The 72,089-nt window shown below is 39.8% G+C and overlaps 5 protein-coding genes and 1 pseudogene across 5 annotated transcripts in view; all 6 read left to right on the top strand.

Annotated features, from left to right (window-relative positions):
- LOC100490671 overlaps positions 1-10,506 on the top strand; it is a 13,877-nt gene extending 3,371 nt beyond the window's left edge. The window contains exons 1-3 of the mRNA XM_002939854.5: positions 1-1,169; positions 4,804-4,878; positions 5,648-10,506. The exon at positions 1-1,169 is cut by the window's left edge and continues 3,371 nt beyond it. Coding sequence (XP_002939900.5) covers positions 1-1,169; positions 4,804-4,878; positions 5,648-10,245 — 5,842 coding nt within the window. The 3' untranslated portion in view covers positions 10,246-10,506. The remainder of the gene's footprint in view (positions 1,170-4,803; positions 4,879-5,647) is intronic.
- A 17,243-nt stretch (positions 10,507-27,749) lies between these two features.
- LOC100490836 (kinesin-like protein KIF13B) lies at positions 27,750-32,274 on the top strand. Its single transcript, XM_002939855.3, has 2 exons — positions 27,750-29,549; positions 32,004-32,274. Exons 1-2 carry the CDS (start codon positions 27,757-27,759, stop codon positions 32,272-32,274), a joined length of 2,064 nt encoding a protein of 687 aa, XP_002939901.2. The 5' UTR covers positions 27,750-27,756.
- Positions 32,275-34,518: 2,244 nt separating this feature from the next.
- LOC116407740 (up-regulator of cell proliferation-like) lies at positions 34,519-39,957 on the top strand. Its single transcript, XM_031893662.1, has one exon. The coding sequence runs from the start codon at positions 34,547-34,549 to the stop codon at positions 39,116-39,118; it is 4,572 nt and encodes a 1,523-aa protein (XP_031749522.1). The 5' UTR covers positions 34,519-34,546; the 3' UTR covers positions 39,119-39,957.
- Positions 39,958-47,294: 7,337 nt separating this feature from the next.
- LOC100491175 lies at positions 47,295-49,242 on the top strand (annotated as a pseudogene).
- A 5,047-nt stretch (positions 49,243-54,289) lies between these two features.
- LOC105948387 (up-regulator of cell proliferation) lies at positions 54,290-59,368 on the top strand. The gene has a single exon (XM_031893761.1). The coding sequence runs from the start codon at positions 54,318-54,320 to the stop codon at positions 58,923-58,925; it is 4,608 nt and encodes a 1,535-aa protein (XP_031749621.1). The 5' UTR covers positions 54,290-54,317; the 3' UTR covers positions 58,926-59,368.
- An 8,798-nt stretch (positions 59,369-68,166) lies between these two features.
- The window catches only part of LOC100491511 (interferon-induced very large GTPase 1), a 19,298-nt gene continuing 15,375 nt past the window's right edge, over positions 68,167-72,089 (top strand). Inside the window, exon 1 of the mRNA XM_031893589.1 lies at positions 68,167-68,328. The gene's annotated coding sequence lies outside the window, so the exon portion shown is untranslated. The remainder of the gene's footprint in view (positions 68,329-72,089) is intronic.

Here is a 72,089-nt window from a genome sequence, read left to right as displayed (position 1 = left end):
GGACATAGAGCTGGATCTGAAACTCTTTATTTTGGGTAATGCAGTTTGTGATTTCCAACAGATGCATAAGGATTTTGTCAAGAACAATGATCCTCTGATTTGTCTTGGAGAGTTGAAGACTAAATATTGTAACAGTTTTCAATACCTATTTCTGGAGAAAGATGAAAGCTGGGAGCGAGCCAAACATTTGTGTAATTTCTGGTTAAAACCAGCTCTGATTGAGCAGGTAAACAGAAAACTTGGATTGGAAATAGTAGATCAGATTCTAGACAACAATGAATCCAATCAGTACAGCACCAGAGGATACTTCCAATTCACTGTGATGAAACAGCTACTAGAAAAGAGTAATTTCTCTGACTACTTAGAATACATTGATGATTATGAAACATTTGTCAAAAAGTGGATACATAACTGTATTTTAGAAAAATGTGACTTCCACCATCTGCAATCCGGCATTCTTTCTACCATCAGAAAAAAGATAACGGGATTCCTAAATGAGCCAAGGACCCTTCAGTTTCAGAAAATGTCTGATTTCCTTGTACGGCTTAGGGAAGTGCTGAGAAATGATTTGGCATTATCAGATGATATAAATGTATTTTGTCTGAAAGATGAGGCAAATATTCAAGAATTTGTTGAAAATATTGAGAAATCTCTTAGTGACACCGAAGCAGAAATCATAGCCGAGTTGAAATCAGTGGACAAGGAAACAATTCTTTCAAAGGTTGTGGTAAAACCAGTTGATGAATTGTTTAAGAGAGTTTTTGGATGTGGGAAGCAATGCCCATTCTGTAGAGTTCCCTGTGAGGCCGGTGGAACTGATCATAAAATTCACTTTGCGTCTATTCACCGACCTACAGGACTGGGAAGATACAGATCCTTATTCACACAAGCTCTTTGCCATGATATCTGCACCATTAATGTATCTGGCAATAAATCATTTATAGCTGAAAGTCAGTCTTCACATCCCTATAAAGAATACAGAGCAGTTTTTCCAGATTGGGACATTCTTCCTGACCAAAGTTTTGAGGCTTCTGAATATTGGAAATATGTTCTTAAACTATTCAATGAGAAGTTTGCAGAAGAATATGATTCTAGACCTGCTGAATATCCTGAGGAATGGAATACAATAACTAAAGCACAGGCAGAAAGATGCCTCAACACTGCCTTTGGTATGAGATAGCATATTTCCTGAAGTCCTGAAGAAATGTAAATGTAGTGATAAACTTCACTCAACCACTAATTTTAATGTACCGCCAGTTGTCCAATATTGACCCAAGCTACTGCTGTCTCGAGCATTTAAGATTATGATATCTGTAGAACAGCAGATAAGCAGACCAGGAAAACACTTTGTATAAACTGTATATTGCACTCTTTTTAAAAATCTTTTGAAAAGAAACATTATATAAAGAATAGATACTTAGAAGTTGTACATCACACTGTACTCTTTATAATCAATATCATTTTTCAAACTAAGGGTCTGATTTGGATATGTCCTGTAATATACTAGCCCCAAACCAACTGCAAATGAACAGTTTTAGAAATTGACATTGTAGTTGATTTTTTGGTGGGGGGACCTAAAATATAAGAATCATGAAAATTATTTATAAGGGTCATTAAGTTTCAAATGCAACTTCATGCAGTGTGAATTTCATTTACATATATATAAAAAAAAAAGAAAAAAAGTGCAGAAAAAAAAGTCGCAAATTTATGCGTCAAAATGGCAAAACATTTGAATCCAAAAATCATGTAGAAGTCAATGCCAGTTGTCCCTTCCCTTTCCTGGAAGATCTTTAGATTTTTTATGCTGTTTTTTTGTGTGATAATTTTGGTGCAACAATTTGAAAAAGTCTCAGTTTCATGATTTTTCTGTAACTTTTTGAGTTTTCTTAAAAACATTTCACCACTCTTCTTCAGTGGTAGGGAGATCCCAGGCATTTAAACCCTAGAGGGTAGTACAGTCAAAGACATCCAGTCAGAATGGTTCCATTGTACTTATTCAGTTAGGTGTTGGCTGAAACTCAGAGACGTAAAGGTGTGATCCGGTCACAGTGGTACCATGATTCTCATTGAGGGAGGTATTAAGTTTTCAATGTACATGACTGAAAGTGGTAATTGTTATAAAACCACCAGGAAGTGGCATTGTATGTTGCTAACAAGCCGTCAGCCGCCTTCACACCTCTTTTAAACCATCTGCCTTTTTGACGCGCTTAACTGTTTTTTGTTGTGTCAAATTTTTGTACCCATTTGACGAAACAATCCACCAATGGCAAAACGCAGAAATCCGCTGCAAATCCATGCCTGGCGAAAGATTTCGCTCATAACTAGCATTGATGTGTCAGAAGCACTGATGAGCAAAAATTTTCACCAGGTTTGGGTTCACTGCGAAATTCCACATTTTGCCAGTGGTGAATTTTTTTGCGAAATGGGGCAAAAATTCACTGAGCGAAGAAAAAAAGTTGTGGTTGCATCAAAAAAGGTCATGTCAAATGAAAAAGGTTGCGTCAAATAAATTATGGCTCTGCCAAAAAAGTTGCGCCTGTGTAAAAATATATCATGCACGTCAAAAAAGTAGAATTTTTCGTTATTTCGCAAATTTTTCTGTGGTTTTGTGAATTTTTTGGCTAAGCAAAACGGTGACAGATTCACTCATCACTAGCCAGAAGTGACGCCATGCCCACTCTCAGGGTAGGACTGAGGGTTGCAGGGCCCACCGGGGCGATTCCACCGCGTCCCCTAACTCCCCCCCGAGCGCACATAAATTTAACATGTCAGGGGAGGAACAGTCGAGCAGGTGGAGCGCCGGCAAGGGTTGGGTCTGGGCAGTCCAACCCTGCCCACTCTGCAGGGAAAACTTGCACCACTGCAACTTGCAAGGCAATTAGCATGGGTTTTGGTGCATTGTTTGCAACTCCAGTGGACACAATGGAAGCTGTAGCCTAATGACATCAGGGTTGTATTCTTAAAGCAATATTGCTCAATAAAACTTCTCCCCAGCATCAGGGGCTGCATTAATATGCAAAATAATCCTCCAATGAGATCTGTATAAATCTGGCTCCACATCCTTTATTACTGCAGTTGGAGCTGGGAGAATTAATTTTAGAACCTAGTTAGATATTGTATGATCTTGCCTCTAAGGGCTTATTCACAAAGGTATTTTCCTTATTCATATGCATTACAACCTATGTCTAGTGCCAATCTTTCAGTGGCACGTAAAATGTGCTCCCACATGGAGCACTGGGGACAGAACATGCAGAAAACATCAGCGCTTCCTGTCCCCAGTGCTCCGTATGTGAGCAGAAAGGATGGGGGGAAGAAAACGGAGGCGGCCTCTGACCTCAAACAGAAAACTATCCATGACCTGGTCATTAAGGAATTAGCTACAGAAAAGAAAACTGAATATAGAAATATGTAGTGGTAAGGAAAAGGCCAGCAATACCCATAGTTGTGAGTTTGAAGGTCATTTATAAAATTTGCACAGCACAGAATTATTTGCACAGGGAACATATTTGCCACGCCCATGTTTATATTTGTAAAGCTGAACAAGACTGGTGCATTTAATGTACACAAATAAGCTTTTTGTAGATTCTTCTGCCCCCAGTAACTGCAGCTGCACTATTCACTGTTCCACACCATTTCATATTGGCTTCTCAGTTTATAAATAGTGATGAGCAAAATTTTTTTGCCAGGTTTCACTGTGAAAAAAACACCCCATGGATTCCAATGTATTGTGTAGTGTTTAAAAGTTGCTGCAGATTAGAAAATGTTGCTGTGAAAAAACGCAAATTGTATTCAATGCGTTTCGTGAATTTTCACTTTCTCAAATTTTTTGGACACATTCGCCCACTAGTGATGAGCAAATCCATCCCGTTTCGCTGAAAAATTCCCCAAACTGCTAAACAATGTGGCTGCTAAGTGCAGCTACCATACGACTATTTTGATGTGAGTGACTTTTTTTTTTTTTAAACAACTGTGACTATTTTTACGTGCCCACAAATTATTTAATACAACTGTTATTGTTTTTTGAAGTGGAAATACTCCAGATTTTCAAGAAATTTTTGATAAATTTTAAAATGCATTAAACAAGATTCCTTCCTCCTTTTCCTAAGGGCTCTGGCACACGAGGAGATGCGTCAAAACATACGAGGCTACTTCAAGTCGCCTGCTGTTTCAAATCGCACACAGACCCTTTTCTGAGCGACTTGAGTAAACATGTGGGAGGGGTAACTGTTGAGTGGTACCATGGGTAGCAGATCGCCTGGAGCTCAACTTGCATGAAATCTCTTCGTGTGTATTGTCGTGGCGACTTGTCGCCAAAGCGCCGGGGGGAAAAAACGCAGGCGACAAATCTCCTCGTGTGCCAGAGCCCTAAAAGCAATGTGTTTGTTTTATATCTGCAGTACCTTATCCAATAGATAACCACCTGTTGACTATTGAATGAGTCAATCAGTCAAGGAAGTCTACAAATAGGTATTCAACCGCACAGCCCTTAGATCAGGCTTGATGCATCAATCCTCGCAAAGGCACACCGCTGAGCCATTCAATACAATCCAAATATAGAGGAGAGCACCATAAAGCAGATTTCTGCTAAAATGCTATTTATTTCAGACCAAAAAACACAACATGTTTCGGCAGTGTGACGCCCTTTATCAATTGTAAGTATTACTTAAACATGGTGAACCATTTAAACCATAACTCCACCCTCTGTGTCCATTGATTGGTATTCAGAAGGAATAGGAAGTCTAATTGGATCTACTTAAGTTGTTAAACATACGCAAATGTAATTATTGTTCCTTTGTTTTCCAGCAGATCATTCAGACAATCACACAATCAAGGAAAACAAAGATGAATGCGAAGGAGAAAATAAAGGAACTTCTAGAGGTGTGTAACAGTCGGCTCAGCTCGGAATAAGGCTACAGACCCACGGAGCGGCTCAGCCAGTGGAAAGCCATTTGAGAGCGGTTAGTTGAGTTCTATCACGGCGGCTAACCGCTCTGAAATGGCTTTCTACTGGCAACCGTAGGAGCCACCGGTGGAAAAGCCATCGCTTCGTTATTACAAAGTCACACAAAGTTTCCTCCTGCAGGATATTGGTGCTAATTAGTTAAAATTCATCAAAGTGCATCAGTGCCATTGCAGATTCAACCTACAATTTTAATTGATAGAGGCAAATGCACTGGTACAACTTAAAACCCATGCAAATAAGTCAACCAGTGTTTAGCCAAACTTATTGGTGAGAATGTGAACTTCCCTCCCTTTCCCTTTTAACTTAATGTATGTACTTTAATGGATACCTAAACCATTCCCTTTACAGCAGAGCTTCAGGCCTGAAACCCAAAATACCTATCCCAAAAACCTGCATATTTAGTTGTTTAAGAAGACAAATGTAAAACCTTTACGTGTTAAGGATATTGACCTTGTATCAAGATAATTTGGTTATTTCTATTAACCCTGTAAGGGCATCAAACAAGAGTCAAACAAAATGACCAGCCCCTTCCTTCTGTTTATCTTAACTTCCTTCCTTCCTTCAATCCTTCTTCCTTCCTTCCTTCTTTCCTTCCTTCTTTCCTACCTTCCCCCCTTCCTTCCTTCCTTCCTTGTCTACATCTTACTTGAAACTTTATTTACATAGACATATTTGCTTTTCCAGACAAAAAAACCTTATATAAAGACTTATTGAAGAAAATGAATATGGATCCATATGAAACCAAAAGTCTACCATTGCAAGACTTTCTTCAGATTGATAAAGAATGTTTACAGAGGATTGATTATTATCAGAGAAAGTCTGCAGCCTGGAATTTTATACATAAAATAATTGCATTAAATGGAACAGCCAGAGACATAATTACATCAAGTGAGAACGAGAGTGAAGATTCTCAGGATGATGTAACTTGTGACTCATTTAGTTACATTCATCCCCTAGATGTTCTGTGCCTTGTCCTGCATTGCTGTGACCATTTTTTGCAGCAGGAGATTATACTGAAAATGTCTATGTGCCAATTTGCTGTCCCTTTGCTGCTCCCTGCTGCTGATGGGCCAGGCTGTACCTTCATGCTTTGGGGAATGAGAGATATTGTAAAAAGGTGGAGGCCTCAGTCACTGGCAGAAGCAAAAGGATACATGCAAGAGAATCTTGTTCAGATATCTATGCCAACATTCAGTTTTGTTAGATTGGGGGAAAGTAAATTATCCAAATCTACCATCCTGAATCAAGTTCTCAGCCCAACTCAGCAAACCCAAGACTTCTTTGTTAATAGTTATATGGAAGGAGCTGATGTCACAAGGGAGATATCTGAGGGGCTGGTAGAAATATCCTGGTATTTTCCAGCTGGAAAAGGTAATTCAGATATTTTCCCAGAGCCAGTCGCATTTGCAAACCTTCATGGAAACCTGGAAGACAGCTTGAAAGAGTTTGCATTTCTAACTCAGATCTCATCTGCTGTGTTTATTTTTGTTCTGAACATTGATAGGAATCTGTTTGACTTTTTATCTCAATATAAAAACTCTAAGACAAACTTTGTCATTATTGTCAAGGAAAGCAGGAAAATCGATGAAGGCACAGATCTCACAAATGTCACTGTACTCGTATTCAGAAGTAAAGTTAGAGGAGAAATAATTGGAAAGAGAATTCGAACTACAGCTTTAGATTTTATTAAGAAAGGATGCCGTGCCCTGAGCCTGGAAGATATGGCAGAAATTGCTCCCAAACTAGGAATCTCTGTTGATGAGAATGTGATAGAATGTCAGAATGCAAAGGCAGATGCCAAAGCAATAGCAGATGAGATAAAAGATGTCGCTGAGTACAAAAAGGCTACAATGAGGCTTCAGGGACATTTGTGGAAAAAGGCTGAACTCGAAAAAGAAATGTGTCAAATGAAAAAACAAGGTGATAAACGTACTGACAGTTACAAATCAGAACTACAAAAACAATGTGCAGAAATACGTGAGAAACAGTTGAATTATGAGATTCCAAATAGCATTAGTAAATTTATTCATTCAGTTGTGAAAAAGAACTACACAGAAATTAGTTATTTTTTAAAATGGCTTCGATTTTATCTTGATTTATCTGCCAGGAAGAACCTCTCTGTTTTACAAGCTGAGTATAAAGAGAAATCAGTTCCAGCATCAATGAGCAGCAAGGAACTATCTGGCCTTGATCAGAAAATATCAGACAGTTCCCTTGGGATTGAACATTTCCTGAGAGAATTAGGACAGTTTTATGAGGCAGAACATTTTATGCTCAAGGGGGAAAATGCAGGTGACAGAAAATTCACTCAACTACCTGCATTTGCTGCTGATCTCTTACTGGGTGGATTCCCACTGGAGCTGATAGATGGAGATGCTTCTAATATCCCAATGCAGTGGCTGCAGGATGTACTGACTGAGCTGGACAATAAAACAGGAAAATGCAGCAGAATGGGGGTAATCACTGTACTGGGGGTGCAGAGCACAGGGAAATCCACCCTTCTAAACACAATGTTTGGCCTGCAGTTCCCAGTCTCTAGTGGACGATGCACACGAGGAGCTTTTATGACACTAATGAAAGTGAGAAAAGATTTCCAGGAGGAGTTGGGCTGTGAGTTTATTCTGGTGATTGATACTGAAGGCTTGAAAGCTCCTGAACTGGCTTCTTTGAAGGACAGCTATGAACATGACAATGAACTTGCAACACTCGTTGTTGGTTTGAGTGACATCACAATTGTAAACATGGCCATGGAGAATACAACTGAGATGAAGGATATTTTGCAGATAGTGGTCCATGCCTTCCTTAGGATGAAAGAGATTGGAAGGAAACCCAACTGCCAGTTTGTACATCAGAATGTAAGTGATGTTTCTGCTCATGAGAACAACAGGCGGGGCAGGTTGAAACTTCTGGAGCATCTGAATAAAATGACCAAAACTGCAGCAAATATGGAGAAGAAAACTGAATTTACAGCTTTTTCTGATATCATGATGTATGATCCAGAGAAAGACAATTGCTACATTCCTGGTCTCTGGAATGGAGTCCCACCAATGGCATCTATAAATATTGCTTACAGTGAGACCATCTATGAGCTTAAGCAACATTTAATTAAACGTATGAAGAACAAGGGACACAGAATTGGTGACTTTATAGAATGGATAGAAAGTCTATGGAATGCTGTGAAATATGAAAACTTCATCTTCAGTTTTAGAAACAGCCTAGTAGCAAATGCCTACAACCAACTGGCTAAGAAATACTCAGAACTGGAGTGGAAGTTCACTAAGGCAATGCTTAAATGGCTAGCAGAGACTGAAACAGTCATCAAGAATCAAAATGCACAGACAATTGATAGTGAAGGAGCAAAATGTAAATATGCAGCGTATTCTATTCTCAGTATGGAGGAGGAGAGCATGAAGAAGGAATTAGAGAAATATTTTTCAATTGAAAACAAAGAGACAAGTCTAGTAGAGAGGTACAAAGCTGAATTTCTAACTAGCGCAAGTTGCCTTAGGAAGAAGCTGGAAGCATCATCTCTTAGCAAATGTGATGAGGCAATTCGTATCCAAAAGGAGAACTTGAAGGTAAAAAAGGTTATCAGTGCATACAAAGAAATTATTGATAAAAAGGTCACCAGTCTTGTGATGAAGTGCAGGGAACAAAAATATAAACCTGATGAAAAAACACTTCAAACTGAATTTGAGTTAATGTGGGCAGACACTATATCAGAGTTAAATTTCACTGCCCTTCCAGAACCAAACATTGAACTTGATTTTCTTACATTACTCAAAAAAGATATGGCATCAAAAGGTTCAGCTGTCAGTCAAAGACTGAACAACATAAACCAACTTCCAAAGCAGGAAAAGCTCCATGTACATGAAAGTATGGGAAAAAATCTATTAAAAATAGTAAAGAATAATTTACCTTTTTTGAGTAGACCTTCTGGCCCTGACAACCGAGAAGTATTTTTTAAGTCCCTTTCAGACATATGTTCTTATTATATAAAAGAAAAGCTAAGTTCAGAATCTGACTATGATGAAACATATGGGTTGGAAATACTAAATTTGATTAATTCAGTGTGTGATGGAAACAACGATCTTCAGCTCACAGCGGACATAGAGCTGGATCTGAAACTCTTTATTTTGGGTAATGCAGTTTGTGATTTCCAACAGATGCATAAGGATTTTGTCAAGAACAATGATCCTCTGATTTGTCTTGGAGAGATGAAGACTAAATATTGTAACAGTTTTCAATACCTATTTCTGGAGAAAGATGGAATCTGGGAGCGAGCCAAACATTTGTGTGAGTTGTGGTTAAAGCCAGCTCTAATTGAGCAGGTAAACAGAAAACTTGGATTGGAAATAGTAGATCAGATTCTAGACAACAGTGAATCCAATCAGTACAGCACCAGAGGATACTTCCAATTCAATGTGATGAAACATCTTCTAGAAAAGAGTAATTTCTCTGACTACTTAGAATACATCGATGATTATGAAACATTTGTCAAAAAGTGGATACATAACTGTATTTTAGAAAAATGTGACTTCCACCATCTGCAATCTGTTATTCTTTCTACCATCACAAAAAAGATAACGGGATTCCTAAATGAGCCAAGGACCCTTCAGTTTCAGAAAATGTCTGATTTCCTTGTATACCTTAGGGAGGTGCTGAGAAATGATCTGGCATTATCAGATGATATCAATGTATTTTGTTTGAAAGATGAGGCAAATATTCAAGAATTTGTTGAAAATCTTGAGAAATCCCTTAGTGACACCGAAGCAGAAATCATATCCGAGTTGAAATCAGTGGACAAGGAAACAATTCTTTCAAATGTTGTGGTAAAACCAGTGGATGAATTGTTTAAGAGAGTTTTTGGATGTGGGAAGCAATGCCCATTCTGTAGAGTTCCCTGTGAGGCCGGTGGAACTGATCATAAAAATCACTTTGCGTCTATTCATCGACCTACAGGACTGGGAAGATACAGATCCTTTTTCTCACAGACTCTTTGCCATGATATCTGCACCACTAATGTATCTGGCAATAAATCATTTACAGCTGAAAGTCAATCTTCACATCTCTATAAAGAATACAGAGCAGTTTACCCAGACTGGAACATTCTCCCCGACCCAAGTATCGAGGCCTCTGATTATTGGAAATATGTTCTTAAAGAATTTAATGATCAGTTTGCAGAAGAATATGAGGGCAGACCTGCTGACTATCCTGAGGAATGGAATACAATAACCAAAGCACAGGCAGAAAGATGCCTCAACACTGCTTTTGGCATTTAATGAAATACTTCCTGAAGTGTAATATGTAAAACATTCAGGTCACACAGTCAGGTCTTTGAATAAATCACCAGTTTCTCCAGTATAGAGCAGGCTGCTGCTGGGTTTCATGCCCCTTTCTTAAACTCTGCCATCTTGCAAAGTGAAACTCCTGTAATTATGGATATTATTGTAAAGCATCAAATTACAGGGGACATATTGTGTGAAAAACAATACTGGGCCAATGAATTGTACTCATCTAAATATAGAAGGAATGTGCTTTAAAAAGTAGTGTTTGGGGCTGATTTATTGAAAATTTCTCCAAAAATTCCACTAGCCCCGCCCATCTGTTCCACTTCCTGCAGCTTCCTTTCCGAGGCTGTGCAGGGGGGCCAGCGGCACTCAGCACACAGCTCTGTAGGATAAAAACCAATCAGCAGCTAGGCTCACCTGATAGGGAACTGAGGCCTGTCTTTGCTTGTGTGACTGCAGGGCTGTGATTGGCTCTCCCCCTCCTACTGTGCTTCTGGCAGGGGCCGTTAGGACACGCCTACCCCTCATTTGAAACCCAGACAGGGACCTGAGAGGATCTATAGGGAGCTCCAATAAAGGGGCCATTGTTACAGATAGGGTTAATGTTTAGCCCAAAGGGAAACCACCAGCACCGTATATTATTCAGAATTGCCTACAGGATTAGAGTTTTTTTCATTTATCATTTATGTCTCCTTTAACATTTACTACAGCAATGCAAGTAGCCAATTTCTAACCATAGCATTATGCCTAATTCCATTATTACAATAGCAAAAAAAATGAAATTTTTTTCAATATTTACTATGAGTCTGAACAGCTAAAATCAGAATCAGACAATTCGCCAGGTAAAACTTGCCGAGTTCATATAGAAGTCAATGGCAGATATCCCTTCACTGTCCTGGAAGATCCTTCTTTTGTCTTGAAAGTTGGATTTTCGACTTTTTCGAACTCGACCAATTAGAGTTTCCTGCAACTTTTTCTCACACTGACTTTTCCTTTTGGATTTTAGCAAATGTTAGATATTCCCGGAAATGAGTTTGGTCGATTTTGAAAATTTAAAAAAAAAAATGAGAAATGCATTTTAGTAAATGCGCCCCCTAGTGGCTATTCGCTAGGAATGTGAGGGAGGAGATGACAGGGCATTGCCAGTCAGAAGACTGTGTTTATGGAGTAAAAGAAAAAGATAGGAGAAGCTCAGTGGGGATGGAGCCTGTAAAGCTCAGTGATTTGAGAGACTACTTGTTAATGTAAAACCTGGTTCCTTTCGATGGGGCCTTGTATATTATGTATAAATTAGATAAGCAGGAGTTTATTTTATTTATTATGTATATGACAACTGTAAGATTATTGTAAAATATACATATATTGTGGGTTTCTACATTTTATTAATTACATTTAAACCTGACTAAGAGAGGAAACAGCCTTAATTGTCACCTGGTTGTCTGGTCCAAATAATAGGAGTCATCCTTAATTAACATTATCAAAGGGTCAAGTACACTGGAGCCAGCACTGAATGGATTATTATTATACTGTAATTATTATTAACATTTATTTATAAATCGCCAACATATTCTGCAGCGCTGTACAACAAGTCCCTGTTGATATGCATAATAAGTTAGTCAGGAAGGACAGTCTTGGTGGAGACGCAGACATGACGACTGGAATACCCATAATGGCGGACGGGTAACTTCCTGTAACTGACTGGTATGTGCTAGCATCATTCAAATGGACCAATCAGAAGAGACTTCTAGAAAGTTCTAGAAGCCACCCATCTCTCCTGTATATAAGCTTCAGTAGGGCACAGGTAGACACAGGGCCAGGAGAGGAGTGACCACCGCACCAAATCAGAGGGAATCCTGACATCACGGACCGGGCACCTTATCAAACCTAAGGAGAGGTATAGTTAGGCTGCGTGATCCTCTAGAGTTAAGGTTTCATAGAATGTGTTTATAAGGTGTGGTGTGGGATATTATTATTAAGGTGGTTGGGCCTCTGGGTTTCATTTTACTGTGTTTAGTTAATTTGTATACTTGTAGTGTATTCTAGAATATTTGTTTTGTATGACCTTTGTGTTTATTGTAGTCTCTTGTCTGATGCATTTTATCTACGTTATGATTTATGTTTATGTAAATATTTGTTTCCAATCAATATAAAATCATTTTTTACATGTATTGTTCAGTGATCTCTTTGCCACACTATATTGTAGAACTTTGGTTATTTTAATAATCTTACACAATGTTGTAGCTTGCCTAAAGTGTCTGACAAGAACCAGGACAGAATGGGTACTGTTGGACTGTGAAATGAAGTACAAGTCATATTTTAGTGCATTTTGGTGTCCTTATGCATTCTCTACACAAAAACCCCTCTTTGCCTATACCTTCTATTTCTAATTCTTCTTACAAATAGTGGTACACTCTTCCATAATAGTAGTATAGCCATGATTTCTTCTTTGGAGTACTTCAACCATTACTAGGATATATATTGAAAGTATCCCCTATTGTAAAATATAGAGATATTATAAGTCCCAGAGGAGTTCCTTATAATATATAGTGAATAAAGTACCCCCTATTGTAACATATAGGGATATTATAAGTCACCGAGAAGTGCCTTATAATATATAGTTAATAAAGTACCCCCTATTGTAACATATAGGGATATTATAAGTCCCCGAGGAGTTCCTTATAATATATAGTGAATAAAGTGCCCCCTATTGTAACATATAGGGATATTATAAGTCCCAGAGGAGTTCCTTATAATATATAGTGAATAAAGTACCCCCTATTGTAACATATAGGGATATTATAAGTCACAGAGGAGTTCCTTATAATATATAGTGAATAAAGTGCCCCTATTGTAACATATAGGGATATTATAAGCCCCCGAGGAGTTCCTTATAATATATAGTGAATAAAGTGCCCCCTATTGTAACATGTAGGGATATTTTAAGTCACAGAGGAGTTCCTTATAATATATAGTGAATAAAGTGCCCCCTATTGTAACATATAGGGATATTATAAGCCCCCGAGGAGTTCCTTATAATATATAGCGAATAAAGTACCCCCTATTGTAACATATAGGGATATTATAAGCCCCCGAGGAGTTCCTTATAATATATAGTGAATAAAGTACCCCCTATTGTAACATATAGGGATATTATAAGCCCCTGAGGAGTTCTTTATAATATATAGTGAATAAAGTACCCCCTATTGTAACATATGGGGATATTATAAGTCACCGAGTTCCATGACCATATAAAGGTCGAGGCCGAAGGCCAAGTGCTTTTATACAAGTCATGGGACTCCGAGGTGACTTCTAATATCCTCATATTTTACAACAGGGGGTACTTTATTTATTATAATATACAAGTTTTAGTGAGTCACATGACAGAAATTACATCACTAAGCTCTGATTATAACTGATGACATCACTAGGCACCATTTATAAGGGTATAATTTACAGTTTAGACACATATTATATTATTATTATATATTATTATTATTATTATTATTAACATTTATTTATAAAGCGCCAACATATCCCGCAGCGCTGTACAATAAGTGGGTTTCATACATTGGACATACAGAGTAACATATAAAGCAATCAATAACCGATACAAGGGGTGAAGAGAGCCCTGCCCAAAAGAGCTTACAATCTACAAGGAGTAACATATAAAGCAATCAATAACCGATACAAGAGGTGAAGAGAGCCCTGCCCAAAAGAGCTTACACTCTACAAGGAGAAAGGGTTGAGACACAAGGGGCAATGACCAAACTTTATATTATAATGGGATTTTGCCTGGGCTAGCAAACTTCAATGATTATTGTGGCTGAAGTTGAAGTAAAGGTTTTTGATAAACAGATTTGAAAAAAGCCCTTAAAGTTACTACATGTCAGACATTGGGGGGTCCTTTATCAACATGGGGCAAACAGCTGCAGTTAGAACAATGAATGCAACATTTGGATTGGTTGCTGTGGGTTACTGCCCACAGGCAAATTTGCCCAGTGTTATTAAATGACCCCCTATTGTGTTTTTTGAATGGGCAAAATCAGTCCTGTCAACCAATCCTACAACTCTGCAGATGTACTTCTAGGGCCCAAACTAAGTTTATTTATCATATTATTGTATACAAAGGAGCTTCCATACTGCATATCCTATGAATATTTTAAAATACGTCAACATGAGGCACAGACAGATAATATGGGTGATGATGTTAAGCGGACACATCAACTTTTAAAGGAACAGTAACACCAACAAATGAAAGTTTTAAAGTAATTAAATCTATAATGCACTGGTAAAACTGGTGTGTTTGCATAAGAAATTTTACTATAGATTATATATACAAGCTGCTGTGTAGCCCCGGGGGCAGCCATTTAAGTTGAAGTAATGATAAGGGCTAAATTTTACCAGTGCAGAGCAACAGTACATAGAGGGGTATATTTATCATGCTGTGTAAAAAGTGGAGTAAAACATCACCGGTGATATTGTATATAGCAGCCAATCAGATGCTTTGATTTGATTTTCTAACTGTTGAAATCTAATTAGTGATTGGTTGCTCTGGGTAACATCACCAGTAATGCTTTACTCCACTTTTTACACAGCATGATAAATATACCCCTACATTTCAATTACTTGAAAACACTCATTTTTATTTCAATGTAAAATGAATGTATAAGTATCAGTAGATTTCTAGTCCCTATTCCTACTTTTTTAAACTGAAACCTTTCTCCTCCCTACCAGCCCCTGTTAATTACCCTTGTCACCCCATTGCTGTTGAACTTGTATAATCAGGAGTGGACTATGCAAGGGCCCAGTAGCCTGGCAATACTATTTCCTTCAATGTTCAGTCCAGTTGGGTCTTTGATCTGCCCCAAGCTCATATTCTAGACTATGGGGCTAGAGACGGGGGCCCAGGGGCACAGACATTTGCACTTGCCAATTTTAGTAGGCCAAGTAGATGAGAAAATAGCAGTGGGACGGTGGTCTGAACCTGACAAGACAGTGTGTCGCCTCAATTCCACTACTGGGAAAAGCCATGAGAAATTCTAGGCTTGGAAAGGCCAGCTGTGTCCAATCACAAGCCTTTCTCTTGAAACAACCCTCCCCCGAGGTGCCATACATGGTTTGTGGCTGGACAGTACGGCCAAATGCCAGCAAAGCTGTCACTTAAAAGGAATAATAATACTCCTTTGTTAAATATATTCAATTCATAAAAATGTAATGTTTTACATTTTCTTTTAATTTAATAAATACAAGGGGTAACTTACACTTTGCCTTGATATACCCATCTTTCCTTCATTTGCAAATTGCATTAAAATGCGAATTGTGCACAAAAATTCATGAATAAGATTGATTAAAAGACTCTGCGAATAAAATGTCAATTATGTTTGCACATTAAATGCCCCAGTCGTATCCAGATTTATAAATATATACATGGGTAGGGCAATAATTGAATCATTGTGCACTGCACAAATTTTATAAATGACCCCCACTGTGTCTTTTGTTTATTTTGTTGCCATTATAAAGGGTTTAAGAGGCGGTTCACCTTTGGATTAATTTAGGATTATGCAGACAGTGATATCCGGAGGCTATTAGAATTGTTTAGCTTTTTATTCAACTGCTGAAATTCCAAATTTAAGAGCTGTTATCCGGCCGCCAGGGTTAAAGTTTTCCTAGCAAGCAGGTAGTGGTTTGAATGAGGAAATGGAATATGAATACATTGGGGTCTAAATTGAAAGTTATGGAATAAAAATTAACAATAACAAAATTGTAGCCTCACAAAGCCATCGTTTATTGGCTACCGCGGTCAGAATTGAGTAATGGCCATGCTATAGGCATACAAGGCTAATGGTTTGGTTAGCAGGAGGGCCTGACACCTGGGCCCACTGGGAGTTTTCCTGGTATCCTGATCAGCCAGTCCGACACTGAGCTCCTATACCATCTCTCCGTGTGTCCTCCCTTTAAGCATCCCCACTGATGCCTCCCAATTCAATAGCAGCATTTCTTGACTTGGGAACACCTTCCAACCAGGTTTGGGTTCTGTGCCTGCTGCAACTCCAGGACCTGTGACCATGCCTGCTACCTGATCTATCCCTGCATCAGAAGCTCCTATACCATCTCTCCGTGTGTCCTCCCTTTAAGCATCCCCACTGATGCCTCCCAATTCAATAGCAGCATTTTTTGGCTTGGGAACACCTTCCAACCAGGTTTGGGTTCTGTGCCTGCTGCAACTCCAGGACCTGTGACCATGCCTGCTACCTGATCTATCCCTGCATCAGAAGCTCCTATACCATCTCTCCGTGTGTCCTCCCTTTAAGCATCCCCACTGATGCCTCCCAATTTAATAGCAGCATTTCTTGGCTTGGGAACACCGTCCAACCACCCTGGTTTGGGTTCTGTGCCTGCTGCAACTCTGAGACCTGTGACAATGCCTTCTACCTAACACACTTCACACTACACCCAGAGCTATCAATTCCCCCCGAGTTTCCCGGGAGTTGCCCAATTTTGCACCCTCTCCCCGGCCTCCTGTCATTATGAGCCCTGCAAACATTTGATCAGAGTTGTGATTAAGAAAAGGTATAAAAGTAGCATTGGCGCCATACCAAGTGCGCAGACATATTGAGAAACTGACGGGGCAGGACTGTAGGCTGTTAACCAAAGAGGGAATTAAAGGAGAAATTATTGCTGTCAATACTAGTACTCAATAATTACTTCTTTCCTGCTCTGCCCTGACTGCTGTATCTGCCAGAATGTTACTCCCTGTCAGCCGAGCAGTCAGGTTGAAAGCAGGGGGTGCTGCACGGAGGGACGTACTGTAGCTTATGAGACTGGATAAATGCCCAGTGACAGTCTCAGAGCGGGGCATTGGGAAGGTGCTGGGAAACTTTTGCAGAGTTATGACCCTTGTAAGCCTGCTGCACCCTGTAGTCCGATTAGGGTTGCCACCTGTCTGGTTTGGACCCGAACAGTTCATTTCGCGAACAAAATTAGCCGATGATATCACTGCGGATCCATGCCTGCCAAAAAAATTCGCTCATCACTATTATTAAGCTTTAAAGTAAATATAAAGCCTTCTGCAGCAAAACATTTCTCTTATAGTGTAGCCATTGTATTTGATTGTGTTCCCTGTATCCTGCCTGCAGCATATCCATTCCTGTAAGTAAGTGGAGTCCGGGAATGTGAAAGTGAAACTAGAATTTCTGTAACTGCAGTTTTTTTTACTGAGGGTGTGGGCTTACAGTATGTGTGCAGCCCAGTTAGTAGGGGCAGTATGACTGGATACTGAATGCTGCAGTACATGGAAATCCTCAACTATGGATAGAGGAACCATAGGGCTCAGCTTATAGGAGCACAGGGACACCGAGACGCAGCATCTGTCATCGGTAAGGATTTCTATATTATATTATATACTACTATATTATATTATATACTACATGGTAAGGGGGAAACTGACAGCTATGATAGATAGATAGATAGATAGATAGATAGATAGATAGATAGATAGATAGATAGATGATAGATAGATGATATATAGATAGATGATAGATAGATGATAGATAGATGATAGATAGATAGATGATAAATAGATAGATTGATAGATAGCTAGACAGATGATAGATAGATGATAGATAGCTAGATGATCGATAGATAGATAGATAGATAGATAGATAGATGATAGATAGATAGATGATAGATAGGATGATAGATAGGATGATAGATAGATAGATGATAAATAGATAGATTGATAGATAGCTAGATAGATGATAGATAGACGATAGATAGATAGCTAGATGATAGAAAGATAGATAGATAGATAGATAGATGATAGATAGACGATAGATAGATAGATGATAGATAGATAGATGATAGATAGATAGATGATAGATAGACGATAGATAGATAGATGATAGATAGATAGATGATAGATAGATAGATAGATGATAGATAGATAGATGATAGATAGACGATAGATAGATAGCTAGATGATAGATAGATAGATGATAGATAGATAGATAGATGATAGATAGCTAGATAGGATAGATGGATAGATAGATAGATAGATGATAGATAGATATGTAACACCTATTTGGCTATAATATGGCCAAACCCAGGCTAGTAGTGTGCTGTAGAGCATGTGTTACATGCGACCTTAATGCACAGGAGTGGACCTCCGCTATATGGGAGCTATGTCAGGGCTAGATGATGTAGTTGAACTACAACTCACACTGGTGTTGTGCAGTATATTATAGTAATAGGACGCCAGAAGCTCTTGAAGAATAACTGGATGGTACTTTATTTGTCCAAGACAAAGGTAATCAGGGTATTTCGATACTCACTTAATAGATGTACACAGTATGCAGTTATACAGATGATGTTAAAGATGAAGTAATAGCAGAAGTATGATGCTCCCCTGTGTGTCCCTTCTCATCAAGAGGATTGGGCAGGTAGAACAACAACAGAGTGATAGGTAGGAAAGCTCACCGGCATAGTCCCATGCTCTTTTGGAGGTTAGGGCAAGGCATATTTGCTAACCTATTTCCCTAGCACTTCTGAGTCCCTAATCTAAGGCCAGTAATGCCTGTTAGGAAGACTACTCCTTTGCTATTATCCTGGATGGAGCAAATGGCTGCTCTTTCTGTATAATTCTGTCTGTACTCACCACTTCTAGAGGGTGCTATGAAATATGCTGCTATACTGTCTTTTCCTCATTCACGGGGCCCTGTCCCCGACTTAATTTGGATGGATAGTGGCTTACTGGGCCGGATCTGAACCCAGGCTCGATGGAGCTCTGCTTCAGGTAGCAGATCAGCAGCCAAAGAGGAAAACACTTCCTTGTGCAAGACACTATATAGTCTGCCAAGGGGAGTGGTTAAAGGGGCTAAACCTGTAAGGGATAGCTTAAGAAACTGTAACCTGAGTATAGAGGGGTCTGCCCTATAACAGTACAGATAAGGAAAAGTAGGGAAGTAAAGCCATAGGGAGCTTAACCCTATGGGTCCCTACAGATAGATAGATAGATATATAGATAGATAGATAGATAGATAGATAGATAGATAGATAGATAGATAGATAGATAGATAGATAGATAGTGTGACAGTAGGTGGGTAAATCCTACAGAAAAAATATATTTCCCTATGTGACTGTGCTGCAGGAGATCAGTGGGCAGTGAAAGGGCAGCCATTCCCTATCAGCCTGCTGTGTCTCACATCTTCGTGCTCCCTCTCTGTTGTCTCTGCCCTCTGTCCTGTGAGTGTAAGAGCTGCGAGTTTAAAGATGTTGTAAACATAATCATATGCTGTTCCACTTCACCTGCTAGCTATAGAAGCTGTCAAAAAATATAATTATAGATGCAGGAAAATTTACCAATGAACATTCTACTGACCAAAAACCTCATTATAAGAGAAGTGACCAATGAGAATGCTGATTCCCAGCACTGTGTCAGGCCCCTTGCTGGTACCTTACATATAGAGATAATGATGTCATTTTCCCGTCATTATATGGCACAGGAATCAGACATGGGGATAAACTATTTCCACTGAAAAGTGACACTTAATATGCCAAATTTGTGCACATATCGCACACCCTTGGGTGATACTCATATCTAAGGGTAACTCCAGCACACTCAGTAAACACCCTTGACTCTGTATATTTGTATCACGGTCAACTCTGGAACCAACATTTGTATCAGTTATTGATGAGCGAATCTGTCCTGTTTTGCTTCGCAATAAAATTTACAAAATTTCAAGAAAATTTGCGAAACGGCGGAAATTGTTGCGCAATTTTTTTTTGTCGCCCGCGTCATTTTTGGTCACCCACTTTGTTTTTTCTGTCGCTCATGGTTTTGTTTTTAACGCGACCGCGCCCAATTTTGACGTGATCGCACCCTTTTTTTACAAGACCACGCCCAAATTTCACAGAAATTTCGCGAAACAATTCGCCAGTGGCGAAATGCGGAAATTCGCTGCAAATCCATGCCTGGCGCAAAAAATTCGCTCATCACTAGTATCAGTCTCTAAGGCAGGTAGTAGGTTGTCTGAATAGAGGTAATATTGCATGTAGAGTAATGGAACTCCCTCCACCTTGATGCCCATGTTCTCAGCCATGCTACACATTCGACATTCATAGGACACAGCCGAACACAAAGGGGCAGATTTTCTAATCCACGAACACTCAGAGCGTATTTTCGCCGACTTTTTCGGACTTTTGTGCAAAAAACCGGAAAGGTTTTCCCGCTGTTTACAATCGTTCGGTACGAAAAATTTTGTGACTTTCAGATTGCCAATACGATATTATCGTGGCTAATACAATTTTTTCGTAAGCATTTTCGTGATGTTTGCGATTTTCAGAAATTATCGTATCCAATCCGAATTTATCCCATTCGGGATTTGAACTCGTGAGTTGATGAATCTGCCCCAAAGTCTTTACTCCTGGAGCAGGGATTTCAACCCATTCATCATCAGGGTGCTGAGCCTCCTGAGGCCGTCTGGACAACCCAACAGCATATCAGTTACTGTGACCTAAACAGTAGCTTAGGCCAAATGTGTAATTAGCTAAGGCAGCTAGCCATCTGTGCCCTGTTGCATCCAGTTTAGCTGTTGTGAAGCACAGTCCCAGATGATTTGTGCACACTTAGATTGTAAGCTCTATGGGGCAGGGACCTCCTTCCTACTGTGTCTCATACCACATGGCACTTATATATATATATATATATATATATATATATTTATTGTATTTATTATAACACTTGCCCTCCCTGTGTGTAATTGTGTATATTGTAAGATTGTACAGCGCTGCGTACCCTTGTGGCGCTTTATAAATAAAGTTATACATACATACATTGGGGCCCTTATTGAGTCTCTAACTCATTGGCCAATATGCTGTTCTTTTAATTTGCCAGTAAGCAGTATAACTCTGACAACGTAGTGAGGAAACACTTTCCTTCTAGGTGAGGAATCACTTGGCAGGGAGTATGGTTCAGCAACAGATGGGTTAACTCCTATGGGTTAATGGTACACAGTTCCCCAATAGTGTTGTGTGGTGTTGGTAGGTTACTCAATCTGTGCTCTGAAACACTTGTAAAGTCGTAAAACCAGCCCAAAACTAGCCAAAAGCCACTTTGAAAGTAGCCCAAAAATTGCCCAATATGCGCAATGAAAAAAAATCTAAAAAAATAAAAGTATATATGGGAAAACCTGCATTTTTAAAGCGTATAATCACTACCCAAGCCCTGTGCCCCCTCTCCAGTTACTGGGATGGCTGATAATTCCCTCTGTGCCCAGTCCTGCTGGGAAGTCACTACAGAAATGGATTCGGAATGTTGCATTAACCCCAGATATGATATACATATGGGTGCGTTTAACTACAACTCCCAGCTGCACCAAGTGATCCTGAGAGTTACACCTTAATGATCAACTGCTGCCCCCACATCCCAGTAGAAAGTAACATTACAATCACATTCTTTATAGAGCAGGGAGATGGTTGTAGGGCAGACAGGCTGAGCCTGAAGGAGCAAGGAAAAAAGGAATACAAAATGGAGCCTCTGTCTATCCAATTGCATGCTGGGTATTGTAGTTTTATATTAATCCTAGCTGTAGGCTAATTGTTGGAAACAAACTACATTACCCAGCATGCAGTGGGACAGGCACACTAGGGAGAAAAACTTTGGCTAGTTCCCAAACTACAAACCCGCCAACCTGGCAACCCAGCTCTTGTCACACACTTCTCTCCCCTTTTTATAGCTGTCCTTACAAACATTTTGTGCCTTTCCTTCTCATTGGCGAGTTGAAAAGCCCCCAGCAAGGTCCTCAACTCTGATGCATGCTGGGAAATGTAGTCTTGTTAACTGTCCCTATAAGGAGAGGCAGGTTTGCTGTGGGTAAGTTGCTGTTCATGTTTCTTGCTTTAAATTAGGGGTGTTACACACAAAGCACAGAAAGAAATTGCCAGAGTTCAGTTTACCGTATTTTTCGCCGTATAAGACGCTCCGGAATATAAGACGCACCCAATTTTAAAGGAGGAAAATCTAGAAAAAAAAGATTCTGAACCAAATCAATTGAGTAACCTGAAGCTCTTGAATCACCATCTATATTTCCCCCAAAATAAATCAGTTCTAAATCACCAACAACTTAAGATCGTACACTAAACTCCTCTCCCAATGCAGTCCCCATGCTCCTCACATACAATGCGTGTAAACTATATACTACTACTATATACTCACATATAGGTGCCACAAAAAGTTCCCCGTGCTCCTTATTTTCCCCTAAGCGCGAAGCCGTTCGCCCGTCCGTCTACGGGGGGTGTGTGTTCTTGGGTGCTGCAGTATATAGTATAGTATATAGTTGCAAGCGCGCCGGACTGACAGGCGTCTACAGTCCCCGGAGCGTGCTGCCGTATTGACTCACATATAGGTGCCCTGTTCCCCGTGCTCCTCATATTCCCCAGAGCGAAGCCGTGCGCACGTGCACCCGCCGGCGGGATATACTCGAGTATACAGTATATATATATATATATATATATATATAAGTCCACACGACAGCACCACACTCCGAAAGTTGCTACAATGAAGCTGCCCCTGTGCACGGAATACCAAATAGATAGCAAATCAAACACAACCAGCACCAAGGGTTTTGTGGTTCAAACAAATATTAGTGTATTATAATTGCATCCCCTTTTGGGACCTTTTTCAAGGGACCGAAACGTCGGTTGTACATGCAATTATAATACACTTATATTTGTTTGAACCACAAGACCCTTGGTGCTGGTTGTGTTTGATTTGGTATATATATATATATATATATATACGGTATTAGTCGTATAAGACGCACCAACTTTTCCCCCCCAGTTTTGGGGAAGAAAAAGTGTATCTTATACGGCGAAAAATACGGTAACCCACGCTGTAGTGTTGAGCAGCTGCTAGAAGCACCCTTGTGTCAGCGCTTGGTCTAACCCACATTCTGAAGTTGACCAGCTGCTAGAAAAAAAGCCATTATTTATACACAAAAAGAAAGAAAGTTTGCCAGTGCTCAGTTTGCCTTTAAAAATCATTTTTACACAAAATGAGGTGTTAGTACCACACTTTGACCAAACTATGTAAGCTCACGTGCCACGTCAAGGCCCCTCATCGAGTCCTACACTGTCTATTAACATTCTATTGGAGGAATGTAATTAAAGTCTTAAAAAGAAAAATGCACACAAATGTAGCCCACTTTTGTGACAGTGCTGCTACCTGCTGATACAGGAGCCCTGAGTCCCCGCTTACTATGGGGGGCAGGTACAATATCACTGAAGGTGTGCCTCCACCCAGGGTAGGTATAGGTCAAACTATAACTCCCCTTCCTGGGAAACTCTATGAGGTCCTCCTTGGACAGGGCCTCCCTGCAACTCCCGGTACCTTGCCCCTCCCTTGGGGTAGCTGCTTACCAGGCAGTTAAAGATACTCTGGGTATGACTGAGCCAAGACACTGGTAATGATGCTGAACCAGATGAACTCGCTTTATTTGAGAGCGGGCAGGACTTCCAGGGTACAGTACATGAACAGTTACGGTGACACTTCTCCTTTAACTACTCTCTTAGAGAACCTCTCTCAAAGGGCTACCCACAGTACTCCTGCCAAGTGATCTGATCTAGGAGCTCCCCCGGTACTCTCGCCAGAAGACCCTCTCTTAGGGCTCTCCCCGGTACTCACGCCTAAGTACCCTTGATTAGGAATCTCATGATACTGTCACCTAACTAGCCATTCACTACATGCCCTGAACTCCATCAGTCATGAGTGCTGGGGGGTCTTAACGCCTCTTGCTCCTGGTGGGGCGATCTCTGCCCGTCTATATATCCTGCCTGTCACTCCTAGAGCGACCTATAACCATACTCTCCTAACTAGAGCACCAGCCTGTAGTAAACCTCTTTACAGAGGGGGTTTCCAGGCTGGAAAAACCTGCTGAACATGGGAGCCTTCCCTTTTTATATCCCAACACACCACCCAGTGGTTGCTGCCTGAACTGCAGGAAAACTCCCTTTTAGCACATAAACATCTAGGACCACCTTTAGGTGTCCAATTTCATGAGGCCACCCTTTAGTGCCTGTCTAAACGGGAACCCACCTAAGGGGCCCAAATCTGGGGATCCCTACACAAATAAGAATAAAAAGTCACATTTCACAATGTTAGACTGTTATTGCATTGTAAACAGGGTCAGACTGGGGGGGGCAGGGTGCCCCTGCCCGGCCGTGTCCCCCGCACCCCCTAACCTAACCCTGCTGAGCCTCCCTTACTCCCCACAAGAGCCCCCGCTGAGCCTCCCAAACCACCCACAGGGTCCCCCACCCAACATCCTCCCCCGAGCATGAATACGTTTAACACATCAGGGGAGGAACGGTCGGCTGAGGGAGCGCCGGCAAGGGTCGGGTCTAGGCCGCTGGGGCCCACATGGTTTTTTCCCATTGTCCCGGCGGCCCAGTCCGACTCTGATTGTAAATTTGAATTGTGAACTTTTTAAAGCATGCTTGAAGGTGGCGTAATCTTAACATTTTCATTAAATGGGACCTTTCACCCTAACAAATAATTCCAAATCCTTTTTATCATGTTAGTTGAGCAAAATAAATTACTTACTTTTGAATGTGTATGGGTGTTTTATTAAAAAATGAATTAGGGTTTAATTTGAAAAAGACTTTTATTATACAGCTTTTAATGTGTTTGTGACAGGTCCCTTTTAAGAAGTTTTATTACATACACTGCGCACTGTCACAACCCATAAAATTCACAAACTTCTTTCCACCGGCGAAAGTGGTCGCTAGACAGTTTCCGCATTCGCAAAGCCTATATAAAATTCGCACAAAGGCAAATTTGTTCACACACAGGCATACATTTTCGCATTGAGAATAATTAACCCATTACCAACGTTTGTCACATTCCCCCCTACGTCTGTAGTGCAATTAAAATCAGGCCCCCCAGGAAATTTTGTGCACAAAGTTGAAAACAAGTGATAGATGATAAGCACACAGATGGGCCACTTTGCTAGTGCAAAGTATCTTGTTGAAAACAGTTTCAATATGACTGTTAGGAGCTTGATTGAAGAGTATGTAGAGGTAGACCTCAAAACACAGAAAACAGGATCAGAAGTTGCTCAGTGTCTCACCAGAAAGCAACGATCACTTTGCAATGAAAGTAGGTCTTTGGCGTCCTTTTAAATGCAATGCACATGGGTAGAGCATCAAAACATGCGTTTATGTGTCACATCACCGCGACTATTTGCACACATGCCAAATGTCAGAACGTGTATGGGCATGCGTATCATTGCTGCAAGTATTCGACAGACTGGATGTGCCATCTTGTTGAAGGGCAGGGATGTGCTGGGTAAAGGTGGCCATACACATAAAGATCCGGTCGCCAAGCGAGCGGATATCGGGGGAATTTAGGCTAATTCGGTCGTTTGGCCTGGAATAGGTGCTGTGGGTTCAGAGACCGCATCAATGAGCCAATGCGGTCCCCGATCCAACTGAATTTTTTAAACTGCTCAATCGATTTGAGGCCAGATATCGGTCGGGCAGGCCAGTCGTTGTTTCCCCTACACGGGCCGATAAGCTGCCGAATCAGTCTAAGGGACCCATAGCGGCAACTACAATCGGCCCGTGTATGGCCACCTTAAGACCCTTACAATGACACTGAAGTTCTTTCGTTTTAGAGAAGCTGCAATCAACAAAGTCACCACTAGTTGTCCTTGGTAAGCTTAGTCTTTCCTCGCACAATGTAAAGTTCTGGGTGTGAGTTGTATTTACACAGTGAATAAGCTGATTGGAAATGTATATGATTTCCATAAATATGAGATTGAGCTTCTATGGTAATAAAGAATTAGTACAGACATGTCCATTCCTCTGGGTTTTCTGGGAGATACCCGGTTACAGAGCCCTCCCCTCCCCACACTGCCTTCATAATAGGCCATTCCCTTGTTTTTTCAAAATTTCCCTTTTGAAAACCAAGTGCGCATGTGCAGTCAGAAGTTAGCAATGCAATAGAGTGCTGGTTGTACATTGTATATGCACTGTGATGTCATTAGTGATGTGTCAATTAGGCACGCCCCTCATTCTAATTAGACCAAACCCTCTTTACATCCGCTGCATATTTGTATCTGTTCTAGTCACTGAGAATCCCTTCATGCCTCACAGACTACATACAGAGGAAACCTAGCTAACATACACATATATTATATGAATATGGGAGGAAATGAATGCTATTTTTAATTTAATTAAATAAGTCAACATTTTGAAAATGATTTCCTTTATCTCTGAAATAATAAATTTTGACCTTGTACTTGATCCTACCAAAAATATAATTAATCATTACTGGAAGCAAAACAATCCTATTGGGTTTATTTAATGTTAAAATTATTTTTAGCAGACTCAAGGTATGGTGATCCAAATTACAGAAACACCCTTATCTGGAAAACCTTAGGTCCTGAGTATTCTGGATACCAGGTCCCATAATTTTAGGACCTTTGTCACATACATCCCTCTTTCTTAGCTGATCCCTCATTGAATGTTGAAGCTGAAGTATTATTAGAAGATTTATTTTTATATTGGTGATGTATAATATTTACTAGATTTGTTCATCTTGTTGGAGTGTGCATCTATTATATATAGTAGCTTCTAACCATGAGCAAAAAAATTTATTGAGCCTAAATAATGAATAGAAACACACCAATACCCAGAAGGGGTAAATCCAGAATCCAGTAAAGGTATAGTCTCATCAGCAGGTGTAATAACTTATTGTACTGGATCTTTCCATGGATACATGGATCCCTTTCCACTTTGGACCTTTCATCCGATGGGTGTCACTTGGTGATTACTACCCCCTCAAAAACCACGGGTGACTTATCTCCCCGATATGCCATCCCACTGGCAAGAATGTAAATCGCCGGTGGGATGGCAAATGTGTTGCTTCAGTTTCCCAAAGTCGGCCGAAGTTTCGCGCATATGCCATCCCATGGCACTTTATATTCTTGCCAGTGGGGTGGCATTTTCGAGAGATTAGTCGCATGTGGTAGTGAAGATTTATCGTGGGCGTCTAATCTCCCGTGTGCCACTGCCCTTACACGGCAAATTGGCTCCTTACAAACAGTACAACCGGCATTTTAAAATTAGGGTAGGGTAGGACCATGGAGATAATTGTGAACCAGCTAGAGATATTAGTGTTTGGGTGTATGTTAGTTGTACAGAAAGTCAATGGGGTGGGTAATTTGGTGCTGTGGTCACTTCTGTATACACAGTTAAGATTCTATAACTAGAAGAAGGTAGCATAAAATAGGAAAAGTAGCTTTTCAAAAGACTCAACATGGTCAACTTTGACATTTCACATCAAGCTTTTCTAATTAGTTTATTCTTAATAAGAAGTTATTCTGGTTTTTTTTACAGCTCAAAGAAATAGAAGGCATTAAATGAAACTCTGGAATAAATTAAAACCTGGAATAACCTCTAGGCAAAAAAATTTCAGGATATAAGCACAGAACAAAATTGTCAGAAATGAGCAACGTGAGAGTGGCTGTTAGGGTTCGGCCAATGAACCAAAGAGAGAAGGAGAAACACTCAGTTTGTGTTATTTCTATGAGTCAAAATAAGACAATTCTGCAGAGCAAGGCTGTCAGTCCAGGTGAAGTACAAAAAGCACCTAAAGAATTCACCTTTGATCATTGCTTCTGGTCGGCAGATGATTCAGACCCTGATACTTATGCAGGGCAGGAAGAAGTGTTTAAAACACTTGAGGAAGGAACTATAGAGAATATTTACCAAGGATACAATGTTTGCATTTTTGCCTATGGACAAACAGGTTCAGGAAAAACATATTCCATGATGGGAACTGATGATGAACCAGGTTTGATCCCAAGATTCTGCCGTGCCTTACTGAACAGAAAATCTGAAGGCACCGTAAGAGTTGAACTTTCTTATATGGAAATATACAATGAAAAGGTGAGGGATCTGTTAGATCTGAAAAAGAGCAAAAAAGAACTCAGTGTTCGGGAACATAATATTCTTGGACCATATGTAGAAGGATTGTCCCAGCATGCTGTTAGCACATGGGAGGATATCAAACTACTGCTTTTAGCTGGAAATAAATGCAGGACCACAGCTGCAACTAAAATGAATGAAGAAAGTAGCCGTTCACATGCCATCTTTACTCTCACTATAACTCAGATGTTTCCCAACCACGAGTCTGGTACCTCAAAAGAACTTCATAGCAAATTCAATCTGGTGGATCTGGCAGGTAGTGAGAAAGCATCTAAAACAGGGGCTCAAGGGAAACAATTGGTAGAAAGTGGCAACATTAATAAATCTCTTACATCCTTAGGCAGGATTATATCATCTTTGACTGAATGTAAGGGCAGTTATGTGAGCTATAGAGAGTCTGTGCTCACGTGGCTTCTGAAAAACAGCCTGGGAGGAAACAGCAAAACAGTCATGTTGGCCACCATTAGTCCTGCTGAAGATAATTATGGGGAGACCCATTCTACTTTGGTATATGCAGAAAGAACAAGACAAATAGTCAATCAAGCTAAGGTGAATGAGGATACCAAGTGCAAAGCTGTTGCTACATTACAAGAAGAGGTGCAAAAGTTAAAGGAACAACTCAAGCATGCTAAAAGTCAGCAATCTCCGGAGCTACAATCAAAACTAAAAGAATCAGAGAATCTTCTAAAACAACTCAACTTAAGCTGGGAAGAAAAGCTGAAGAAAACAGAAGAAAATGCCAAAGTGATGCAAAAGTATTTGGAAAGCATGGGCATTTCAGTAGATGCTTCTGGTATAAAGTGTGCCAAAGAGCAATGTTGTCTTGTAAACTTAAATCCTGACCCAGAATCCAATGATTACCTATTATATTATTTAACAGAACATAATAAAATAGGTGCAGGTTCTTCACAAGATTTCCAGTTAACTGGGCCGGGAATAGAGGAAGAGCACTGTGTGATTACCATGACTCCTGATGGAGATGTGTTTCTTGTTCCAAACACCAAAGCTGAGACAAAAGTAAATGGCGCTCTGGTTCAGGAGAGGATTCGGTTATATCATGAAGATAAAATAAACTTAGGACTTAATTACTCGTTTATTCTAAACCAGAGCAAAAAAAGGCAGCCAAACTCCCTAAGTGAAAATAAGCATGAAGTAGAAATGAATGAGATGTCTTCTGATCATAAAAATAAGGATGAAAGTAACCCCAAGCAAAATCCATATTACCTGCTAAGTGGAAGTCAAGATGATGACACTGAACTTACAAAGACTCATATAAATCCAAAAAAAGAGGAAATTTCTACTGAATCACGGTAAGGCTTTCTTGGGTTATACTACATTGTGCCGTATATATTCATATTCAGTATCCATGCTCTAGTGCTACATTATTGTCAGTACACAGTCTATATAGCTGCTCAGCAAGGATTTTAGTAAAAATGTAACTATTTATTAAGACAACATTAAGTTTGGATCTAGAACTGTTTTCAAGGTGGTCTCAAAAATGTTCTAGATCTGTAGAAGGAAATAAAAAATTACTGGGCATTGCCAATTAGTCAGGCACATCCTAGTGACTTTTGATTATGTCCTATCACCATTAGGGTTGCCACCTGGCCAGTATGTTACCGGCCTGCCCTGTAAAAACAATGCTTGATCCCAATGTTATCAATAGGGCAAAAAATATAGGAAGGCCCGAATTTTTTTTTTTTCAGAAAAAGTGGCAACCCTAATCACCATCTTGCACCAGACTCCCAGGCATCCCCTGCTCCAGTTCAGACTTTGGGTATTTACAGTATAGATTTCTTTACTACATATGCCCCATCTCTGAACTCATGCAGGGGACAGCTAGGAGCCTAGGGCAAGATGGCAGTTTTCTCTGCACAAATATACAGGCAAATAATAAACAATATGTAAAAGCAGACGCAATAACCTTTGGAGGAACACTTAGAATGCTACCAGCACTAGATGTGTTTTTAAAATTCTTATAATTATTATTATTAGTAGTAGTAGTACATTCCTTTTATATTGGGAACACAGCCTGCAAATAGTTTTCATTTCTTGGTTCCACATAAAATTGAATCAAAATACCAAAAAAAAATACATTCTGTCTGTGACAACTATGTAATGTGTGTGTCTGACCTTTTGTTGTTAAAATAACATTTCATAACACAATACTAAGGGTTCAGGCCAAATGCCCTTGGAATACACCAAGATGTTTGGAAAGGTGTACTTGTTTCATATTTGTTGCTCTTCAGCAAAACACACTAAAGGTCCCCATACACGGGCCGATTCTAGCTGCCGATATGGGTCCCTTAGACAGATTCGGCAGCTAATCGGCCCGTGTATGGGCACTACCGACGGGCTTGCCCGACTGAGATCTGGCCTGAAATCAGCCAGATCTTGATCGGGCAGGTTAGAAAATCAAGTCGGATCGGGACTGCATCGGCTTGTTGATGTGGTCCCCGGACCGACTTTGCCTATGCCTGTCGTTGTAATTCGATCGTTTGGCCCCAGGGCCAAACGATCGAATTAGCTTGGATTCTCCCGATATCGCCCACCCGTAGGTAAGGGGCCAAACGGGGGCCAAACGATCGAATTAGCTTGGATTCTCCCGATATCGCCCACCCGTAGGTAAGGGGTATTGGGAGAATATCTGCTCACTTGGATCTGCCAGTGTATGGCCAGCTTAAGGGGTATATTTATCATGCTGTGTAAAAATTGGAGTGATGCATTACTGGTCATATTGCCGAGGGCAACCAATCAACAATTCGATTTCAACAGTTAGAACACCAAAGCAAAGCATCTGATTGGCTGCTATGAGCAACATTACTGGTAATGTTTCACTCCACTTTTTACACAGCATGATAAATATACTCCTTAGATGCAGATTTAACTAAAACTAAAAATCAAATAGACTTGTTTCCACGAATGTCTGACTTTTACTAAAAAAGTCTGAACTAAAGTCCATGTGGTAAAAAGTCACAAAACTTTTTCTAATCGTATCACAGAAACCTCGACTGTCACAAAATTGTCACAAAAACCAGCCTCAAAAATCCAAAACCTTTCGAAGCAAAAGAAGGATCTTCCAGGGAAGGGATATCTGCCATTGACTTCTACATGATCTCGTCAAGTTTTAGCTGACGAATAGTCAGATTCAGATTTGTAGCTTTAAAAATTTGCAACTTGTTTTTTTTTTGCAAAAAAATGGCCCCCATGGTATCAATTGATTATAATGTAAGATAAAGAAAATAAAGGTTTGATATAGACTTTATAGAATCATAATGCACAACATGGTTCACCATTTATTTCAATGTAAAAGTTATTTGATTAGTTGCGCCATATGATTTGATAAATATTTCTCTGTGTGCGCATAATGAAAATGTATTTAACATTTTGGAGCTCAGTTAGATTTATTAAATGGACACAGACAATGCTTGTTCTATGCAAAAACAATTTTCACCAAGCACAAGTTTCCCATAAACACTCAAAATATTTTTTTTTCTGCATTAAATACATTTTTCTGGTGCCTTTTCACCATAACTGCGTTTGGGCAAATATTTTCAAACAATATCTAGCAAATAGCTAAAAAACATGCATCAAATTAAATTGAGTTTTATAAATCCTAACAACATTCCCCATGCAGACCAAATGGCAATTTTATTCGAATTTAGAGGCACTTTTACATTTGGGTTTTCATAGAGTGGTTGGAAGTTGGAATTAATATAGCCCTGATTTTTTTTTTTACCTTAACCCTAATGTTTATATTTCAGATCACATGATTCTTTTTCCACATCGTCCATTGAAAAGGTTCTTGCCATACCACAAGAGTCATTACTAGAACTTCAGCAGAACTTTACAAACTTGGTGAAGAAGCTACAATCGAAACAGCTTATAACCCAGCAGGATAGCGCTGGTCTTGAAAACACTGAAGACATGGTTTTGAAATCTAAAACCTTACTCACCCTAATCGCTGAGAAAGGGGAGAATGCCTGCACCCAATTTCTGGATCTGCTTGGAAAAGGTATGAGTATCATAAATTGAAACTTTTTTATTTTAGTTAGATGTCCCTATGGCCAGCCACCCCATGCTAAGTGACGTACAGCCCCAGCATTGTTAAACTTATACTACAGGTATAGGACCCGTTATTTGGAACCCTATTTTCCAGAAAGCTCCCATTTACAGGAAGGCCATCTTCCATATACTCCATTATAATCAAATAATTATTTCTTTTTTAAATAATATTCCCCGTAATAATAAAACAGTACTTGTACTTGATCCCCAATAAGATATAATTACCCCTTATTGGGGGCAGAACAGCCCTATTGGGTTTATTTAATGGTTAAATGATTCCCTTTTCTCTGTAATAATAAAACAGTACCTGAACTTGATCCCAACTAAGATATAATTACCCCTTATTGGGGGCAGAACAATCCTATTGGGTTTATTTAATGGTTAAATTATTCCCTTTACTCTTTAATAATAAAACAGTACCTGTACTTGATCCCAACTAAGATATAATTACCCCTTATTGGGGGCAGAACAGCCCTATTGGGTTTATTTCATGGTTAAATGATTCCCTTTTCTCTGTAATAATAAAACAGTACCTGTACTTGATCCCAACTAAGATATAATTACCCCTTATTGGGGCAGAACAGCCCTATTGGGTTTATTTCATGGTTAAATGATTCCCTTTTCTCTGTAATAATAAAACAGTACCTGTACTTGATCCCAACTAAGATATAATTACCCCTTATTGGGGGCAGAACAATCCTATTGGGTTTATTTAATGGTTAAATGATTCCCTTTTCTCTGTAATAATAAAACAGTACCTGTACTTGATCCCAACTAAGATATAATTACCCCTTATTGGGGGCAGAACAGCCCTATTGGGTTTATTTAATGGTTAAATGATTCTCTTTTCTCTGTAATAATAAAACAGTACCTGTACTTGATCCCAACTAAGATATAATTACCCCTTATTGGGGGCAGAACAGCCCTATTGGGTTTATTTCATGGTTAAATTATTCCCTCTACTCTGTAATAATAAAACAGTACCTGTACTATATATATATATATAATTATTTTCTTGTGAATAAACCTCTTTGTTGAACACTTTATTCAATAAATTTTAAATAGTGGATACAAACCAAATGGATATAGCCATTAATAAAATATTCCCAGCACTTTCTGGTAAAAGAGTAGCCCTGAAATAATAAACTTGGCATGTTGTGTAACTGTAATGTGTTAATAAATTGGGAAAATAAATAAATAAGTTAATAGAAGTGATGAGCAAATTTTTTTGCGAAACTTCTGTGAAAATTCGCCACAGAAAAATTTGGTGTGCGAAAATTTTTCTGTTGCACATCAAATTGGACATCAAATTGGATGTCAAAAAGGGCATGGGTGTGGTCACGTAAAAAAAAGTGTGGGCGACAAAAAAAAGATGCGGGCGACAAAAAAAAATTGTGCGACAAATACGTTTCGCAAATTTTCTTGCTATTTCGCAACTTTTATGGCGAATTGAAACGGGACAGATTTGCTCATCACTAGTAACTAGTTCCTATGAAACCAGACAAATGTGCCTGGGGGTGGACTGCAGTTCCACTCAATTAGTCACTGTTAGGTTACAGATTATTTTTTGTAACTGAATTTTCTCTGATATCTGCGTTAAAGCAGTGTTTGCTTGTTTATGATGTTACTAATCACCATATGTTGGAATAAGGGAATAAGAGTTAAACAAATGTATTGATGTGGTTGAATGAAGTTCCCACAAAAACACTAATGACCAGTAAATGTAAGGTTCACTTAACAATGACTGGGGAAAATGTATCTACCTTCGAATATCCATGCTTAGGCAACTAACGGAAAACAAAATGTTCCTGATCTCACTTTGCAAAAGAATACTTTCATGAGAATTCTGCCATCTTTGCTTGTACATGTATTTCTGATCTTAGTTTGTGCAGGTGGAACCAGACGTTTGAAACATATTTATTTGACTTTGATCTCAGGATGATCAAGAGGCTATAACTTGTGATTATCTAATTTATTTATTCAGCTCTTGTGATGCTTAATAAAACATGTAGGTCAATCAGATGAAGCTGTACAGACTGTTTTAACCTAATGAAAGTCTCAGGATGTGACTGAAATATTAAAATATATATAAATATAAAATAAATTCTGTATGTATATGAACATGAATACATGGTGTATTGGCAAATCGGCACGTAGTATTGTTTTATGGAGTGCATCTCAATTGGAACTTTATTTTTTTTCTGCAGACAAGAAAACCTTGTATAGAAAGCTACTGAAGAAGATGAACATGGATCCATGTGAAGCAAAAAAGTTAACCTTACAAGACATTCTTCAGATTGATCAAAAATGTTTACAGGATATGAAGAACTGGCAAATAGAGTCTGCAGCGTGGAATTTTATACATAAAATAATTGCATTAAATGGATCAGCCAGAAGCATAATTACATCAAGTGAGAACGAGAGTGAAGATTCTCAGGATGATCAAGATGATATAACTTGTGACTTTCCTAATTCTGTTCACCCCCTAGATGTTCTGTGCCTTGTCCTGCATTGCTGTGACCATTTTCTGCAGCAGGAGATTATACTGAAAATGTCTATGTGCCAATTTGCTGTCCCTTTGCTGCTCCCTGCTGTTGATGGGTCAGGCTGTACCTTCATGCTTTGGGGAATGAGAGATATTGTAAAAAGTTGGAGGCCTCAGTCACTGGCAGAAACAAAGGGATTCATGCAAGAGAATCTTGTTCAGATATCTATGCCAACATTCAGTTTTGTTAGATTGGGGGAAAGTAAATTATCTAAATCTACCATCCTGAATCAGGTTCTCAGCCCAGTTCAGCAAACCCAAGACTTCTTTGTCCACAGTGATATGGAAGGAGCTGATGTCACAAGGGAAATCTCTGAAGGTCTTGTAGAAATATCCTGGTATTTTCCAGCTGGTAATTCGGATATTTTCCCAGAGCCAGTTGCATTTGCAAACCTTCATGGAAACCTGGAAGACAGCTTGAATGAGTTTGCATTTCTAACTCAGATTTCATCTACTGTGTTTATTTTTGTTCAGGATATTAATAAGAATCTGTTTGACTTTTTATCCCAGTATGAAAACTCCCAGACAAACTTTGTCATTATTGTCAAGGGAAGCAGGAAAATCAACAAAGACAAATACACAAATTTGACTGTAATTCAGTTTGGTAGCAATGCTAATGGAGCAACAGTAGCAAAGAGAATTCGAGCAGCTGCTACAGATTTTATTAAGAAAGGATGCCGTGTCCTGAGCCTGGAAGATATGGCAGAAATTGCCACCAAACTAGGAATCTCTGTTGATGAGAATGTGATAGAATGTCAGAATGCAAAGGCAGATGCCAAAGCAATAGCAGATGAGATAAAAGATGTTGCTGAGTACAAAAAGGATACAATGAGGCTGCAGGGACATTTGTGGAAAAAGGCTGAACTGGAAAAAGAAATGTGTCAAATGAAAAAACAAGGTGATAAACGTACAGAGAGTTACAAATTGGAATTACAAAAGCAATGTACAGAAATACGGAAGAATCAGTTTAATTATGAGATTCCAAATAGCATTAGTAAATTTATTCATTCAGTTGTGAAAAAGAACTACACAGAAATTAGTTATTTTTTAAAATGGCTTCGATTTTATCTTGATTCGGCTGCCAGGAAGAACCTTTCTGCTTTACAAGATGAGTATAAAGAGAAATCAAACAGTTCCCGTATGAATGAGCTGTCTGGGCTTGATCAGAAACTATCAAAAAGTTCCCTTGGGATTGAACATTTCCTGAGAGAATTAGGCCAGTTTTATGAGGCAGAATATTTTATGCTCAAAGAGGAAAATGCAAGAAAAAGAGAATTTACTCAACTACCAGCATTTGCTGCCGATCTCTTACTGGGTGGATTCCCACTGGAGCTGATAGATGGAGATGCTTCTAATATCCCAATGCAGTGGCTGCAGGATGTACTGACTGAGCTGGACAATAAAACAGGAAAATGCAGCAGAATGGGGGTAATCACTGTACTGGGGGTGCAGAGCACAGGGAAATCCACCCTTCTAAACACAATGTTTGGGCTGCAGTTCCCAGTCTCTAGTGGACGATGCACACGAGGAGCTTTTATGACAATAATGAAAGTGAGAGAAAATTCCCAGCAGGAGCTGGGCTGTGAGTTTATTCTGGTGATTGATACTGAAGGCTTGAAAGCTCCTGAACTGGCCTCTTTGAAGGACAGCTATGAACATGACAATGAACTTGCAACACTGGTTGTTGGTTTGAGTGACATCACAATTGTAAACATGGCCATGGAGAATACAACTGAGATGAAGGATATTTTGCAGATAGTGGTCCATGCCTTCCTTAGAATGAAAGAGATTGGAAGAAAACCCAACTGCCAGTTTGTACACCAGAATGTAAGTGATGTTTCTGCTCATGAAAACAACAGGCGGGGCAGGGTGAAACTTTTGAAGCATCTGAATGAAATGACCAAAGCTGCAGCAAATATGGAGAAGAAAACTGAATTTACAGCTTTTTCTGATATCATGATGTATGATCCAGAGAAAGACAATTGCTACATTCCTGGTCTATGGAATGGAGTCCCACCAATGGCATCTATAAACATTGCTTACAGTGAGACCATCTATAAACTTAAACAACATTTAATTAAGCGTATGAAAAACAAGGGACACAGAATTGGTGACTTTATTGAATGGATAGAAAGTCTATGGAATGCTGTGAAATATGAAAACTTCATCTTCAGCTTTAGAAACAGCCTAGTAGCAAATGCCTACAACCAACTGGCTAAGAAATACTCAGAACTGGAGTGGAAGTTCACTAAGGCAATGCATAAATGGCTAGCAGAGACTGAAACAGTCATCAAGAATCAAAATGAACAGACGGTAGATAGTGAAAGGGCAAAATGTAAAAATGCAGCATATTCTATTCTCAATGAGGAGGAGGAGAGCATGAAGAAGGTTTTAGAGAAATATTTTTCAAGTGAGAACAATGAGGCCAGTCTAGTAGAGAGGTACAAAGCTGAATTTCTAACTAGCGTAAGTTGCCTTAGAAAGAAGCTGGAAGCATCATCTCTTAGCAAATGTGATGAGGCAATGCGTATCCAAAAGGAGAATTTAAAGGTAAAAAAAGTTATCAGTGAATACAAAGAAGTTATTGATAAAAAGGTCACCAGCCTTGTGATGAAGTGCAGGGAACAAAAATATAAACCTGATGAAAAAACACTTGAAGAAGAATTTGAGTTAATGTGGGCAGTAACTATATCAAAGTTAAATATCACTGCCCTTCCGGAACCCAACATTGAACTTGATTTTCTTACATCACTCAAAAAAGATATGGCATCAAAAGGTTCAGCTGTCAATCAAAGACTAAACAACATAAATCAACTTCCAAAGCAGGAAAAGCTCCATATACATGAAAGTATGGGAAAATATCTATTTAAAAAATATAAGAATAAATTGTCTTTTCTGGGTAGTGATTTTGGCCCTGACAAACTAGAAGTATTTTTTAAGTCCCTTTCAGACACATGTTCTGAGTATATAAAAGATAAATTAAGTTCCAAGTCTGACTATAATGAAACATATGGGTTGGAACTACTAAATTTGATTAATTCAGCATGTGATGAAAACAACAATCTTCGGATTACTTCGGACATAGTGTTGGATCTGAAACTCTTTATTTTGGGTAATGCGCTTGGTGATTTCCAACAGATGCATAAGGATTTTGTCAGGAAGAATGATCCCCTGATTTGTCTTGGGGAGATGAAGCCTAAATATTGTAACAGTTTTAGATATCTATTTCTGGAGAAAGATGGAATCTGGGAGCGAGCCAAACATTTGTGTGAGTTGTGGTTAAAACCAGCTCTGATTGAGCAGGTAAACAGAAAACTTGGATTGGAAATAGTAGATCACATTCTAGACAACAATGAATCCAATCAGTACAGCACAAGAGGATACTTCCAATTCAATGTGATGAAACATCTTCTAGAAAAGAGTAATTTCTCCGACTACTTAGAATACATCGATGATTATGAAACATTTGTCAAAAAGTGGATACATAACTGTATTTTAGAAAAATGTGACTTCCACCATCTGCAATCTATTATTCTTTCTAACATCACAAAAAAGATAACGGGATTCCTAAATGAGCCAAGGACCCTTCAGTTTCAGAAAATGTCTGATTTCCTTCTACAGCTTAAGGAAGTGCTGAGAAATGATCTGGCAATATCAGATGATATGAATGTATTTTGTCTGAAAGATGAGGCAAATATTAAAGAATTTGTTGAAAATCTTGAGAAATCCCTTAGTGACACTGAAGCAGAAATCATGTCCGAGTTGAAATCAGTGAACAAGGAAACAATTCTTTCAAATGTTGTGGTAAAACCAGTTGATGAATTGTTTAAGAGAGTTTTTGGATGTGGGAAGCAATGCCCATTCTGTAGAGTTCCCTGTGAGGCCGGTGGAGATGATCATAAAAATCACTTTGCGTCTATTCACCGACCTACAGGACTGGGAAGATACAGATCCTTTTTCACACAGACTCTTTGCCATGATATCTGCACCATTAATGTATCTGGCAATAAATCATTTATACATTTAAATGACTCTTCTCATCCCTATAAAGAATACAGGGCAGTTTACCCAGATTGGGACATTCTCCCCGACCCAAGTATTGAGGCCTCTGATTATTGGAAATATGTTCTTAAAGAATTTAATGATCAATTTGCAGAAGAATATAAAGCCCAACCTGCTGACTATCCTGAGGAATGGAATACAATAACTAAAGCACAGGCAGAAAGATGCCTCAACACTGCCTTTGGTATGAAATCAAATAATTCCTAAAGCACAATATGTAAGAAATTACTCAGTCACCAGTTTTTCCAATATAAACCAGGATGCTGCTGAGTTTCATGCCTGCTTCTTTGCCATCTTACAAAGTGAGACAGCTGTTACTATGAGCATTATTGTAAAGAAAGTAGAAAAAAGTAATATTTATTATATCAACACAACTAGAGAATTTTGTAGCAACAGAAATATGCCTAATGGTTCTTCCCTAGGATTGAGAGAGAAAAGATGCTACTTTGCCTGGCATTGCTAATCAGCAGACTGTATCTATGGAGTAAAAGAAGGAGATGCTCTAGGGCAGTGATCCCCAACCAGTGGCTCGTGAGAAACATGTTGCTCACCAACCCCTTCGATGTTGCTCCCCTTGCCCTCAAAGTAAGTGCCTGGTAAGGAGGCAAGTTTTGGTTGAATAAAACTAAGTATAATGCCAAACAGAGCCTTCTGTAGGCTGCCAGTCCACATATGGGGCAATAAAGTAGCCAATTATAGCTCTTATTTCCACCCCCAACACTTCTTCCTTTTAAATGTGGCTCATGGGTATAAAAAGTTGGGGGTCCCTGCTCGAGGGGAATGGAATTGTGACTGAGGACTGAAATTCAGATCTGAGAGGTAAAGGCTTGGTGCCTCAAGAGACTACTTGTTAATGTGAACCTTGTCCAGTAGATGGGGGCTTGTATAAAGACTGAACAAACCCTGCATATTAAGTAGAGATCAAATAAGCATTGTATTTATTTTTTATTTATTGTGTATTTGAGGCTGTTATTGCTTGTCAAAAGTGCCTGACAACAACCAGAACAAAATGTATGCTGCTGTGAAATAAAGTGAATGAAAACTCATATTTTATTGTATTTTAGTGTCTTTTTACATTCTTAATACATTCTTTGTCTATGACTGCTATTTCTAATTTTTGTTACAAATAGGGGCTCATTTATCAATGTACGATTGGTTACGATTAGAAAAAAAATGTATTTTTTCTAACTTTAAGAACTGTGTGTATTTCCTGCGATTTTTTTGTTAATTTCCGTGACTTTTTCGTACTTTGTTCGACAAAATTGTGTTTGTCGCAACAAGTACAAAAGTTTCGGAATTCATTCAAGCTTCGGTATCGTGACTTTCTTTTGGCCAGGTTGGAGCTTCCCAAAGCATGCATTGAAGTTTTAAAATCAGGAAGGGTTTCGCACAGCTTACGATCGCTGGGATACAAAAATTTTGTGACTTTCGTATCACCAATATGTTTATGATCGTTGCAATACAAAAATTTCTTACTTACGATCCGAAAGAATTTTCGTGACATTTTTGATCATCAGAAATTATCGTATTTCGGGATTCGGATTCGTACATTGATGAATGGGCCCCCTAGTCTTACATAGAGGTACAAGACCGTCATGGCACAATAGTAATATAGCAAGAATGTCTTCTTTTGAATTCTTCATTCATTACTAGGATATAATTGGATTTTTGCAAGGCCTGGACTAGCCAATCCAAACTTATTACTTTGGCTGAAGTTGATGTGAAGGTTCTCGATAAACAGATTCGGAAAAAGCCCTCAAATTGGTGTCAGACATTGTGTATTTTTGAATGGGCAAAATCAGTCTTACTACTCTGAAGATGTATTAATAGGTCCCAAACTTATTTTATTTATTACATTAATGTATACAAAGTGGCTTCCATGCTGCATATCCGATGAATATTTAAAAATATGTCAACATGAGGCACCGACAGATAAAATGGGTGATAACATCAACTTTTAAAGGAACAGTAACACCAAAAAAAATGAAAGTATTTTAAAGTGATTAAAATCTATAATGCACTGGTAAAAGAAATACATTATAAATTATAGTTTATATAAGTAACAGCTGTGTAGTCCCGGGGGCAGCCATTTAAGTTAAAAAAATGATAAGGGCTAAATTTTACCAGTGCAACAGTACATTGTAATTTTATTTCTTTAAACACTGATTTTTTTTATGTCAATGTAAAATGTATAAGTATCAGTAGATTTCTAGCCCCTATTCCTACTTTTTTAAACTGAAACCTTTCTCCTCGCAATAATTAGTTGCGATAATTAGCGCTCGAATATTATTAGCGCGCGAATATTATCGCATGCGTTAAGTCGCCATATCGCATGCGTTATTTTTCGTGCGACCACATGCGTTAAATAGCGCACTGAAAAGAATACTAACGCGTGATTCACAATCACTTAGGCGCGCAAGATATCGCATTCGGCTATGCGAAAATTAACACCTATTTCAGGCAGGCGATAATTATAGAAAAGTACAGTAAATGAACTTTTGGCAATAAAATATGGACTTACAGTGTTATTTATTCAAGTCTGTGTTTCCCCCAGAGTGACGCAGCCGCCAGTTTGCAGCAAAATGTTCATTTTTAATACAGTAATTTTCCGCAAGTATTGGCGAGTATGGCTAACATGGTGTGCATTTATTCGCACAACTATTTATATGCGGCTACAAGTGATGAAATGTTTCGCCAGGCATGGATTCGCGGCAAATTTTTGGACCTGCGGCGAATTTTTTCATGCGTTTCGCAAAACAATCTGCCAATGGCAAAACGCATGAAAAAATTCACCACGCAAAAATACACCGCACGTCCAAAAATTGACACAGGCGTCAAAAGATAATAGTCGCGGGCAACAATTTTTTTGCCTGCACAATATTTTTGCTGTTTTGTGGATCTTTCGAAAGATTTGCTAATTTTTCACCAAATATAACCAGAACTCATTTGCTCATCACTAGCGGCTACTATTTCTAAGCATCTACTATTTATATGCTACCATTTATATACACTATTTATAAGCGGCGACAACTTATATACACTGTTTATATGCTACTATTTATAAGCGGCGACTAAACGCGTGTGTTATTTAGCGCAGGTACCGTCAAATACCGCATGGAAATAGTCTTTGCGAGTTAAATAACGCATGCAATATTGCGCGTAAAATAGCGCATGTATGCTTATAGTGAATCGTGCGAAAAGTCGCGAAAATTAAGATGCGGTAAAATTTTATCGTTTTATTGCACTACCCTTTAATATGATATAAACTACCTCATTAGAACTCACCAAATTAGCGTATCTTAAAGTGTATAGCCACAGGTTAGGCCACATCAGCCAATGAATGGACAAAGTGCTGTCTTTTGCTCCCACACTACTTCCTGTTACAGTTAGAGCTGCATCACTTCCTGTCAGCTGATCTCTGAGGAAGCCCATCACTCAAGGGAAAAAGATGTAAAAGGGCAATATTTACTGATATATATGTAGGGACCCATAGGGTTAAGCTCCCTATGGCTTTATCCCCTACCTCTTCACAATCTTTACTGTTATTGGGCTGAGCCCTTATATTCAGGTTTCAGTTATGTAACTGTATTCCCTATAGGTTTATACAGGTTGACCACTCCCCCTGCAGACTGATATAGTGTCTAGCAAGGAGGAGTGGCTTCCTCTTTTGGCTGCATGCTGTGTCCCAAGCAGAGCTCCATCTGAGCCTGGGAGCAGACTGTAGGCCCCAGAAGCCATTTGTACCCTAGAGGGCCTTCTACCTCTAGTGAAAGTCGGGGACAGGGCCCCTTGAACGAGGATAAGTAAGCACAGCAGAATATTTAATAGCACCCTCTAGGAGAGTGAGCATAGTCAGATCTAGCTAGAACAAGCAGCTGTAGCTCCAACATAGGAGACATTAAGGGTTTAGCCTACCCCAGGCTCTGTCTGCCTTGCTGTAGGGACCAAAGTTAAGACTTTGGATTCAGGCTAGTATTAACCCCTGAACCACCGTTGGCTGTAGGGATCCGTTCCAGTAAAGGGCATCCATCTTGGGACTCCCGGCTACATATCTCCATTGTGTGCTGCACTGTCTCTATGGGTCACAACTACTACTAACCACTGTGACATTCTATATCAACTGCTTGTGAGTATATGATTACCCTGATCTCTTGGACAATAAATCTGTATTATAGTTCACCATAAGAATCCTCTGGCGTCCATTTATACTATCTGCACCATACAACCTCAGCACATTGTAGTTCAACTACACCCTCAGCTCCATAGTAAATCTCCCACTTAGCGAAGGCTCGTGCCTAAGAATTAAGGGTCACATGTAACACATGCTCTACACTACGCTACTAGCCTCGATTTGCCTAATCTAAGTCATAATAGTGTTATATATAGTTTCCAGTTTGGCGAGATTCTTAAATAGGTCAGTTAATATGGTATAAACTACCTCTTGGTTAAGTATTCATTCTGGGGGTATAGTTTTCCTTTAAGTTAAGTAAATGCTATGACTTCTGCAGCAAAATATTTCTCTAATAGTGTATCCAATGTATTTGATTGTGTTCCCTGTATCCTGCCTGCAGCATATCCGTTCCTGTTAGTAAGAGCAGCCCGGGAATGTGAAAGTGAAAATAGAATTTCTGTAAGTGCAGTTTATTACTGACTGGGTGGGGGATTACAGTATGTGTGTATAACCGGATATAACTGTATATATATAACTGTATAACTGGAGGAACAGTAATGTAAAATCCCAGTTAGAAGGGGCAGTATGGCTGGATACTGAATGCTGCCACACCTGGAAATCCTCCGGCAGATCAGCTATGGGGGCACTTCTAGCTGCCTGGGAACTGCCCTGATAGGAAACAGGGACACCGCGAGTCTGCATCTGTCATTGGTAAGGGTTTCTTATATATTATATACTGAATGGTAAGGGGGAATCTGGCAGCTACAGACAGATAGATTGATAGACAGACAGACAGTGTTACAGTAGGTTGGTAAATCCTACAGAAACAATATATTTCCCTATGTGACTGTGCTGCAGGAGATCAGTGGGCAGTGAAAGGGCAGCTATTCCCTATCAGCCTGATCGTTCTGTGTCTCACACCTACGTGCTCCCTCTCTGTTTCTCTCTGAACTCTGTCCTGTGAGTGATATACTGTAGTGTGAGAGCTGCGAGTTTAAAGGGTTTGTAAACCCAATCATTTCGCTGTTCCACTTCATCCCCTAGTTTTGCTATAGAAGCTGTCGAAAAACGTCATTATAGATGCAAAAAAAATTACCAAAAACCTCATTATAAGTGCAAGAGAAGTGGCCAATGAGAATGCTGATTCCCAGCACTGTGTCAGGCCCCTTGCTGGTACCTTACATATAGAGATAATGATGTCATTTTCCCGTCATTATATGGCACAGGAATCAGACATGGGGATAAAGGGACAGACTTGTTCAGTGCTGGGAAACTGTGCTTAAAGGGACACTAAACCCTGCTGCACAGCGCTGCTGTTGCTGGACTACAAATCCAGAGTAATGTAACATATAATGAAGGGTGAAGCATGCTGGGAGCTGTAGTCCAGCAACATCAGGGTTGTACACAGGCATAGCGGAGAGGGGCAGCTATAACAGCTTACCCGCTTTAGAATTTTGGCACTCAGGCCATAAGAGCTGGCATTCTACATTTCAAGGTTTCCATCTGTTCTATAGGGAAAATGCAACTGCCATTTGGTGGGTTAATGCTTTAGTTACAAAAGGGTCAAAAGCCAAAGAGAGACGCACCCCCTTAGTACTGTCTCACAATGGCCAGGAATGGAAAATACCAGTATGTCTAAAGCAAGAGCTTTTATTTGCCAGTTCTACTCTCACTATCACTATATCAGTGTCACTGCCTTAATAGCAATATTTCAGATTTGTATGTATATTTTTATTTATAAAATTATTTTTCACACTTTTCCCCAGCAAAACGCTGCATTTTTATCCCATCAAAAACCACTTACTTTTAGTGTTAAGACACTTTGGTTGTTGCACCCAGTGTCCCTCAGGTGCCATCTTAGAAACAGTGACATCGCCATTTTCCCTTCAAATAAACTCTGTCCCTGCGAGTGTAGTGATGTCCTCCATTACAGCTACAGATCAGTACAGTGTGTAGATTAGAGATGCACCAAATCCAGGATTCGGTTCAGAATTCGGCTAAGAGTCGACCTTTTTCAGCAGGATTCGACTGAATCCATACCTCTTGCTGAACCAAGTCTGAGTCCTTAAAATCACATGATTTGACTTTTTGTACTATAAACATGGAAGTTGAAAATTTTTCACTGTTGTTGGACGTGTGGTTCTCTTTAACCCTTCCTTATCTTAGTTTGCATATGCAAATTAGGATTTGGCCTAATCTTTCTCGGCTGAATCCTGAAATGTGTAATTCACTGCCCTAGGCAACCTGGCCGGCAACCTGGCGCTGGAGTGGCACTGACAAGTGGCAGTAGAGAATGAGGGCCCAGACTGGGGGTAGGCGAAGAAAAAGGTACGTGCCCTAGGCACAACCATGGGGGGTACATCCGTAGTGTAGATGCTGGCTTACTGTGTAATTCACTGCCCTATGCAACCTAGCCGGCAACCTGGCACACTCCCCCTCCCCCGCAGCATCACCAGGATGCTGGAGGGAATGGGGGGTGTGCACTGGAGTGGCACTGACTAGTGGCAGAGTGGAATGAGGGCCCAGACTGGGGGTAGGTAAAGGAAGAGGTACCTAGTGCCCCCCATGGTTGCTCCCTAGGCACATGCCTGCTTACCCCTAGTTCCGGCCCTGTAATTCACATGGCCAACTACAGTATAGCCTTCTATAGATATCCTTTGTACACATTACCATGGGGGTACATTTTTAAGCCAGTGTTAAGGGGTGCAACTATGTCAGTGAGATGCAGTATTTCCTTTGAAAAGTTGACATTTAAGTGGCCTGAGCACATTTCCCTTATTTTACATTTTCCTGAATTTTACTTATTTTTTTGTGGTCCCCTGGAATATTATGTTGAAATTATGATTTTTTTCTCATTTATCTCGGGTAGGGCAAACAGGTCTGTATTAGGGGGTGCAGACATGTTGTTAAGAAGGTGGCAAGGAGTCATCTCTTGGGGTACTAACTTGGGTAAATGACTTTCATTCCTTTTAATGGCCTGGAAGATGAAAGTGCTTTATATATGCAGATTTGCACCTTTTCGCACATTGCCCACTCTTGGTAAATGCAGAATGCTGTATCTCTTAATGTGAGAACTAAACTTAGAACAGTAGCAAAGAAAGATTGTTGAATTAGGCCTGGAAAAAATAAAGATTGTATAAGACTGAAAAGGCAAGTAAGGAAAATGGAAAGTGGGTAAATGTTTTCACAAAATCAAAATACTTATCCATTCTTCTCTTTTTATTTCCATATATAAAAACAATGGTGGAAAGTCAGAAAAAGGCATCATATTTCACTGACCCTTTCAGTGAAAAATACTATGGACAAGATTAGAATAGAGACCCCCATTTACAGGAGGATGGGACAAAACATATACTTCCTTGATTTTTGAACAGCTGTTTCTTTTTGCTGGTCCCAGCACTCTTCACAAATGGGCCATGTTTTTCACGCTCCCAATTAGGGGCCACTTTGCAAGTGCAGAGTTAATTAAGGAAAACAGTTTCAATATGACATCGAAGTGCTTTCATTTTAGAGAAGCTGCAATTAACAGAGTCACCACTACTTGCTGAGCTCAGCGGGTGTAATATCTCAGTGTCCTAGATCTTTTCATGCTTCCCAGAGATAAAATAACTAACCTGGATTTCTTTCTACTTTGGGCCTTTCATCCCATTGGGTGTCAGATGGTGATTACTAACCCCACAATGATCTGCCTTGATGGAGCAGAGAATTGTTCTTGCTGGCTAATCCAGTCTGACTGACACTCCTAGACAGGGTCGAACTGGGCTGGCAGGGCACAGGGAAAAAAACCTGTAGGCCCCACCAACCCAAACCCCATCCCCACTGGTGCTTTCCACGCTGATCTCCCTTTTGTTATAAAATCTTTTGTTAAACATGCAGTTGATGTCTAGATTTAGTATTTTTGCTACAGTTACACAGCCTCTAGGCTCCTTACAAACAGTACAACCAGGCATTTTAACATTAGAGTAGGGTAGGACCCTGGAGGTAATTGTGAAACAGCTAGGATTATTAGTGTTTGGGTGTATGTTAGTTTTACTGAAAATCAATTGGATAGATTCAGGAAACTTAGTGCTGTGGTCAATTAAGATTCTATAACAAGAAGAAGGTAGAATAATATAGGAGAAGTTGCTTTTTAAAAGACTCAGCTTTGACTTTTCACATCAAGTTTTTCTAATTAGTTTTTTAAGTTATTCTGTTTTTTTTTCCCAGCTCAAAGTAATAGAAGGTGTTAACGGAAACTCTGGAATAAATAAAAACCTGGAATAACCTCCTAGGTAAAAAAATTTCAGCATATAAGCACAGCACAAAAATGTCGGAAATGAGCAACGTAAGAGTGGCTGTTAGGGTTCGGCCAATGAACCAAAGAGAGAAGAAGCAACATTCAGTTGGTGTTATTTCTATGAGTGGAAATAAGACAATTCTGCAGAGCAATGCTACTGTCAGTCCAGGTGAAGTACAAAAAGCACCTAAAGAATTCACCTTTGATCATTGCTTCTGGTCAGCAGATGATTCAGACCCTGATACTTATGCAGGGCAGGAGGAAGTGTTTAAAACACTTGCGGAAGGAACTATAGAGAATATTTACCAAGGATACAATGTTTGCATTTTTGCCTATGGACAAACAGGTTCAGGAAAAACATACTCCATGATGGGAAGTGATGATGAACCAGGTTTGATCCCAAGATTCTGCCGTGCCTTACTGAACAGAAAATCTGAAGGCACCGTAAGAGTTGAACTTTCTTATATGGAAATATACAATGAAAAGGTGAGGGATCTGTTAGAGCTGAAAAAGGGCAACAAAGAACTCCGTGTTCGGGAGCATAATATTCTTGGACCATATGTAGAGGGATTGTCCCAGCATGCTGTTAGCACATGGGAGGATATCAAACTACTGCTTTTAGCTGGAAATAAATGCAGGACCACAGCTGCAACTAAAATGAATGAAGAAAGTAGCCGTTCACATGCCATCTTTACCCTCACTATAACTCAGATGTTTCATAACCAAGCGTCTGGCACCTCAAAAGAACTTCACAGCAAATTCAATCTGGTGGATCTCGCTGGTAGTGAGAGGGCATCTAAATCAGGGGCTCAAGGGAAACAATTGGTAGAAAGTGGCAACATTAATAAATCTCTTACATCCTTAGGCAGGATTATATCATCTTTGGCTGAATGTAAGGGCAGAAGATCGAGCAGTTATGTGAGCTATAGAGAGTCTGTGCTCACGTGGCTTCTGAAAAACAGCCTGGGAGGAAACAGCAAAACAGTCATGTTGGCCACCATTAGTCCTGCTGAAGATAATTATGGGGAGACCCATTCTACTTTGGTATATGCAGAAAGCGCAAGGAAAATAGTCAATCAAGCGACGGTGAATGAGGATACCAAGTGTAAAGCTGTTGCTACATTACAGGAAGAGGTGCAAAAGTTAAAGGAACAACTCAAGCATGCTAAAAGTCAGCAATCTCAGGAGCTACAATTAAAACTAGAAGAATCAGAGAATCTTCTAAAACAACTGAACTTAAGCTGGGAAGAAAAGTTGAAGAAAACAGAAGAAAATGCCAAACTGATGCAAAAGTATTTGGAAAGCATGGGCATTTCAGTAGATGCTTCTGGTATAAAGTGTGCCAAAGAGCAATGTTGTCTTGTAAACTTAAATTCTGACCCAGAATCCAATGATTACCTATTATATTATTTAACAGAACATAATAAAATAGGTGCAGGTTCTTCACAAGATTTCCAGTTAACTGGGCCGGGAATAGAGGAAGAGCACTGTGTGATTACCATGACTCCTGATGGAGATGTGTTTCTTGTTCCAAACACCAGAGCTGAGACAAAAGTAAATAACACTCTGATTCAGGAGAGGATTCAGTTATATCATGAGGATAAAATTAGTCTGGGACTGAAGTACTCATTTATGCTAAACCAAGAAAATAGAAAACAACCCAACCACCCAAGTGAAAATAAGCATGAACTAGAAAAGAATGAAATGTCTTCTGATTATGAAAATATGATTCAAGGTAGTTCCAAGCATGAATCTGGCATACAGGAGCCGTGTTTATATTACCAGTCAAATGGAAGTTCTCAAAATCAATATAATGATAATGGACTAACAAAGACATCTCAGATAAATTCTTCAAAAAAGGAAATTTCTACAGAATCAAGGTAAGACTTTCTTGGACATACGATATATATAAAAAAATATCGACACACACACATATATTTCTTAACACCACTCCCTAGCCCACGGTCCAGGTGCTATCCAATTAATGTACAGTCACTAAGTATGAAATAGAACATGTCTATATAGATAGCTGCACATCAAGAATCTTGCTGAAGCTGTTTATTCATCTAACAAGTGATCTGTTAGTTTAGATCTAGGAAACAGTCTTGGGAAAAGTTGTAGATTAAAACTAAAACATTGATGTTTACCATCTTAATGATTTCTTAAACGTTTTCACCAAGATCCTTGGTGAGTTGCCATGTAAATGCTGTTTATGCCTACAGGAGACTATGTATTAAAATATTTCAAACATTGGGCAGATTCATACAGGACATACAGGAGTATATGTATTAAAATATTTAAAACTTTGGCAAATTCACAGCTGAGAAACATACAGATTGGTTACATTTTTGTCAGAAAGAAGAAATGCACATTTCTATTTATTACACTTTTTCCATTGAATGAAAAAAGTGTGAAAAGTGTGGCACGGTCAATCTTTGGTTTTCATATAGGGGTTAGGTCCGATAATATCTTAAACCTGAATATTCACACAAGTTCTTCTAGTGCTTTCATTATCTATATTTTAATTTCACAAAAAAGACATTCTCTGCTGATAAATATATATGACCTCAATGGTCAATGCTTGAACCATTATTTTGTTGTTAATCCATAAGAAGATCATAAATAAACCTTTATAAACCCTAAAAATTTATCTTTTAGATCACATGATTCTCAGTCCTTATCCTCGATTGAAAAGGTTCTTTCCATACTGCAAAACTCACAAGAATCATTAACAGAACTGCAGCAGAACTTTCTAACCTTGCTGGAGAAGCTAGAATCGAAACAGCTTATAAACCAGCAGGATTGTGCTGTTCTTAAAAACACCGAAGACAGGATTTTAAAATGTAAAATCTTACTCAACATAATCGTTGGAAAAGGAGAGATTGCCTGCACTCAATTTCTGAAGCTGCTTGGAAAAGGTATGAGTATCATGATTTGGTTATTGGGGAGTGTAGCCTCAAAGCTGTAAAATTGGCAGCAGTTTCAATTTCCACATAAAAGTTAATGGGTGAAATTTGACTGTTGTTGGCCCCTCCCACTTTGGAATCATCCAACAAATGTTGCTGTTTCATTCTGGGTGACCCCATTATTATGTTATTCAAGTATGTAGCTTCAAAGCTGTAAGAGTGGGAGCAGTTTGAAAATCTTACCTGTAAAAGTCAATGGGAAAATTGGGGGGTTCAGAGCGGTGCCACAAAAAGATGGGGGGCGGGATCTCTTATAAAAGCACAAGCAACCTGCTCCGCTATAGGGCGAAGAAGTGTGGAGAGTTTGGGTGTTGTACCCCTAAAACTGTAGGAGGAGTAGTGTTTAGAAATGGGGGCGCTGAGAAGAAGAAGAAGAAAAAGCAGAAGAATAAGCTGAAGTGAAGTTGGGTTTTTCAACCCAACATAATAACATTATGGTGACTATTACCCAGGGGTTCAACCACTTGCTCATTTGCTATACATTCTGGGTCATTAGAGATCACTAGATCCAATATAGCATGGTTCCTCAACAACCTGTGACATAAAGTTGTCATGCAACACGTTTATCACCTTGTTCCCATTTACTGTCCTGGCAGTACTATGGCTCCAGTCAATATCCGGATAATTAAAATCCCCCATTATTGTCACTTGCCCCAAACTAGCAGCTTTTTTCATTAACTTCATACCCTAATTGGCAGCCTATACAGGAAAGTGTAAAAGAATTTAAATAAAAATAGCATTCGTGATTGTTAAACAGGATCAGGATGTCATACATGTACATCATTGCTAACTAGCGCCATTTTTTGACGCGCGCAACAATTTTTTTTGGCTTGCACCATTTTCGCCATTTTGCTAATCTTTTCAAAGATTTGCAAAATTTCCACTCAAGCAAAAAGGGACAGATTCGCTCATCACTATTGCTAACACATCTGATACAAATAACAGTGATAAATACAAGTACTTTTGGCATGTATTACAGGTTCTGTATTGGGTGCTTTTGCAGCCACCGTGTTACATAGATCTTTCACCCAAGCTCAACATCATAATGAGAGATTTAAACAGAAATTGTTTGATAGGAAGGAAGAAAACAACACATTGCATATTTAGAGTTTGTTGAAGCTCACTTACATAGTAATTTTAGCCTGGCTGGTCCACTAAAGTACTTTCCTCTGCAGAGATGTGGAGGGCTGCTCTTTTAACTGCGTGCTGGAGTCTCCAGTTCATTAATATCCTTCTTAAGGACTAATAGGGATCTATAAAGATAAAATAATTTTTTTATCCCTCAAGTTAATGCACTTTTTTATGCAAGGCAGCACTTAATTTGCTTTACTAGCCACTGTCTGACTCAGCCTAGTGTTACACAGTATCTTATACACAAAAATCCCCATATCCTTCCTACCCCCAACACACTACCATTAAGTGTATAACCCCGATTTATGTTGTTTCAACATAACTAATATTGAATCTCATTTTCCAGTTTGCTGCCCAGATTTCCAATTTCAGTCAAATTTTGGGATTTTTGATGCTGGTTTTTGCAGCGACAATTTGAAAAAGTCAACTTTTCCTATCTAATTTTTTTAGTAAATGTTAGACATTCGGGAAAATGTGTCCAGGCTATACTTATCTCATTGAGACAGTCCTCATTAGCAGCTTTAATTCACCTTACTGCCACATTAAACTCCTTCTTGGTGGCTTGCCTTCAACCAATACACAATAGAAAATTAAACAACATTGAAAAGCACATAGGCAAGGTATCATAATGGGCCAAAAATGTCAACATTCTTTATCAAACAGAATGTATTATTTTAAACTGAGTATGGTGCTAATGAAATTGTAATGTTTTAATTTTGTTATTCTCCCAAAATTTTACTCAGACAACTTTGATAATGTGAACAAGGTTGATGATGATGATAAAGATGATGATGGGAAAGACCAAAATACAGAAACTACCAAAGGTAAAATATCTAATTTTCAAAAAAAAGGTTGGCACTTATCTGTCCCATTTCACCGAAAAATGTGTAAAACTGCTGAAAAATTCCCAAAACAGAAAAATATCAAGAAAAGTGGCTACTGCGAGACACAACCCTTTTTTTATGTGACCACGCCCTTTTTTGACACAACCACTAATTTTTGGCAGCAAAACTTTGCATCCGTTTCGCGAAAATATTCACCAATGGCAAATTGCTGAATTTGGCTGTGAATCCATGCCTGGTGAAAATATTCGCTCATCACTGGTTGATACCATGCTTAGGCCCATTGACCTAATGGTGCAAATAATTTGATATTTTACAAAAGGAGGGAAAAGAAACAATAAAATTAAAGTGCGGATAAACTGCAAATGCAGTGAACAGCAATATGTGTATGAATATGTAAGAATACAAAACCTGCTCTCTAGTATATAATCATGTGCTTCTACAGATCACCCACATCCTGGTACAACAGAAGAAAGTAGAGATGAAGGAAAGGACATTTAAATAAAAATAGCATTAGTGATTGTTAAACAGGATCAGGATGTCATACATGTCATACATTGCTAACTAGTGATGAGCAATTTTTTTCTTTTTTTGACGTGCACCATTTTCGCCATTTTGAAATTTTTTCGCTGTTTCGCTAATCTTTTTAAAGATTTGCAAAATTTCCACTCAAGCAAAAAGGGACAGATTCGCTCATCACTATTGCTGACACATCTGATACAAATAACAGTGATAAATACAAGTACTTTTGGCATGTATTACAGGTTCTGTATTGGGTGCTTTTGCAGCCACCGTGTTACATAGATCTTTCCAAGCTCAACATCATAATGAGAGATTCAAACAGAAATTGTTTGATAGGAAGGAAGAAAACAACATATTTAGTGTTTGTTGAAGCTCACTTACATAGTAATTTTAACCTGGCTGGTCATATATACATACATATGCTGTAGCACATCTATGCCCTGGACATGAATGCTAATTAGATGACCACTAAGGGGATTTTGTGCCCCTTCATTCCCTTGCACTTGCTCCTTGGGCCTATATAAATGACACCTTTGATATCTACTACTTTTTTTTCAAGCAATCTGAATACTTTCCTCTGCAGAGATTATAAACAGAACCATGTCCTAAGGACTAACAGGGATCTATAAAGACAAAATAATTTTTTTATTCCTCAAGTTAATGCCCTTTTTTATGCAAGTCAGCAATAATTTGCTTAAGTAGCCAGTGTCTGACTCCGCCTAGAATTACACACTGTGTTATACACAAAAATCCCCATATTCTTCTGAATTAAGGAAATCCCCAAGACACTACCATTTAGTGTATAACTCCCATTTATGTTGTTTCAACGTAACATTGAACCTCATTTTTCAGTTTGCTGCCCAGATTTCCAATTTCAGATTTCAGTCAAATTGCTCTGCAAATTGGCAGCATCTTGCATAGAACTTATAGTTTTGCACAATTTAGTATTGGCGCAAAAATAGAAACAGTACTCTCTATGCCCACCTTCAAGTTAAAAAGCAAGGACTGACCCCTGCGGTACTCCACTAACCACACTGGTCCAATTAGAAAATGTTCCATTTACCCCCCACTCTGTGTATTCTATCCTTCAGCCAGTTCTCTATCCAATTAAAAATATGATGTTCTAGGCTAATATTTCTTAATTGAATTTATTCCCACAGACACACAGCTTGCATACTTTCAGGCATGTGCTTACAGCAGCTAAAGTAGCCATTTTTGCAGACTAGGTAGTGGCTTCAGCTTTAGTTCTACCCAACCTATATTACTCAATCTTGCCTCTTGTTCATGTTTGTGAAAATCAGTTCTCTGTGCAAAGATCTGGTTTCACTGTGTTAATATATGGTGGAATCACAGATCCACCTGTAAGTGCTTAACTAAATGTGATAATATGTTCTCCATCAGTGTGCCCACCTGTATTCTTGGTAGATATTGATATAAACATTTGTTTTTGTTCTCTTTTTCAGGCCAAAAAAGTGCATTTAAAGAACTGCTGGCAAGTATGAAAATGGAAGATTACCAACATGGAAATCTGTCTTTACGTAAATTTCTTCAGGTTGGAATAGAATGTGTTAAAGCAATGGATGCCTACTCCACTGAAACCTTAGCCTGGAATTTCATACATAAAATAATTGCATTAAATGGAACTGCAAGAAACACAAGTGTAATTAATGATATTGATAACACAGCCTCTGAAGATTTTTTGGATGATGATTTAGCCTGCAACATTATTCATCCTTTAGATGTTCTCTGTGTTATTCTTCATTGTTCAGATCATTTTTTGCAGCAGGAAATATTCACAAAGATGTGTCTCTGCCAGTTTGCTGTCCCTTTATTGCTCCCTGATACCAATGGTTCGAGCTTCACCTTCATGCTGTGGGTAATGAGAGACATTGTTAAACGTTGGAGACCGGAATCATTATCAGAGAGCAAGGGATTCAGAGAAGAGAACCTGGTCCAAATAAAAATGCAGACATTCTCTTTTGTAAGACTGGGGCAAAGTAAATTATCCAAATCAAAAATCTTGAATCAGGTTCTCAGTCCGGCTCATCTGAACCATAACTGGTTTGTTCATGATAATATGGAAGGAGGGAATAGTACTAGGACAGTGTCTGATGGAGTAGTAGAAATAGCTTGGTATTTTCCTGCTGGTAACAAGAGCTCAGATATTTTCCCTGAACCCATTGCAGTTACAAATTTACATGGAAACCTTGAGAGTAACATAAAGCAATTTGACTTTCTAACACAAATATCATCAGCAGTATTTATTTTCATTGAAACTATTAATGCAGATCAATGTGAATTATTGATGAAGTATAAAAATGAAAGCACACATTTTGTCTATTGTCTAATGAGGACAACAAAAGAGAAATTGGATGACAACACAAAAAAGATTCTAAAGACTTTGACTTCATTGCAGAATAAGCCAACTGTCTTAGTGTTTAAAAAGGGAAATACTGAATTCAGTTTTGCTAAAACGATTCAGTCAACGCTTATCAAGCTGATGCAAGACAATTTAAATTTTCACAGTATAGAGGACATGGCAGGCATTGCACCTACACTAGGTATCTGTATAGATGAGAATGTGAAGGAATGCCAGGATGCAAAGGTAAATGCAAAAGTAATTACAGATGAGATAGTGGATGTGGTTAAATACAAGGGAGAAACTATGAAACTGCAAGGGGATTCACTAAAAGAACTGGCCAGATTAGAGAAAGAAATGTGTCAGATGAAAAGACAAGGTAATGTTAGTTCAGAAAACTACAAATCCAAACTAATCAATAAGCACGCCACGATACGGAAACAGCAATATGATTGTGAGCTTCCATCTGGGATAGAGAATTTTATTAACGCAATAAAGGACAAAAATTCTGTAGAAAAGCAGTATTTTCTAAAATGGATTAGGTTTTACCTTGATTTAACAGCTAGAAAGAACCTGTCAGCTTTGCAAGCAGAGTACAAACAGGAATATAACTCTGCCAGCAAAGAAATACTTTCAGTGCTGGACAAGAAGATTTCAGACAGCTCTCTGGGAGTTGAACATTTCTTAAGAGAGCTGAGTCAGTTTTATGAGGCTGAAAATTTCAATAATAAAGACATTAATAAGAGAAAATTCAGAGAACTACCAGGGATTGCAGCTGATCTTTTGTTAGATGGATTCCCATTGGAATTGATTGATGGAGACGCCTCAAATATCCCTCTGCTTTGGATAAAAGATGTCCTTACACAGCTGGACAAAAAAACAGGCAATAAATGCAGAATAAGAGCAATTACCGTTCTTGGAGTGCAGAGCACAGGGAAATCCACACTATTAAATGCTATGTTTGGGTTACAGTTCCCTGTGGCCAATGGACGATGCACTCGAGGCGCCTTCATGTCGCTTCTTAAAGTGGAAGAAAACTTTCAGAGGGAGCTGGGCTGTGAGTTTATTCTGGTCATTGATACTGAAGGTTTGAAAGCTCCTGAACTGGCTTCCTTGGATGACAGTTATGAACATGACAACGAGTTGGCTACACTAGTAGTTGGGTTGAGTGATATTACTTTATTTAATATGGCCATGGAAAACACCACTGAAATGAAAGAAACATTACAGATTGTTGTGCATGCCTTTCTTAGGATGAAACAAGTTGGTAAAAAACCCAACTGCCAGTTTGTCCATCAGAATGTGAGTGACGTCTCAGCTCATGAAAAGAACAGAAGAGACAGAAAAAGACTTCTAGAACAGTTGAATGAAATGACTGGAATTGCAGCAAATATGGAAAAAAAATATACAGTAACAAAATTTTCTGACATCATGGAGTATGATCTAGAGAAACACAACTGGTATATTCCTGGTTTATGGCATGGAGTCCCACCAATGGCCCCGGTAAACACTGGCTACAGCAACAGCATCAATGATCTTAAAAAACACTTAATTGAAATTATGCAAAAAGGAAATGCTGTTTTTATATCAGACTATATTACCTGGATATCAAGCTTGTGGAATGCTGTAAAGCATGAAAACTTTATATTTAGTTTTCGAAATAGTCTAGTAGCCAAAGCCTACAACCAGCTGGCCAAGAAATATTCTGAACTGGAATGGAAATTTGATAAAAAAATGCTGGAATGGTTGACTTGCACTGAAACTATGATCAAAAATCAGTCCATGAATACACTGGAAGACAAGGTCAAACAGTGTATCAACGAGGCTTATTTTATTCTCTCCAGAGAGGAAGAAAAAATGAAATCTGCACTTGAAGATTTTTTTAAAAAAGAAACTGAGCTTGTACCTTTAATAGAAAGATACAGAGAAGATTTCTTTAACAGTGTAAAGCACCACAAGAGAAAGCACGAAATGATGGCAAGGAGCAAGGCTGAAGAGGCAATGGTTATACAGAAAGAGAAACACAAGATACAGCATTTACAGGACAGCTATATAGAAATTATTGAAACAAAGGTCAGCAGCCTTCTGGAGGAGTACAGAAAAAAGAAGCAGCAACTTACTGAAATGGAACTAAATGAAACATTTGACACCATGTGGGAAAGCACCATATCAGAGATGCACATTACTCCGTTAAAGAGATATGAAATTGAGAAAAAAATGTTGGATATTTTAACAGAGGACATGAAAAACAGAGGTGCATCTGTCAATCAAAAGTTACAAAAAACAAAAAGCCTTCCAAAATATGAGAGAGTTGAGAAAAACAGCTGGTCAGCACTGGCGGTGAATGCAGTTAGATGGATTAGAGGTTTCAGAACTCATAATGTTCCTGCTAAAGAAGACATTTTTTTAAACTCTGTGTTAGATGAATGTTCTAAGTATGTTAAAAAACAGATCAGACAGGATGCTGACTACAATGATACATACTGCCGGGAACTGCTGAAAATAATCAGTAATATGTGTGAACAGAATGATGGGAAGGGCTTGCAGTTACATGCAGAGAAAGAATTGGATATAAAACTCTGTGCTTTGGGAAATGCTGCAGAACATTTCCAATCTATGCACGATAAGTTTATCAGAAAAAATGACCCACACCACCATCTTGCAGCTCTGAAACCTTCGTATTTAGCCACATTCATAAGCACATTTCAAGAAAAAGATGAAAGTTTTAACAGAGCAAATCGTTTCTGTGAACGCTGCATCAAGCCGGCTCTGGCCGATCAGGTTAATAGAATTCTTGGAATAAAAATAGTAGATGATATTCTGTCCAAGCATGACTCCCGGGCATTCAAAGACAGAACTTTCTTCCAGTATACATTGCTGAGTGACTTAATACAAGAAAAAAATGTCCAAGACTACATAAAATATACACAAAATTATGAACAATGTGCAAAAACCATGATACAGAAATACATTGCCAAAACATATGGAAATTTTCATTCTCTGCAATTCCAAATAGTGTCTGATGCCATCCAGAGAATCAAAGAAGTTCTCACAGATCCAGAAATTCTAACATGTGAAAGTGTGAGAGATTTTCTAGGAAAGTTTCGTTCAAAGTTGGATGAAGAATTGGCTTTCAATCAGGGTGAAATTAAGGCAATTGTTTTCCAAACTAAAGTACCTATAAAAGAATTTGCTAACAATATTTGCAGTTCTCTTAATAAAATGGATGAAGAGTTAAGGTCAGAGATAGAACATGAGGATAGTGAATCTGTGCTTTGCAAACTGACAATTAAGCCAGAAGATGAATTGTTTAAAAAGGTGATTGGGTGCGGGAGGCAGTGCCCATTCTGTAAGGTGCCCTGTGAGGCCGGGGCTACTAACCATGAGAAACACTTTGCAACTATACACCGACCTCAGGGTTTAGGAAGATACAGGGACAGTGAAACAACAATTCTGGTACATGAAATATGTTCCACTGATGTAGTAAGCAATAAATCATTCAAGAATTCAGATACAGAAGGTAAATGGCATCCATACAGAGATTACTGCACTTACTACCCTGACTGGGCCATTCAGCCTGACCCAAGCATTGATGCATCTGACTACTGGAAGTTTGTTCTCAAGGAGTTTAATGAAGAATTTGCTAAAGAGTATGAAGCTAAACCAGCTGAAATACCAGACACTTGGCATGAAATAACAGAAGAGCAAGCTATAGAAAGTCTTAAGAAAACCTTTAACATGCAATAAAAGAAAGAAAGACAATTTGAAATCAAATCACTATGTACGATTAAAAATATCATCAGATTTGTTCAAACTGAGTCATATAAATAGATTTCTAAAACTATCAAAGATAATATTTTTGATGAAAAATACATTTTTTTAATCACAAGACTTTCCCATCTATATACAACGTAATTCATCAAACCTACAAATAAACCTCTACTCTGTTTTCAGAATTGATGTTTGTCAGTGTCATAAAGGCCATTGTAGGACAGAATGAATACAGCCAGTGATGTTAATTGTGATGTTAGATTTGTTTTTTCTACTCTAAAATAGCAATTCATTATATATATTTGACTGATGATTGTAATACAAAGTTAAGAAATCTCATTTGGTTTTTTTTTCTGTAATTCAATAGATGATTCCAAATATGTGAAAGATCAAGGGTGTGCATATGTTAAGTACTATTGTATGGGAAGTATAATAAACTCTTTCTAAATCATTGGTGTTTAGACCTGAGACAATTCTTGTTTGTTTGCTTGTGAAGTTATTTATGCTTTCAGACGTAACCACGTGCAACAAAATTTCTCATGAACCATTCTTTTGGTTTTTGATCAAAACACTTTTGGTTCAAGGAACACTGTAACTCCTTGTGAATTGACTCTGCATAAAGTATATTTCAGGCCCCTGTCTTATGTGTTACTTCATGTTACCACATATCAGACTTTTTAATGACCATCCCCATCTCTGGCAGAAGTTAATGATTGTTTTTGTTCACTCGGATTCGCTCAGTAACGAGCAAATCTGCTGAGCTTTGATTCGCCTGCGAGTTCACAAAAACTCAGGGTGAACTGATGGCAACATTTTTTGGCATTTGCTTTGCTGTCATTTCTGTGGGCAATGCTTGTGCTGAGAGGAGTGATGCCCTGCTAGGTGCGGGCATTAGTCATTTCTATCCTCAATGCCTGTGCCATGCAGGAGACATCACTTGTTTGGCACAGGCTTTGTAGACAGAAATGACAGGCAGTGCAAGCGCTATTGTTGCCTAGGTGAATTTATGCGGCAAATTTGTTTGGAGTGATCAAACTTACAGATTTTGATGCAAATTCCTCAGTGGTTAATTTTTTTAGTCAACCCTATTCACAAAATATCAGTTTCCTTATACAAAATGCCACACCATTTTATCTCACCAATCAGATTTCAGCATTCCTGAGCATTGCTGAGCTTAATTATGCAGTCATTTTATCCCAAAAGCACATGCCTACTATCAAATCCAGGGATCCCCAACCGTTCTTACTTGTGAGCCACAGACAAATATAAAAAGACTTGGGGAGCAACACAAGCACCATAAAAGTTATGGAGGAGATTGGCTATTAGGGGCCTCTATGCACACTATCAGCTTACAGGGGCTTTATTTGGTAGGAAATCTTGTTTTTATTCAACCAAAACCCCCAAGTCAGGAATTCAAAAATAACTACCTGGTTTAGGGGCACATCTAAGGGGTTTGGGGAGCAACATGTTGCTCACGAGCCACTGGTTGGGGAACACTGATTTTAATTAAATCACTTCTCTTATAGTTCAGAGACCTCTGTGTTTACTCCAAAATTGTGTCTGCCCATCTGATCAATGAGATTGTGTTATTCCATAGTATCGATAAACTACCCAGTAGGGCATTGTTGAAAGTAAAAAACCATATATGTTTGGGTTTTTGATGATGCTGAGCTTTAACCTGATGAACCCAATGATGAACCCAACAACTACATAGCTTACTATTTCTTATACTAGCAGTATCTCAAAACAGCACTTTGGGTGTCCTGCACACCTTAGCAGGGTTGCCAAAAAGCACACAATGAGGACCACTCTGTTGAGGCACCCACTCTGCTTTTCCCCTCTTAGCCACTGGTTCATGAGTTTAACCTAGGCCCCCCAGCTGTATTAAACATTTGTTGACATGCCTAAGGATACACATTTGTCTTTGGTTGCTCTCTTAACTATCTCTCACTGAGGTAAGCTAACTGTCACTAGCTAGTCATAACATAGCAAGCCTACATCCACCAGGCAAAGTAATAAAAAGCATAAGCGTAATCTACAGCAACCAATTAGCAGGTGGCATTACTGATTACCAAATCTGTTTGGTGTGATTTTCTAGACCTGGGCAAATGTTTCTCCTTTTCTTACATTACCCTGTAAGTTGGAGTGGCACTACTTTAGCAAGCTTATTGCGGTTAATTATAGCCAAATACTGCTAGCATTTGGTGTTGCATTATGCTTTCATAGTCTGCACAAATTCCATAGAAATTGATAGCAAATCTATACAACTATACAACTGTACCTTGCCTTTTAGGGCTTCCTTGACAGTTCATGGATTAAACTCAGACCCTCACGGTACTCCAAATAGTGGAATGGTATGGAACACTTCATTAGAAACAATATATGGAGAGAGAAGTTGTTAAATAATAAGTTATGATGGTGTCCTTTAAGGAAACAGTTCTGGATGCTTTGCTCTGCAAGTTAACACTTGATTTCAAGCCAGTTTTCCCCTATTCACTTGGTCTTCTGCAAGTCTCCATCTCTTCTTATTCTATGACGTAACTCTTCTTTTTCTTTCCCTTCTTCCTCCCCTATCCAGTTTCCTAGGCTCAATCCCCTTTGTCCCTCACACCATTTTTTGCATTGCTGCCCTTCCCTTTCCAAAAATGCACTACAAAATATTGCAACTAAATTGACCACTTAGAAAGTCATCAATCAAAGTATGCACCATAAATAAACATGACAAAAATGCATAAAATGTTATTGAGGATTAATATTGAATATGTAAAATATTACTACATACTACAGGGGTCATTTAAGTATTAATTACATGCAAACTAAATTAGGTAATAGCTTATTATTAACATTATTATTAACATTTGTTTATAAAGCGCCAACATATTCCGTGGCACTGTCCAATAAGTGGGTTTCATACATTGGACATACAGAGTAACATATACAGCAACCAATAACCGATACAAGGGGTGAAGAGAGCCCTGCCCAAAAGAGCTCACAATCTACAAGGAGAATCTTACAACTCTGAAGATGTACTCCTAGGGCCCAAACTAAGTTTATTTATCATATTATTGTATACAAAGGAGCTTCCATACTGCATATCTTATGGATATTTTAAAATATGTCAACGTGAGGCACAGACAGATAATATGGGTGGTTAAGCGGACACATTAACTTGTAAAGGTACAGTAACATCAAAAAATGAAAGTTTTAAAGTAATTAAAGATTTCTAGTCCCTATTCCTACTTCTTTTAAACTGAAAACTTTTCCCTCCCTACCAGCCCCTGTTAATTACCCTTGTTACCCCATTGCTGTTGATTTGTATAATCAGGAGTGGACTGTGCAAGGGCCCAGTAGCCTGGCAATACTATTTCCTTCAATGTCCAGTCCAATTGGGTCTTTGATCTGCCCCAAGCTCATATTCTAGACTATGGGGCTAGAGACGGGGGCCCAGGGGCACAGACATTTGCACTTGGCAATTTTAGTAGGCCAAGTAGATGAGAAAATAGCAGTGATCCTTTTGTGGCTATACAATTATCGGTTGGACAGTACAGCTGATGTCAGCAAAGCTGGCAATAAAACAGATCAATATTTCTCCTTTGTTCTATATATTCAGTATAATCAAGGCTTTTAAATGTTTTACCTTTTTCTTTTATTTAAAAAAAAAAATACATCATTTATTTTTCCCATTATAAAGGGTTAAAGAGGCAGTGATAGTCCGAGCATTAAAGTATTTGGTTTTTGTTCAACTGCTGAAATTCCAAACTAAAGAGCTGTTATCTGGTTGCCAGGGTTCAATTTACCCTAGCAACCAGGTAGTGGTTTGAATGAGGAACTGGAATGTGAATAGGATGGGGTCTAAACAGAGTAAAGGAATTAAAAGTAACAATAACTTACTTATTAAGGAACAAAAACAATAACTTGTTAAGGAATAAAGAGTAGCTAAATCCCCCGGGTTTTGAGATTTCACTAGTTTTTAATTAGTGATGAGCTAATTTTTTCGGCAGGCACAGATTTGCAGCGAAATTCTGCATTTCGCCATTAGCGAATGATTTTGCTTCCGTAAAAGCACGTGGTACCCGCATTTCGCAAAGTTCCCTCTCCTATTCATAGACCAGGCTCCCATTTAAACTACTGTCTGGTTGCTAAGGTAAAGAAGACACTAGCAACCAGCTGCTGACATACCAAACTGGACAGATGCTAAACAATAAGGTAAATAACTGAAAAAGTACAAATAAAAAAAAATGAAAACTAATTGCAAATTGTCTACATCATACTAAAACTTAAATTAAAGGTGAAAAACCCCTTTAAGAGTGTTGGCGCCATTCCAAGTGCGCAGTCATAGCGAGAAGCTGACGGGTCAGGACTGCATGTAGGTGTGAAACGCACACACATGTAACAGGATGGCTCAGCCAAGGAAGGGGTTAATTGAGAAATTATTGCTGTTAACACTAGTACTCAATAGTCATTTCTCTCCTGCTCTGACTGCCGTATCTGCCAGAATGTTACTCCCTGTCAGCCGAGCAGTCAGGTTGAAAGCAGGGGGTGGGGATTTTACTGCTGCACAGACAGAAGCAGCTTCTGAGACTGGATAAGCGCCCAGTGACTGTCTCACTTACAGAGAGGGGTGGGGCAGAATGCCTTAGACGAGTGTAGCCCACTTTATGATTAAATGTGGCACTACCTGCTGATATGTCCCTATACTTGGCGCTTCCAGGAGTCCTGAGCCCCGCTTACCTTGGGGAACAGCTATTCCTTTATACTTTGGCGTGCCTCCACCCAGGATAGGGATAGAATGAACTATAACTCCCCTCCTGGGACCTTGATACTGTACTGCAGTGTGGGGACTCCCAGTACTCCTGGCACCTTGCCCCCTCCCTGGGGTAGTTGCTTACCAGGCAGGTGGATCCTCCAGGAGTGACACACACACACTGATGTAATGCTGAACAAAGTGTTGTGTTTATTGGCAGAGTGGTAGACAGCTTTGGCACACAGGATACAGAGAATGTCAGGATACCTTCTCTAGGCTTTTGAAGTCCCCCTCTCTTGGGATACCGGCCACACTCCAGCCAAATGACCCTCCCTTTGGGGTTCCCTCCGGTACTCACGCCGAGATACCCTCTCTAGGGCTACCCCCGGTACTCACGCCGAGCAGACACCCCCTGGAGACCTCACCCCGGAAATATCACCCGGCTATCCCCCAGATTAGGCACACTCCTATTCCTAGCTCTTGTATCCCTGACTCCAGCTATCAGTGCTGGGAGATCTTAATCTCATCTGCCTCCTGGTGGGGCCAAGCTGCCCAGCTAAATACTCCTGTCTACCACTCCTAGAATGGTCTATTACACACATCTAACTCACTAGACCCAGCCTGTCACTATCCTCTAGCCAGAGGGGTCCCAGGCAGGAAGACCTGGCTGCACAAGGCTGCACAGCCTTATATACTGTGTACACCCTGTGGCCTAACTATTGAACTGCAGGGGATCTAACTCCCTGTTAACCCTTATAGTGCCAACCACCCAAGGTATCCCACTGCTAAGTACTACCCTCCCTTGGGGTCTATCCTGGGGGCAACCTTCCTAGGGGACCCAAATTTTGGGGAACCCTACACGAGTTATGACCATTGTGAGCCTGCTGCACCCTGTAGTCCAATCCCAGAGCTGACTGGATACAGGACATGCCAAAAATAATTTTTTGCCTAATAACTGAAAACTTAATTCCAAGCAACTTTTAAAGCATTGCTTTAAAAGTTATTTGTAAATGTAATTGCTGCTGAAAACAGCATTTGCTGAACTCCTTGTTGTTACCTGTAAACAATGTTGCAAAGGTCAGTCTCCTCCAGCGAGTCAGGTCTGTCAAGGCCCTCCTTTGTTCATAATCAAGTCATATTCTTGGTTGCTAGGGTACTTTGGACCCTATTTAAAATATCTTTGATGTATGGGTAATGGTTTGCTGTTATCTACTTGCAGTGTCGATAAAGAGCTTGAGCAGCAATGGCTTTCTCTGCTTTGTGCTTAAGGCTTATATGGCGAGCCAAACACACACGGCGTAATATAAATAAAGTTTAAGTTTGCCCACATGTAATAATCAATGAGCTGTTGGTTTCCCAATAACTGATCACTACGTGCCCATTGATTGCTACAGGTTACTAGCCCAGTAGGAAACTATCTGCAACAAGTCTGGGTAGAAGGGTGGCTTTTCTCTCACACCCCAAAAACATACAGGCGGGTAAATTGTCTCCTGATAAAACTGACCATTGTGTGTGTGTGAATGTGGCAAAATGTTGCCAATTTATATATAAAGGATTATAATAATTAGTGAGGTACAGTTCATATGTAACACCCTACTTCACATAAATAAACCATTTTCAATAAAATATACTTTTTAGTAGTACAGTATGTGCCATTGGGTTCCCTGAAATAGAAAACTCTTATTTTTAGTACTAAAACTGCCCCCGGGGTAATAAAATTCATGGTGCACACAAACAAACTAATGGCACACATACAGGTAAGGCCCCATCTTCTGCCTTTTGCTCCCACACTACTTCCTGTTACAGTTAGAGCTGTATTAATTCTGGTCATGTGATCTCTGAGGGAGCACACAGCCCATCTCAAAATGGTGGCTCAAGGGAAAGGATCAGGGTTGCTAGGTTGGCGGTATTTCCACCAAATTGGGCTACTAATTTAAAGCCCAGGCTGGTTTCCAAAGTACAAACCCACCAAGGTACAGTTTTGGAGCCTTGGTGAGTTTGTAGTTTAGAAACTAGTCAAAGTTTTTCCCCTAGTGTGCCTGCTCCACTGCATGCTGGGTAATGTAGTTTTTATCTGACAATTAGCCTACAGCTAGGATTAATATAAAACTACAATACCCAGCATGCAATTGGATAGACAGAGGCTCCATTTTGTATTCCTCTTTGCTCTTTCAGGCTTAACCTGTCTGTTCTACCCCCTGCTCCCTGCTCTATAGGGTATGTGATTGTACTGTTACTTTCTACTGGGATGTGGGGCAGTTCTACCCCCTGCTCTATAGGGTATGTGATTGTACTGTTACTTTCTACTGGGATGTGGGGCAGTTCTACCCCCTGCTCTATAGGGTATGTGATTGTACTGTTACTTTCTACTGGGATGTGGGGTCAGTTCTGCAGTTGATCATTAAGCTATAACTCTCAGGATATCTTGGGACTGCTGGGAGTTGTAGTTCAACGCACCCATATGTATATCATATCTGGGGTTAATGCAAAATTTGGAATCTGTTTCTTTAGTGACTTCCCAGCTGGACTGGGCACAGAGGGAATTATCAGCCATCCCAGTAACTGGAGAGGGGGCACAGGGCTTGGGTAGTGATTATACGCTTTAAAAAGGCAGGTTTTCCCATATATACTTTTGTTTTTTTTTAGAATTTTTTTCATTGCACATATTGGGCTACTTTCAAAGTATCTTTTGGCTAGTTTTAGCCTGGTTTTAGAACTGACTTTGGCTTGTTTGGAAAAATAAATCTGGCAACCCTGGAAAAGATGAAAAGGGCAATATTTACTTATATATATATAAATTCCAGTTTGGTAAGATTCTTTAATAGGCCACTTACTATGAGATAAACTACCTCATTAGAACTCACCAAACTAGCGTATCTTAGGGCTCTGGCACACGGGGAGATTAGTCGCCCGCGTCAAAACTCCCTGTTCGCAGGCGACTAATCTCCCCGAGATGCCTTCACCTGCCATCCCACCGACGACAATGTAAGTCGCCGGTGGGATGGCACACGCGGCGGCGCGATTTCGGGAAATCGCTGAAAAAGACTTGCGAGGCTTTTCCGGCGATTTGCGCAAAATCGCACCGCCGCGTGTGCCATCCCACCGGCGTCTTACATTGTCGCCCGTGGGATGCCAGGGGAAGGCAACTCGGGGAGATTAGTTGACCGCGAACAGGGAGTTTTGTCGCGGGCGACTAATCTCCCCATGTGCCAGACCCCTTAAAGTGTATAGCCACAGGTTAGGCCACATCAGCCAATGAATGGGCAGAGTTCTGCCTTTTGCTCCCACACTACTTCCTGTTACAGTTAGAGCTGCATCACTTCCTGTCAGCTGATCTCTGAGGGAGCACACAGCCCATCACATATGCCCATCACATATATAAACTATCTCTCGGTTAAGTATTCATTCTGTGGGTATAGTTTTCCTTTAAATTAAGTACCGTATTTTTCACCGTATAAGACGCACTTTTTCTTCCCCAAAACTGGGGGGGAAAAGTTGGTGCGTCTTATACGACAAACTGCGTCTTCCTCTATGTGCCGCGGCTCTCTGCTACATCCTCGCTTTTATAAGGTTGCGCCCGTGCGTACTGACGTCTCACACACAGGGCGCAACCTTATAAAAGCACAGAAGCAGCTGGGAGCCGCGGCACAGAGAGGAAGACATCACGGGAGCCGGAGGCCGCTGGGGGGAGGCTAGGGGGGAAATGGAAGGTGCTTGGGGGCCCTGGGGGAAGCTGAAGGATACTTGGGGGGGGGGCTGGGGGAAGCTGAAGGATACTTGGGGGGGGGGGCTGGGGGAAGCTGAAGGATACTTGGGGGGGGCTGGGGGAAGTTGAAGGATACTTGGGGGGGGCTGGGGGAAGCTGAAGGATACTTGGGGGGGGCTGGGGGAAGCTGAAGGATACTTGGGGGGGGGGGCTGGGGGAAGCTGAAGGATACTTGGGGGGGCCCTGGGGGAAGCTGAAGGATACTTGGGGGGGCCCTGGGGGAAGCTGAAGGATACTTGGGGGGCCCTGGGGAAGCTGAAGGATACTTGGGGGGGGCTGGGGGAAGCTGAAGGATACTTGGGGGGGGCCTGGGGGAAGCTGAAGGATACTTGGGGGGGCCCTGGGGGAAGCTGAAGGATGCTTGGGGGGGGGGCCCTGGGGGAAGCCTCATTATGTGCGAGCCCAGAGACAATTAACTTTATACAGTTGATATAAAATATTTTACTACAGTATTTGGTTCAGAATCTTTTTTTTCTAGATTTTCCTCCTTTAAAATTGGGTGCTTCTTATATTCCGGAGCGTTTTATAGGGCGAAAAATACGGTAAATGCTATAACTTCTGCAGCAAAATATTTCTCTAATAGTGTATCCAATGTGTTTGATTGTGTTCCCTGTATCCTGCCTGCAGCATATCCATTCCTGTAAGTAAGAGCAGTCCGGGAATGTGAAAGTGAAAATAGAATTCAGTTTATTACTGACTGGGTGTGGGCTTACAGTAATGTAATATCTCAGTTAGAAGGGGCAGTATGACTGGATACTGAATGCTGCTACACCTGGAAATCCTCCGGCAGATCAGCTATGGGGACACTTCTAGCTGCCTGGGAACTGCCCTGATAGGAAACAGACACCGAGACTCTGCATCTGTCATTGGTAAGGGTTTCTTATATATTATATACTGAATGGTAAGGGGGAAACTGACAGCTACAGACAGACAGATAGATAGATAGATAGATAGATAGATAGATAGATAGTGTGACAGTAGGTGGGTAAATCCTACAGAAAAAATATATTTTCCTATGTGAATGTGCTGCAGGAGATCAGTGGGCAGTGAAAGGGCAGCCATTCCCTATCAGCCTGATCATTCTGTGTCTCACACCTACGTGCTCCCTCTCTGTTTCCCTCTGAACTCTGTCCTGTGAATGTAAGAGCTGCGAGTTTAAAGGGGTTGTAAACCCAATCATACACTGTTCCACTTCACCCCCTAGTTTTGCTATAGAAGCTGTCGAAAAACATTATTATAGATGCAAAAAAAGTTACCAATGAGCATTCTACTGACCAAAAACTTCATTATAACTGCAAGAGAAGTGACCAATGAGAATGCTGATTCCCAGCACTGTGTCAGGCCCCTTGCCGGTACCTTACATATAGAGATAATGATGTCATTTTCCCGTCATTATATGGCACAGGAATCAGACATGGGGATAAAGGGACAGACTTGTTCAGTGCTGGGAAACTGTGCTTAATGCTCCCAACTCCAATTGCAGGAACAGAGAACAGGGAGCCAGATTTATACAGATCAGCTGGGATTCTCATTGGAGGATTCTTTTGCATTTCAATGCTGCCAATGCGGGCCCTAGAGAGCTGGGAAAGTTTTATTGTGCAATATTGCATTAAGAATACAGCCCTGATGTTGCTGGACTACAGCTCCCAGCATGCCTCACCCTTCATTATATGTTACATTATTCTGGGATTTGTAGTCCAGCAACAGCTTACCCATTTTAGAATGTTGGCACTCAGGCCATAAGTGCTGCCATTGTACGTCAAGGTTTCCATCTGTTCTATAAGAAAAAATGCAACTGCCATTTTGTGGGTTAATGTTTTATTTTCCAGTTCTGCTTTCACTATCACTATATCAGTGTCACTGCCTTAATAGTAATATTTCAGAATTGCAATATGTATGTATGTATATTTGTATGTATGCATATTTTTATTTATAAAATTATTTTTCACACTTTTCCCCAGCAAAACGCTGCATTTCTATCCCATCAAAAACCACTTACTTTTAGTGTTAAGACACTTTGGTTGTTGCACCCAGTGTCCCTCAGCTCAGGTGCCATCTTAGAAACAGTGACATCACCATTTTCCTTACAAATAAACTCTGTCCCTGCGAGTGTAGTGATGTCCTCCATTACAGCTACAGATCAGTACAGTGTGTAGATTAGAGATGCACCAAATCCAGGATTCGGTTCAGAATTCGGCTAAGAGTCAACCTTTTTCAGCAGGATTTGGCTGAATCCATGCCTCTGGCCGAACCAAATCTGAATCCTTAAAATCACATGACCTTTTGTACTATAAACATGGAAGTTGAAAATTTTTCACTGCGTGTTGCACGTGCGGTTCTCTTTAACCCTTCCTTATCGGCCTAATCTTTCACAAAGGATTCGGCTGAATCCTAAAATAGTGGATTTGGTACATCCCTAGTGTAGATGCTGGATTACTGTGTAATTTACTGCCCTAGGCAACCTGGTCGGTTACCTGGCGCTGGAGTGGCACTGACAAGTGGCAGTAGAGAATGAGGGCCCAGACTGGGGGTAGGCCGAAAAAAGAGGTACGTGCCTAGAGTAGATGCTGGCTTGCTGTGTAATTCACTGCCCTAAGCAATCTGGCTGGCAACCTGGCATCCCTCCAGTGTGTGCTCCCCCGCAGCATTACTATGACGCTGGAGGGAATGGGGGGTGTGCACTGGAGTGGCACTGACAAGTGGCAGAGTGGAATGAGGGCCCAGACTGGGGGTAGGTGAAGGAAGAGGTACCTAGTGCCCCCCATGGTTGCGCCCTAGGCACATGCCTCTTCTGCTTACCCCTAGTTCCGGCCCTGTAATTCACATGGCCATCTACAGTATAGTCTTCTATAGATATCCTTTGTATACAGCACTGTGGGGGTACATTTTGAAACCTTTGTTAAGGGGTGCAACTATGTCAGTGAGATGCAGTATTTCCTTTGAATAGTTGACATTTAAGTGGCCTGAGCACATTTCCCTTATTTCACATTTTCACCGATGTTACATATTTATTTGTGGTCCCCTGGAAAATTCATAATCATGACTTTAAAAAGTCAAAGATCTCAGGTAGGGCAAACGGGTCTGTATTACGGAGTGCAGACATGTTGTTGAGAAGGTGGCAAGGAGGCATCTCTTTGGGTACAAACTTAGGTAAATGACGTTCATTCTTCTTTAATGACCTGGAAGATGAAAGTGCTTTATATTTGTAGATTTGCCCCTTTTCACACTTTGCCCACTCTTGGTAAATAGAACTTAGAGTAGAACAGAAGCAAAGAAAGATCGTTGCGTTACAGATTGTATAAGACTGAAAAGGCAAGTAAGGTGGGTTATTGTTTTCACAAAATCAAAATACTTATCCATTCTCCTCTTTTTATGTCCATTTGATATAAAAACAATGGTGGAACGTCGGTAAAAGGTATCATATAGTGAAAAATACTATGAACAAAGTGGGAACAGAGACCCCCATTTATGGTACGATGGGACATAACATGTTCTTCTTTGTTTTTTGAGCAGCGGTCTCTTTTTGCTGGCCCCAGCGCTCTTCTGTAGCACACAAATGGGCCATGTACATATATTTTTCACGTTCCCAGTTAGGTGCCACTTTGCACAGTTTCAATATGATACTGAAATGCTTTCATTTTAGAGAAGCTGCAATCAACAAAGTCACCACTAGTTGTCCTTGGTGAGCTCAGCAGGTGTAATACCTCAGCGTACTAGATCTTTTCATGCATCCTAGGGATAATATAAGTAACCTGGATTCCTTTCTACTTTGGTCCTTTCATCCCATGGGTGTCAGATAGTGATTACTAACCCCACAATGATCTGCCTTGATGGAGCAGAGAATTGCTCTTGCTGGCTAATCCAGTCTGAGTGACACAGGGTTGAACTGGGCCGGCGGGGCACCGGGAAAAAAACTGGTGGGCCTGCCAACCCAAACCCCATCCCCACTGGTGCTCTCCCCGCTGATCTCTCTTTTGTTATAAAGTCTTTTGGTTAACACACAGTTCATGCCTAGATTTAGTATTTTTGCTACAATTACACAGCCTGTAGGCTCCTTACAAACAGTACAACCAGGCATTTTAACATAAGGTAGGGTAGGACCCTGGAGGTAATTGTGAAACAGCCAGGAATATAAGGGGCAGATTGACCAAAACACGAATGCGAATCCCGAATTGGAAAAATTTGGATTGGAAACAAAAATTTCTGAAGATCGCGACTTTTTAGTTGCCATCGCAACGTTTTCGTATTTTTCGCGACTTTTTTGTCACCGTCACGACTTTATCGTATTTTGCACGACTATTTCGTCGCCGTCGCAACTTTTTCGTATTGACCGAACGTAAACTGCGGGAAAACCTTTCCGACTTTGCATGATTTTGGAAGCCTCTCATAGGAATAAATGGCACTCTGCAGCTCCACCCTGGCCCAAGTCACGATACCGAAGCTTGAATGAATCCGAACTCGAATATGAATTTCGTACTTGGTGCAACAATACGATTTTTTCGCAACGGCGACGAAAAAGTCGTGGAAAATACATGCAAGATACGAAAAAGTCGCGACATCGATGAAAAAGTCGCAAAAATAGTGATCATTACGAAAAAAACGCATTCAGAGGATTCGTGGATTGATAAAT

The sequence above is a fragment of the Xenopus tropicalis genome, chromosome 9 (genome assembly GCF_000004195.4).
Source record: "Xenopus tropicalis strain Nigerian chromosome 9, UCB_Xtro_10.0, whole genome shotgun sequence".
Lineage (NCBI taxonomy): Eukaryota > Metazoa > Chordata > Amphibia > Anura > Pipidae > Xenopus > Xenopus tropicalis.
Note: the sequence above shows the minus strand (reverse complement) of the source record. Positions and strands in the feature narration are given on the sequence as shown.

Coding starts and splice junctions, on each gene's coding strand:
- LOC100490836 (XM_002939855.3), top strand. CDS start 27,757: ATGAGCAACGTGAGAGTGGCTGTTAGGGTTCGGCCAATGAACCAAAGA. Junction 29,550..32,003: donor GAAATTTCTACTGAATCACG/GTAAGGCTTTCT, acceptor TTTATATTTCAG/ATCACATGATTCTTTTTCCA.
- LOC116407740 (XM_031893662.1), top strand. CDS start 34,547: ATGAACATGGATCCATGTGAAGCAAAAAAGTTAACCTTACAAGACATT.
- LOC105948387 (XM_031893761.1), top strand. CDS start 54,318: ATGAAAATGGAAGATTACCAACATGGAAATCTGTCTTTACGTAAATTT.